Genomic DNA, 72089 nt, shown 5'->3' with positions numbered 1-72089 from the left:
AACTGTCTCTTAATGTGGAAAAATACCAGTTGTGCAGTGGTACGGAGTGCGTCGAAGTGTACCACACCTCGACTCGCTAGGAAGAAAACGGCATCCCACCTCAAACAGGACCGCGTCTAGTAAACCACTACGGTGTTGAAGACAATCTGTAGGATAAGGACAACTATAATTTTTTGTGTTAAAATAATCAGTTGTGTAGCAGTTGTCTTAAAAAGCAGTGCCCCATAATGTTGTTTCCTCCCCATGCATAGACATGACTATTTATGAGTCAATGCCAGATTGTCAGTAAAATAGTTCAGTGTAACTGGACAAAGCTAATGATGTTTTTCTTATTATAACATATCACTTCATAAAAGTGATAACTTACTACCTGTACCAGATGCAGAAGTATGAAACAGGAATTCCCCTATAGATAGTGTTAGTCATCAGTGTAGGGCCTGTGAAACCGCGTCTGCAGCTCCATCTGCTTCCTGAAACGGCTGATGACGAATGTCAGTGCACACGAATCCAAGTTCCGTACATCGGTATCTGTTTCAAACCTGTAAACTTGTCAAGTTTTTTGCTTACAAACTAAGAGTTACGGACAAGATTCATTTTTTTGATGTGAGAAACGAGTGTGGGAAACGACCGAAAAAGTTAGAAGACAACCAATTGCAGGTTTTGAAGATGATGGGGAGTGGGTGAGGATGATGGGCAGTGATACTCAAACTCAACAGGAACCCCCAGAACAATTGAATGGAACTCAAAAAGCCATTTCTTTTTGGTTGAAAGCTATGCAAAAGATGCAGAAAGTGGGAAAATTGGTTCAGCATGAACTGAATAAAATACGGAAAGCAGATCAAAAGACCACTTGGGAAATACTACTCACCAGATAAAAAGAAAGTCGTTTCTCCATCAAATAGCGACAGGTGATGAAAAATGGATAATTTTGAGAATACTAAGTGTTGTAAATCGAATGTGAATCCAGGCAAACCATAGACATCCAGTGTAAGACCAAATTGCTTTGGAAAAAGACGATACTCTGTTTGGTAGGACCAGAAGAATGTCATCTATTATGAGCTGCTAAAATCTGGTGAAGCCAATCACACTGATCACTGCCAACAATAAATGATCTATTTAATTCGAGAATTAAGTAAAAAATGACCAAAATAGGGAAAAAGACAAGTCGTATTGCTCCGTGATAACACCCCATCTCACAGCAAAATGGGTCAGGGAAATGACCCAGGCATTCAGTTGAGAAATACTAGGTCATTCTGCTTAGTTTTCAGACTTGGCTTCGTCCATTATCATCTATTCGCATCACTGGGACACGCTTTTACTGAACAATGCTTAAATTCATACGAAAATGTATGAAAATGTCTCACTGACTCTTTCTTTTCGAAAGAACTACTGTTGTTGTTGTTGTTGTTGTTGTGTTTTTTTTTGCATGGCATTCATAGCCTGCTGGAGAGGTGGGAGAAATGTATAAACAGCAATAGAGATTATTTTGAATGAAATATTGTCAGTCAGTTTCAAACAAATGTGTAATTATTGCAGCCAAATTCCAGTGACATACAGTACTTATACAACTGCTATGTTTCCAGTGAGTGATCGTCATCAGCACATAGGAATTTTGTTAAGTGGGTAGTAAGTGAGAAGTAGAGAATTTGTTTAAATGTGCATGAAATCGGGAGGACGGACATCTTGTTTCCACAAGCAACTGGTTACCACAATACAGCACTCTGTGGAGATTCACCACTTCTCAGAGACAGCACTGCCCCAGAGAACCCTGAAGCTCGTAACAAAAAAGGAAAGCAGAAGATACATTGTGTCTAGCCCATAAATTGGAAAGACTGGTCATTTAATGTGAACAATGTTAATGTTTATGGACTTAAATGTAGTAAAAGAAGTGTTTCCTGCTGCAATATTCAATCAATATTACAATGTTTTGTGAACAAGGTAAGCTAACCTTAGCAAAGCAAAAGGGGATCTCAGGTAATTGTATTATGGTTCTTATACCCTTTCAACTCATTCCTAATTTAACTACAAATTAACTGAGGCAGAACACAGGTAACATTTCATTTATGGCATTCACATCAGAACTATCAATATTACTGAAATTTCAACTGCTATAGCAGTAATGTGTGACAAGCTGGGAGTTTTGGTCGGACAGGAAGTGTGTTAAGATAGCCGAAGTTATGGCGACCGCTCGTGTAAAAGGGCCCTCGTAGTTCTGTTGGTACATTGTTATATATAAGTGAAACGTGCAACTGGTAACATAAGAAGAAAATTCTCTCTTGTCGTACTAATAATCCTGTGACATTACCGTATTTACTCGAATCTAAGCCGCACTTTTTTTCCGGTTTTCGTAATCCGAAAAACCGCCTGCGGCTTAGAATCGAGTGCAAAGCAAGCGGAAGTTATGAAAAATGTTGGTACGTGCCGCCACAACTAACTTCTGCCGTCGAGTATATGTAGCGCTATGCAGGCATGCTTTGTAGGCACAAAGATAAATACTGGCGCCAAAACCTCTGCGTCAGTAAATAAATAAACAAAAATAGTGGAAGACGAGCTTTTTTCTCCGCCGCGAGTTTCGACCACTGCATTTTCATACATTATCCAACGAAGTAAATACAAATTCCGTATTGTTCATCTTCGAATGTAGCACAATTTCAGTATACTACGAAAATCTGACTGGCAAGACTGTTTGGGATGTTTGTCAATATGGCCTACTCTACGTTCTGAATTTTTTCCTACCTGTGAGAAGAGATGGTTGCCAATAGGAACCTGATGAAATTTGAATCACATACAGTATTCTCTTCACCATAAGAATAGTATGAATATAAACATTTTGCCATGTATTCTTTTGTGTTTGCTGCTATCTCATTTAAGTCCTGTCTGCCTAAAACTACGAAACTAGAGTGAGACAACAGCAAACGTGGAAGAATATACGTATCGTGTCATGTTTATATTCGTATTATTCTAATGTCTAATAGTGATAGTCAGAAATGAAGCACGGCAAGTGACTAGATTTTTAAATCTAAGATGACTCTAATTTGTGTGCAGAATTTGATGTAATAAAGAAGTGGCCGCAACGATTTTCAAACAGAGAAAAATTTTCGCCTAACTCTCGTTCAGAACATGTTCTATCATACGGAGTCTATTATTTGATTCTTGTTGAACATTATCAAAGAAAGCAGCTGTGTAAGTAACAACAAATAGCAGTCTCTTGCCATTGTTTCGCTAATGAGATGATTCCTCTCTCTCTCTCTCTCTCTCTCTCTCTCTCTCTCTCTCTCTCTCTCTCTCTCTTTTTTTAAAATAATGCGACAAACAATGCATGACACGGTGCAGTAATGCATTTTCATCTTAAGAGTGACGCAAACACCTATAACAAAGAAAACGGCACTTACCAGATCAAAGCAAAATAAGCAATCGATTCAAACCAGACGAAGCACGTGAAAAAGGAAGGGTACCCGTGTAAATACGGACGGAGTGCCTGACGCATAGCAATGGCTAAGTGGTAAAGCTTAACTGCTAAGCTTAAGACTCGAACCAAACTACTGTAGCTGTATCATCATTCGTTTGACCTAAATTGTGTCTCATATTACAATGGACCAACTTTGTTTCGATTTGGAGGTGCGGCCTAAAACTTTTCTCTCCCCTTGAATTTCGAGTCTCAAATTTCATGTGCAGCTTAGATTTGGGAAATTTTTTTTTCCTTTATTTCGAGTCTCATTTTTCAGGTGCGGCTTAGATTCGAGTGCGGCTTAGATTCGAGTAAATACGGTACAATAATACTACACTCTCTGTTACTAGGAGCAGCAGTCTTCACCATCAGAAACTCCTTCCGTGGTCGAAAAATTTATAGCAGAACAGGAGGTGGTGATTGCAAAACTCGCGGAGTCTCGCATCTCGGCACCACCTGAACCGACGCCAGATGTAGGATTGTATGCTGAACTGATTGAGGCAGAAGTTCACAACGTAGCCCTGGAAAAGCAGTTGAAAGAGAATGAATCTAATATTGAACTGGCCACTGATAGTCTGGTGCAGAATACTATGGTAAGTACTAAGAGACTTCCCAGATTCATTACTTTTTGTGAATAGTTCCCAAAGAAATGTGGACAGTTGTCTTATTAACAGAGCATGTTATCACCCTGTCACTGAAAATCTGAAAAAATTACTTAAATGTTTGTGCTGTTATGGTTGTGGTCTCTAATCAAAAGATACGTTTGATGCAGCTCTCCACAGCTGCCTATCACATGAAAGCATCTTCATTTCTAAATAACTGATGCGGCCTCCATCCGTTTGAACCTGCTTATTGTAGTCATCCCTTGTTCTCTCCTACAGTTTTTACCCCTGGCACTTCCCTCCGTTAGAAAATTGACAATCCCTTCGTGCCTCAGGATGTGTTCTACCAACTGATCTGATATTTTAGCCAAGTTGTGCCATAAATTTCTTGTTTCTCCAATTTAGTTCATTAGTTATTTGATCTGCCCATATAATCTTCCTTCTTGTCCAAACCATATTACATGTCTGCACAATGCTACACACCATATGATTATCTGCAGGAAAGAAGGAAAGACTTCCCAACCCTTAAATTTATCTTAAATCTTAGGAAACTGCTTTTTTTCCCCAAAATTTAATACTTTCTCCCAGACAAGAAACAAATTGTTTATAAACAGAAGAAATGTGTCAAGAGTCTTGAAATGAATACTTCAGTATATACAACACATTATTCCATTCATCCCACTACAGATGCAGTTCTTTGAAATAGGAAATGTATTGTCAATCTCATAGGAAAAGAGCATACTTCAACAACATGTTCTATCAGTACGAATGTGATACTCCTGCATCTGTTTTATGACTTGACTTCATAGCATGTAAGTGAATTAGATCGTCGCAATTTTTTGTGGAGATCATAATACCAGACCTGATCGTATCCCCAGCAAATAAAACAAATTGCATTTATACACCAAGGCAATTACTGATCGCAAACTTTCACTTGGCTGCCGGTTGTAGAATGCTGGGAGTAGAGGCTCGCATTTGGCTCGTAGCACATTGGCTGTTGCGACAAGCCCCACCTCCTTCTCATAGGACAGCCAGCTTACAGCTGCAGCTTATAAAAGAAATGGAATAAGCATCACCTTAATGTTTGAGTAATTGAAAACAGTTATTACTACAATATAAGTATTACTTCCAAAAACAATGAGGAATGTGTAGGTAGAACTAAAATCTTACAAAACTAGTTGCTTCCACTGCAGTTGTCCATGGTTGTGTCCATGCTAGTGGACAGATTTGGTGGTGCTGGATGGACACGTGTTAATGACAGTGTTGTCAACGGCAATTTTCATCACACTGATGCGCCTCCAGTAATCTTCCTCCAGCTCTCACATTTTCAACAGTAAAGTTCCCACCCTCACTGGTGATATACTGATAGGCAGCATTGGCGAGATTTGACATGTTTCCGGCAGAGATATCCGAGGTAGCATAGTGGTTTGCAATGTGGACTCGCATTTGGGAGGATGATGGTTCTATCCTGTGTCCAGCCATCCTGATTTAGGTTTTCCAAGATTTCCCTAAATCGCTTCAGGCAAATGCCGAGGTGGTTTCTTTGAAAGGGCATGGCCGACTTCATTCCCCATCCTTTCCTAATCCGATGACTGATGACCTCACTATTTGGTGCCTTCCCCCAAATCAACCCCCCCCCCTCCCCTCCCCCTTCTCAGCAGAGATATCCCTCATAACATTTTGTTCTCTGAATTGTCGTTTCAGTTTGGCCTGTGCAAACTCGGTTGCATTCAGATTGCAGTTGTATGGTGGCAACTAAATAAAATTTAATGAAAACAAAATATGATCCCTTTCCACAAAACAAATAATTAACAAACTTTATACTCAACACCCCTTCTGGCTGCGTTTCTGCCATTCACAAAATCAAGCTGACTCGGACATAAGTTGCAAATTCCCGTATTGCACAAACTTTCTCGTGTATACATTTGCATAGTTCTAATGAAATATCACATTCTCAGCTTATGTATGCCATTCTCGCTCCATCCCTCGATCCCTCCATCCCTCGATCCCTCCATCCCTCGATCCCTCCATCCCTCGATCCCTCCATCCCTCGATCCCTCCATCCCTCGATCCCTCCATCCCTCGATCCCTCCATCCCTCGATCCCTCCATCCCTCGATCCCTCCATCCCTCGATCCCTCCATCCCTCGATCCCTCCATCCCTCGATCCCTCCATCCCTCGATCCCTCCATCCCTCGATCCCTCGATCCCCCCTCGGCTGTAGTTTCAGTTCATACAAAAGATGAATACTTTACGGTCCGTAATTCAGTTTCACAATGCCAGCGCCGTTACTGTTTGTTTTAAATAAAAGTTTGTATCTCCAGAAGTATGGAGGTTATTGATTTGAAAATTTAACACTATGGTTGTGTTATCAATAGAATTTGGTATACAAAGTATGAAATAGATTAATATTTAATAGTACTACTTAGATTCGTAGAGGGTATGAGGAATGTATTGCATGCAGCTTTAGTCAAGGACATGGCTCGCACGGCCCAGTAGCCAGAGTGTGTGAGAAACAAAATCTGCTCTCCTCATGGCTCCATGCCAAGCTACGCTTTCAATGCAAGATGACAACTCATAATACAAGGGAGGATTGAAAAGTTTCGGAATCACCACAAGAGTTCAGCACTATTACAACACATATCACATATATTCATTGGACTGTTGCCTGTAAACACGTGCCACATCAGTACTCTTGGGGAAAAAACTGTTGTGGTAATGTGGCTCTGTTGTTGTTCCTGCAAAGTAATTTGCGAAGAGTAAAAAATTGAGATTCGAGCAGTTATTAAGTACTTTGTACAGAAAGGTATGAAAGCAAAGGCATTGATGCCGATTTCCAGAATACACTGGAGGACTCTGCTTCTTCATATACAACAGTTGCCAAGTGGACAAATGAATTTACATTCGGTCAGGAGTGCTTAGATGATCCGCGCAATGGTCAGCCGAGACGTCATTACTCCAGAAATAATTGCAAAAGCACACAAATTGGTCACAGAGGATTCAAAGCGTGTGAAATTGCTCACGCTTGCCAGATGTCATCTGAAAGGGCATATCGTATTTTAACTGAAGAATTAGAAATGAAAGAATTATCTGCAAGATGGGTGCCGTGACTCTTGACGCTGGATCAAAAACGCACGAGAATGGACATATCAGAACAATGTTTGGCCTGTTTTAAGAGAAACGAACAGGATGTTTTCACCGGTTTGTGACCACAGATGAAACTTGGGTGCACTACTATACCCCAGAGACAAAAACAGCAGTCAAAGCAGTGGAAACGTGCCGATTCTCCGCCACCGAAGAAAGCAAAGACAACTCCTTCAGGTCATGGCATCAGTGTTCTGGGAAGCAAAATGGATCCTGTTTGTACATGTAGATTATCTCCCCACTGGGCAAAAAGTTACTGAAGAATACTATGCTAACATCCTGGACAAATTGCAACAAAAAGACCAAGGAGGAAAGTTAGCAAGGAAGAAAGTGATCTTCCCTCAAGACAATGTGCATCCGCACACATGTACCATCACCATGGCAAAATTACACAAACTAAGGCATTAATTGTTGCCACACCTGCCTTATTCACCTGATGTAGCTCCACTGGACTTCCATATCTTACAAAAACAAACTTTTTCTTGGTGGATGAAGCTTCACTTTAAATGAAGAATTGATGGCCAGAATTGGCAACTGTTTTGCAGGCCTGTAGGAAACTCAATTTTGAGATGGGATCAAGGCAATGGAACATCGTTGGACCCAGTGCATTAACCTACAAGGAGACTACACTGAAAAATAACAAACATTTCAGTGATGTAAGTACTTTTTTTTTTATATTTCGTTCTGAGAACTTCTCAAACTGCCCTCGTAACTTGCTGTGGTACAATCAGATGGCAATTTCTCGTCGTGCCTACTGATATGCTGTACAGTGCTGTTCACGACACAGTCCATCAACCACAGGTGTTGTTGATGAGCAGCGGACATGTTGAGCATTTACAGTAATGCTGCAGGCTAAAGCAATGAACTAAAATTTGTACTGTACTGAAATTGGAATCCTGGGTTTCCTGCTCACTACACAGACATGCTGATGTTACGCCAAAGTTGCTGCTGCTACCAGAGCTGCAGTGAATACTCTCGTAATCTCCCTCCCATATACAAATTCCAGTTCACACCTCAGCCCATTGCTATTCCACTTCTAAACTCGCATCAGTATTGCAGAGGCTCTCCAATATTGGAATAGTGCCTTGGCAGTGAGTGAAATGGGATTAATCCTGCCTGTACATCGTGTAAGTTGATGTTTCTGCCTCAGCCTATATCATTACTGTAGATATAGGTGAGGAACATAAACTGTATGTGATTAATCTTGAGTGCTTGTTATAAAGATAATCTTTACTGAAAATTGATTGTTATGCTAATTATTGCTTTTATAACAATGGAAACAATTAATTTTTGATAATGTAATGTAATTGAATAGATAAGATTTACTCGTCAACCGGTGGCAGAACACAGATGGAACACAGCATCTTTCCTTTCCATCCCGTCCGTCAAGTCTTCCCTGACACGCAGTTCTGGGTGATTTTCCCCAAATCTGTGCCTTTTCCTGGACCTCTCCAGTCCTTTTCCTTCGCCTCTCTTCCTTCCCCTTCAGCTCTTCTGCCTATAGGAGCAGCCTCTGCCTCTGAAAGCTTGCCTAGCAACCTAATTATTGCTTTTGTATCGTACAAAGTGCTATCTGTTGGTTATTTTGCACACTTTTTGGTTTCAATAAAACCCTATGTCATTTCAAGCATGTGTAAATTTTTACATCACTACCTATGTTATTTTGCGAAGTATTGAATTTTCAAGTGTTAAGACTTTTGGCTCACCCTGTATTATTAATAATTAATGTGTACTGCTCTTCTGAGTCGGCACCAATTCACGGGAGAAATCGTATACAAAATAATAAAAACGTGTCACTGAACAATTATTACTGTCAGTCGTGACTAATGCGTGTGGCCAGTGGTTGAAAATACTGCTACAGTTGTAAGAGTCTTTTATTTAACACACGAACAGTTTTGAGCTATTAATATGCCCATCTTCAGTTGTCGTACTGGAAACAGTAAGAGACCGGAAATAATTTTTACACTCGGAAAATGCACAAAGAAAACAAAAAATCCATAAATTTAAAAACTGGCAGTCGGGCTAGGTGCTGCGAAACGTAAATCGGTGCCAAAGTGACGTCGGGCAGCACTACGGAAGACTGCCCGGATAAAGAAATGTGTAAATAATACCGGAACACTTACGCTCGGTACTGTGGCCCCGAGGGCCGTGTCGGACGAGTAGAAGACGTGGTGTGCTACCGATGGGCGCAGGTAATACATTACATAAATTTTATGTCACAGCTTCCACTCGGTTTTACTACAGTTCTGTGCTGCCTCGGTCGACATCTTTCTTTACCGTGCGTAATGCACTGTTAACATTTTTTGTGTAATGTTTTTTAATGTAAATCACCAATTCAGATTGGGAATGGCCGGGCTAGTGGTCTCGCGTTCTTCTTCCCGTCAATAGATGGCAGTACCTCTGCCACTCTGGTTTACCAGTTTGCTTCCTCCTTCGTGCCTGCTCTACTCCGAGCTGTGCACTCGTTGGTAGCACACCGCACCTTGTACTTGCCACTGTGGCTCTCGGAGTCACTGCACCGAGTGTAAGTGTTCTGGTATTCTGTGCATATTTCTTTACCCGGGCAGTCTTCCGTAGTACTGTCTTGTGTTACTTTGGCATTGACTTAGGTTTCACAGCACCTGGCCCAACCAACAATTTATAAATGTTTTCAAATTTATGGATTTTTATGTTTATTGCTTGTAAAAATTATCTCCTATAACTTCCTATTTTCAGTAAGACACCTGAAGACGGGCGTATAAGAGCCCGAAAGTGGTCGTGTGTTAAATAAAACGACCTTGCAACTGTGGCAGTATTTTCAGCCTCTGGTATCAGTTGTGGATGTTCCTCCGACAGGATTAATTGTAGTGCGTGTGGATTAAGTTTTGAGAACAAGAGTCGGTAATATTTAGTATCGATATATTTTAGGTCGGCACCGTAACTGGCGAGCTTTTAAAATTACCGTAGTTTTACAGGATTGTGCTACCTGACCACGAAATTGTTCCACTTGACCTCCTGTAGGCATTACCGAAAACGTGCAGTGGTGTTACAGTAAACAACTAGAGTTGTGATTAAGAAAAGTGCATCACACTGTGAATTGCTTTAAGACAGTTGTGCATATACTGTCAAGTGGTTCAGCATGTCCTCACGAAATATCACGGTGAGATCTCGTGATAAGCTGACTACAGTGCCGCCACCCTAAGGTGCAATAATATTGTTTGACTAATACTACTGATAAGGTTGTCGATTGACTGTTTTGTGGGCAGTGACAGCTGTCCTTATACCAGGGATGTTGCAGCTGTGTCAGATATTTAGCACGGTAGCTGGAAAGAAAGCAAATCAATTTGTAATTATATACTTGAATTTTTTGCAATGTAAATGTTCTGTCCATTTTCAGCACGCATTATCAGATTCAGCAGACATAGAAGTTGTAAGAGAATGGGCAAAGCTTCAAGTTACGAGACAGACTAGTGATATAGTCTGCCGTTCACTGAAGGAAATCATTTCGGCTGGTAGCTCACTTCGTTGCGACAGAGACTTCCTCCGTGTTGTTCTACTTGATGCTGAAAAGAAACTTAATGCACTTGATGAAAGATATGTAAGTATTAGCTTTTGTCCTACATACACATTACATATGTAAGCTGAAATAATATACCATTGGACATATGCAGTGCATAGTTCTAGTAACTAACTACTAAAGCACTGAGTGGTCTGTATTTCCAAATACTTACTTCTATTCTTTCAAAGTGTTGTTGTTGTTGTTGCCGCAGTCTTCAGTCCAGAGACTGGTTTGATGCAGCTCTCCATGCTGCTCTATCCTACGCAACCGTCGTCATCTCCGACTAACTACTGCAACCTACATCCTTCTGTGATTTTTACCCTCCATGCTTCCCTCCAATACTAAATTAGTGATCCTGTGATGCCTCAGCAGGTGTCCTACCAACCGATCCCTTCTTCTAGTCAGGTTGTGCCACAAATTTCTCTTCTCCCCAATTCTATTCAGTACCTCCTCATTAGTTACGTGATATACCCACCTAATCTTGAGCATTCTTCTGTAGCACCACATTTCGTAGGCTTCTATTCTCTTTTTGTCTAAACTATTTATTGTCCATGTTTCACCTCCGTACATGGCTACACTCCATACGAATATTTTCAGGAAAAAAGCCTTCCTGACACTTAAATCTGTACCGATGTTAACAAATTTCTCTTCTTCAGAAACACTTCCCTTGCCATTGCCAGTCTACATTTTATATCCTCTCTATTTTGACCATTGTCAGTTATTTTGCTCCGCAAATAGCAAAACTCATCTACCACTTAGTGTCAAGTTTCCTAGTCTAATTCCCTCAGCATCACCTGATTTTATTCGACTAAACTCCATTATCCTTGTTTCGCTTTTGTTGACGTTAATCTTAAATCATACTTTCAAGACACTGTCCATTCCGTTCAGCTGCTCTTCCAGGTCCTTTGCTGTCTCTGACAGAATTACAATGTCATCTGTGAACCTTAAAGTTTTTATATCTTCTCCATGGATTTTAATACCTACTCTGAATTTTTGTTTCCTTTACTGCTTGCTCAATATACAGATTGAATAACATTGGGGATAGGTTACAACCCTGTCTCACTCCCTTCCCAACCACTACTCCCCTTTCATGCCCTTAGACTCTTATAACTGCCATCTGGTTTCTGCACAAATTGTAAAAGCCTTTTGCTCCCTGTATTTTACCACGGCCACCTTCAGGATTTGAATGAGTATTCCAGTCAACATTGTCAAAAGCTTTCTCTAAGTGTAAAAATGCTAGAAATGTAGGTTTGCCTTTCCTTAACTTATCTTCAGAGATAAGTCGTAGGGTCAGTATTGCCCCCCCCCCCTCTCTCTCTCTCTCCCCCCCTCCCTCTCTCTTCATCCACTGTGCTGCTACCTCTGGTTGTTACGGGAGGTGGAGGGTAAAGTGTTGTCGCTCCGTCAACAGTGTTGCCATTCTTATTACTCCAGTTACACTGCTTATGTAATCTAAAAGAAATCAAAGGTGAGTCTATTTGCACCAGTGCCGATACTTTTGAATTTATTCACCATTCCTGCTGAATAGACGGCAGATGTTAGATTTGGGATGATGTCGTGCGCTTGAGTAATCCAGTGCCTGTAAATATTGAAATATTCAACTTTTTAGCTTCTTGTGATTCCTTGTAAGGTCTACTGTATCATTACTCCTTTCAATACTTATTCCCATGTTAGCCATAATGGGGGGAATTGAGTATGGTTTGTAATAGACAGCATTTAACTAACTCACAAACACCTGTATATTTTATACTGTGTATTTTTCATGTAGATTTTACAAAATACTGCTCCATTTTCTCAAACAAACAGAGATTTGTACCTCTCACAACTGTTTGTCCCAACCAGAGAAGGGACTGTCTAAAAAAGTAACAGAAAAATCATGGAAATTTGCTTTTTATTTTGCAGTACTGATTCTGACATATCAATGATTATACTGGTTGTTACATAAAACTGCAGTTGTTCTGTAATAAGTACATGCTGATTCTTAGTCTTTGGAATGACCTTTTTCACAAAATTCCTATCATGTACTAAGCAACATCACATGTTTAAATAGTGATCAGATATTAAAATACATTTACAGCAGTCTTCAAAAGTTACAGAAATCAGATAAGCTACACACAGTCCCCACAGTCTCAATGTGATCAGAGAATGGAAACGTGGTCCAAGTAGTCTGTGTTCTTATCATCTGTGAAACTAAGTTCAACCGTGGGTGATTTTAAAGCACCTGTAATACATTCAAAAATGGTGACGTTGGTTTATCTGTCAATTCTCTACAAGCTCTTGCAAATACATATACTTCCTAATCCAAGATACTTACCTGCTATAAACTTCCAGCTTCATTTCACATTCTGATATATCACTGGTACATGTGGACAGGTAGGCATCATATTTCTGTGTGTTTGTGGCACAGACAATACAATAGTGTACGTGATTAGGTCCCTTAGCTGACAAAACTGGGAAGCTGCCACATCATAGTATAGGCACAACTGTTGTGGCATGACCAAAGATGTTGAGTCTGATCTGTGGGTGACCAATGATATCAGGTAAGCTATTGGTGCAATATTCACTGACATATATTTGTTATTCTCACTTGTGCTATCTTATTAAAAGTAGAGGATCGAAACTCTTAAATCATAAGACATGCTGCATGTAATATTAGAAACTACAGTACAAAGTCCATCTACAGAAAATTATGTTGGGCTTCTTAATGAGGTGTGCCAGTCAGTGTAGAAAATGAAATAATACTGATGTAGTAACAAATGGTATGACCCGCCAGGTTAGCAGAGAGTGCTAATGCGCTGCTTCCTGGGCTCAGGTAGACGCACCAGCCCCAGATCGAATCTGCCCAACGGATTAACGATGAGGGCTGGTGTGCCAGCGAGCCTGGATGTGGTTTTTAGGAGGTTTTCCACATCCCTCTAGGTGTAAACCAGACTGGTCCCCACGACCCACCTCAGTTAAGACACGCAGACATTTGAAACGTGTTTGCACTCATTCATGATTTACACTAGATGCAGACAGCTGGGGTACACTGATTGTGTCCTGGGAGGGGGGGGGGGGGGGGGGGGGGGTTACGTGGTGGCGGCAGGAAGAGCCTCCGGCCAAATCAGATAGTCAGCACTCCAACTCTGTGAAAGGTGCGGGACAAGGTGCAAGCAATACTAAGTAACAAATGGTACATTAGAACCAGTTACAAATTTTATATACCATAGCCAGTACAGTTATTTCAACAATATATGACAGTACCGATGTTGGATTCTACAGGTGTTGTCTGAGGGAGGGGGACCTACTTTAGATTGCCTGTATGAGGAATCTAAATTACTGTAAAAGTCAATGCAGAAAGAAAGTATTAGCTACTGTTTTGTGGAAGATAGCCTCATTTACAGCTTATATTTGAAAGTCTTGTAGTACCAGCTGATTCATAGCTCTTACATGTCATGTTACATGTACAAATGTAACATTCATTGTCTAAAAATATGCCGGGCATAGACGTGGGGCATATTAGTCACACTAAAAGCTAAAATCTCCATTGGTAAATTATTAACAGGAGGATCATATTTTCCTCAAAACTGTAGCTACTACTTCCATTTCGCATAAAGTTGTTGTTATAAGCTTTAATCGCCAATAATTGCGTGGATATTCAAACACACTCACTTGGAAACAATAGCTGGTTACATGACAACAACTCAGTATCTCTCATTCGACTGCCGTGCCGTGCCGTGACACGCGGCCAGCGCCGTTCGTAGCTAGGTGGCGCTCCCACGCTCAGCCGAGTTGCGGAGCGCCTCTATCACCATTTGCGCGTGCTGTCATGGCGGCACTGTTAAATGTCGTGGCACTGTCACAACACTTTTCTCCCCTTGAAAAAAAAAAACACTCACTTCCTTGGAGACATGGACAGTGAGGAGACATCCGTGGCCTCTTGTGAGGCCCCGAGAACATCCCACGGAGAGACACGAGAGTATGGTCGAAAATGTCCAGGACGGAAGCTCGTCTGTGGAACGTGCCTCCTGGACGAGATGATGGGTGAAAACTCCGGAGCAGCATCCGTAGGTGTCGTGGACCTGGGGGTGTGCTCCAGCGAGATGGGTCCCGGAGAAGGCGGCGTATTCGGAAGCGGTAGAGACGTCGGCTGCATAAACACGTACGGTAGATCGGCAGCAGCTACAGGACTGGCTTCTCGGGCTGGTGGAGGCGAAGGAAGGGGCGGTGGCACCGGCGTGGCCACCACTCGTGGGCGCATCTGGTCGTAATGGCGAACAACCGTGCCGTCGTCCGTACATATTTCACAAAGCCGGTGGCCGCGAAGAGCCTTGACCACCCCTGGAATCCATTTAGGGCGAGATCCGTACCCTCGTGCCCACACGTCGGCACCCACCGAGTATTTTCCCGCACTAGGGGACACAGCACAAGGCCTGACAGGGTGAAGCAGGTGCAGTAGAGTGCGCGGTTGGCGGCCGTGCAAGAGTTCAGCAGAGGCGTGAAGCGATAAGAACTCAGAAATTGCAGCAGAGCGTCATCTGTGGAAAAATCACTAAGGAATTTTTTCATCTGGCTTTTGAAAGTGCGGACAAGGCGCTCGACCTCCTCATTCGATTGCGGATGGAAGGGCGGTGCTGTAACATGACGAATCCCTTGTCCAGTACAAAAATCACGGAAGGTCTGCGAAGAGAACTGAGGGCCATTGTCCGTGACGATCGTGGATGGAAGACCTTCTAGCGCAAAGATTTTGGTCAAAGCCAGCGTCGTCGCCGCAGTGGTGGGTGACGGATACCGAACAACAAATGGAAACTTCGAGACGGCGTCGATCAACAGTAGCCAATAAGTACCGAGGAAGGGGCTGGCAAAGCCAGCGTGCACCCGTTCCCATGGCTGCGCCGGATCAGGCCACGGAGAGGGCATTGTACGAGGTGCAGCCAGTCGTTGAGCACACTGACCACACGCAGCAATCGTGTGGGCGATGTCCAAATCAATACCGGGCCAATAAACGTGCCTGCGGGCCAGGGACTTAGTCCGAGAAATCCCCCAATGGCCTTCATGCAATAGTTTGAGAACATCTTTGGGAAGAGAGGCTAGCACCACGACCCGTGGAGATGCGCCATCTGTGGCCAGAACAACACCACCATCACGAACAGACACGAAGGTGCAAGGCATGGTAGTTGCGAAGGGGATCCGATGCCCGGCCTTTGGTCCTGTCCGGCCAACCCCGTTGAACAAAACCGATCACCTGACGCAGGACCGGGTCCTGCGCAGTACCTGACGTGACCTGCGAACCTGTAAGTGGAAAACCCTCGACCGCACGACGTTCTTCCTCATCAATGTGGAAACAGAGTAGTTCATCACGATCGAAAACCGGGTCGGGGGCCCATCGGCAATCACGACAATGCATCAGCGTTGGTGTGCTGGGCCGTGGGGCGATAGTGAATCTCATAGTGAAAACGAGAAAAGTATAAGGCCCAACGTTGCAGGCGGTGAGCTGCCTTATCCGGAAGCGTTGCCGATGGGCTGAACAGAGAGAGACTAGCGGCTTGTGGTCGGTGATGAGGTGAATCTTAGAACCATAAAAAAAAAAAAGCGCTGAACTTTTATAGAGCATAATGATAGCGAGCGCCTCCTTTTCGATTTGAGAGTAACGCCGTTGTGCATCGTTGAGGGTCTTGGAAGCATAGGTGATGGGTCGTTCCGACCCATCCTCATACCGATGGGCGAGAACAGCCCGTAGGCCATACTGTGATGCGTCAGTCGCCAGAACCAAGTGCTGACACGGACAGAATGTGGCAAGACAAGGCGCCGACTGCAAATGAGCCTTCAGGCGGACAAAAGCCTGCTCACACTCGTTGGACCAACAGAAAGGGACGTTTTTGCGTAACAGCTGATCAGAGGATGAGCTACCGCCGCTGCGGATGGATTGAATTTGTGATAATAAGCAATCTTGCCTAGAAACGCCTGAAGTTCTTTGACCGTAGACGGCCGGAGTAGAGGGTTAATGGCCGCAACGTGCTGACGTAGAAGACGTATACCCTCACGGGACAAGTGGAAACCAAGATATACAATGGAGGGTTGGACGAACTGTGACTTGTCCAGATTGCACTTCAACCCAGCCGAATGCAAAACCCGAAACAGTGAACGCAAATTGCGAAGGTTCTCCTCAGTGGAGGCCCCCGTAACAACAATGTCATCCAGATAGTTGATGCAGCCGGGAACGGAAGCCGTGAGCTGTTCCAAAAACCGCTGAAAAATGGCCGGCACGCTAACGACGCCAAATGGTAATCGCTGGTACTGATACAACCCACAAGGAGTGTTGATGACGAGAAATTCCTTGGAAGAAGCATCCAACGGCAACTGGTGGTACGCCTCCGATAAGTCAAGTTTGGAAAAGAGCTGGCCCCCAGTGAGCTCGGTAAATAACTCCTCAGGATGGGGAAGAGGATAAGTGTCAGTGAGGCTCTGAGCGTTGACAGTGGCTTTAAAATCGTCACACAATCGCAGACTCCCGTTGGGTTTAGAAACCACCACGATTGGCGATGCCCATTCGCTGGAGGTAACAGGAAGGAGAATCCCTGAAGCTGTTAACCTGTCTATCCCAACCTCAACAGGTGCACGCAACGCCACCGGAATAGGGTGTGCCCGGAAAAAATTAGGGCGAGCTGTAGGTTTAAGAGTAATGTGGGCTTTAAAATCCTTGGCACGACCCAGACCAGCAGAGAACACGGACGGAAATTCAGAACACAATCCATCCAGCTGTTGATACGGAATATCCTCAGAGATGAGGTGCTCATCATCATCAACGGAGAACCCGAACAACTGGAAAGAATCATAACCGAACAGGTTTTCAGTGCCCGCATGATCCACCACATAAAACGTGAGGGGCCTAACAACAGACTTGTAGGCAGTGGAAGCATCGAACTGGCCAACGATAGGAATTTTCTGTTTATTATAAGTTCTCAGATTTCACGTAACTGGAGACAAGGGAGGGGAGCCCAACTCCAAATACGTGCGAGAATTAATGAGAGTTACTGCAGAGCCAGTGTCCACTTGCATGCGAATGTCTTTATCCAGAACACGAACAGTAACAAACAACTTATTTGTTTGAGAAAGCACACAGTTAACATCCGTGTCCGATGCCTCGTCCTCGTCGACAGGAACTTTAGGGGACCGACATACAGAAGCAATGTGGCCTTTTTTCCTACACGAAGTACATGTGGCCCAACGTTTCGGGCACGTGGCCCCGTCATGCTGTGCGAAACAACGTGGACGAGAAGGAAGTGCGGAACGAACCTGTTTCTGCGGTTGCTGTTTTCGCTGCGAGCGTCGCGGCCCAACGCGACGTTGTTTACGTGAGTGAACCGCCGCCACATCTTCGTTCCCCTGTGAAACAGGCAAATTGTCCGTGTCGAAAGTTGACTGTACAGACGTTCAATCCCGTCTCCAGCCATCCTGATTTAGGTTTTCCGTGATTTCCCTAAATCGTTTCAGGCAAATGCCGGGATGGTTCCTTTGAAAGGGCACGGCCGATTTCCTTCCCAATCCTTCCCTAACCCGAGCTTGCGCTCCGTCTCTAATGACCCCGTTGTCGACGGGACGTTAAACACTACCCACCACCACCTTTACTGTACAGCGCCTCCGTCACACCACACGTCTATTTGCGCGCCAGCAGTGTGAGACACTTCAAAGGATTGAGCCATGCTTAGAACTTCAGACAATGACGGGTTTGGCAGTTGTAGGGCACGTTGTCTAACTTCTTTATCAGGAGCAAGCCCTAGAATAACATCCCTAACCATTGAATCAGCATAAGACTCGTGTTGAGTGTCCGTGACAAACTGACTCAGACCGTGTAGTTCCGCCACCCGAGCCCGGTAAGATTGATTGGGCTGTTTACGACACCGGTAGAACGCCACGCGGGCGGCAACGATGAGGGTGTTTCTGCGGTAATAGTTAGACAATAAGTCACACATTTCTTGGAGGGACAGAGAGGCAGGTTCCCGCAGAGGGGCTAACTGAGATAGCAGCTGATAGATCCGTGGGGAAATCCAAGATAGAAATAACGAATTAAACATAGGAGTGTCGACAACACCGAAAGCCGAGAAGTGTTGCCGCAAATGCTTCTCATAATCCTCCCAGTCTTCAGCGACCTCGTCGTAAGGAGGGAACGGAGGCGGAGAAGAGGAAGACAGACGATGAGTAAGCGACGTCGACAACACCTGAACAGCAGCAGTCAACTGTGTTTGCTGTTCAATGAGTGCTTGCATAAGCTGTTCCGTGTCTGCCCCGTCACGAACACACAAATCCACAACGCAGTGAAAATATCCGACCTCGTCGCCAAAAAGTGTTATAACCTCTAATCACCAATAATTGTGTAGATATTCAAACACACTCACTTAGAAACAATAGCTAGTTACACGATAACAACTCAGTATCTCTCATTCGACTGCCGTGCTGTGACATGCGGCCGGCGCCGTTCGTAGCTAGGTGGCGCTCCCGCGTTCAGCCGAGTTGCGGAGCGCCTCTATCGCCGTTTGCGCGTGCTGTCGTGGTGGCACTGTTAAATGTCGTGGCACTGTCACAACAGTTGTAGTGTGGTTTAGGTGGTCCGTACAGGCAATCCAAAGTAGGTCCCTTCTTCACATAACACTTGCAGGTTCCAATATCTGTACTGTAATATATTGTTGAAATGACTAATGACATGGTGCAACCAACTATGGTTTTCCTGTTTCATTATAACACTGCATGGTGAAAAAAGATTCACCTTCTGTGTGTGTGTGTGTGTGTGTGTGTGTGTGTGTGTGTGTGTGTGTGTTTGAGGGAGCGAGAGATATTTATTTTAATACATCAGTATTATTTTATTTCCTAAACTTACTGGCACACCTCATTAAAAGGCTTCTGTGGTTGCACTGTACCACAATTTCTAATATTACACGTGACATAATATCTGATGTAAGAGTTTCAATCCTTTACTTCCAACAAGATAGCATGTGAGAAAATAAGAAGCTTATGCCAGTGAATATTCCACCAGTACCTTACTTAATGTTATTGACCATCCACAGGTAAGATTGTAAACATCTTCAGTCATAACATAACAGTTGTGCCTATACTATGACATAGGAAGTTTGTTTTTGTCAGCTAAAGGACGTTATCACATACATTGTTGTATTGCATTTGTGCCACATACGCACCAAAATAAGAAGCATACCTGTTCACATGTATCAACAATGTATTGGAGTGTGAAAAGAAGCTGGAAGCATAAGATATGTAAATAACTTGGGTTATAAAGTGTATGTATGTGCAAGATCTTGTCAACAATTGACGTATAAACCAATGTCACCCTTTCTGAACGTGTTATGGGTGCTTGAACATGACCCAAGGATAATAAAAAGAATACAGTCTACTTGGACCATGTTTTCATGCTCAAAACACTGGACTGAGTTTACCCTCTTCAAAACAACAAACTGTGGAGCTCTGATTGTGTGCCTCTTCCTGTTGGCGTGGCCAGCAATGCAACATAACCAAAAAAAGGTTCATGCAGACATAAGATCAGCTGTGCAAGATGTCTTTAGTGCTTTTGAAAGTGAAACCTGCATTGCCAGTTTGTCAATGGATAAGTTTTGGTCCTGTGTGAAATCCACCAATGGATCAAATTTATCATTTGTAGATAGCAACTGCACAAAAATGGAAGATGGAAAAATTCTAGAGTTAGAAACAGTTACTCAGATCACATGTTCTCCACATTCACTTCCGTGCACACATTGACATATATGCATGTGACATGTGTAAGCAGGAGCGTTTGTGGAATGGAAAACTAAGAGTCAGGAGGAGGGGGCGAGGGTCCAGTGGACATTATGAAACAACTATTAGATAATACCTGTAGCCTCTCTTAAAGTAGTTAATGACAGACCTGTGGAACAATGAAAAACCTGTGATTACACACACACACACACACACACACACACACACACACACACACACACACAATAAATATACATAATCTCCTGAATATTTATATCACTAACCTCAGTTTGTTGATTAATTATGGATCATGTTTCCCACGTATGACTTTCTGGAAATGAATATGTTGTCAGTGACTGTACATCCTCTAACACACAGTAAACAACTGTTTTTCGATATCTGAAGGAGCATGAGAAAATTATCATTTCCATAATTTTAGGGGGCTCCGGACAGGTTGATATCTTAATTTCCATCCCCCCCCCCCCCCCTCTAGTCATGGTCTACAGAATTTACCATTCCCAATAATAAATAAAACACGTATTATCTCCTTAGTTCTGGTTTATTCATTTGTTTCAACAAAACATTGTGCGAGTAACCATGTATACGAGGGGCATTTGAAAAGTCTGTGCATAAATAAAAGCTACTTATGTGTTTGGCGTAAACCTTTGTTTTTCGAAATAGTCTCCTTTTAGACTTATGCACTTCATCCAATGTGATTATAATTTGTTGATCCCTTCCGAATAATAGGAATTATCCGTATGCAAAACAGCTATTAGTTCCTGCAATCACCTCCTCGTTTCAATAAAATCATTGTCCTGCCAGCTATTTCTTCAAATTGGGGAACAAATAGTAGTCTGGAGAATAGGGGGGATGTGAAATGAGTTGGAATCCTATTTCCATTAATTTTGTGACCACTACTGCTGAGGTGTGTGAAGGTGTATTGTCGTGATAAAAAAGGACTTTTTTGTGGTCCAATTGCCAGCGTTTTTCTTGCAGCTCGGTTTTCAAACAGTCCAATAATGATGAATAATATGCACCTGTAATAGTTTTACCTTTTCCAGATAGTCGAATCCCAAAAGACAGTCGCCATAACCTTTCCGGCCGAAGGAATGGTCTTTGCCTTTTTTGGTGCAGATTCTCCCTTGGTAACCCATTGTTTAGATTGTTGTTTGAGCTCAGGAGTATAGTAATGTATCCATGTTTCATCCACAGTGATGAAACGACAGTTAGTCCTGTGGATTCTTCCTGAACGGCTGCAAATCATCCTTGCAATGCTTCGCACAATTCAGTTTTTGGTCAAGCGCGAGCAATCGCTGAACCCATCTTGTGGATAGCTTTCTCATGTCCAAATATTTATGCAAAATAATATGTACCCATTCATTTGAGATGCCCACAGCACTAGCAATCTCACGCACCTTATCTCTTCTGTCATCCATCACCATATCATGGATTTTATCAATGATTTCTGGAATTGTAACCTCCACAGGGCATCCAGAATGTTCAGCATCACTTGTGGCCATATGGCCACTCTGAAAATTTTGGAACCCCTTATAAACTGTTCTAATCAAAGGTGCAGGGTCACAGCAGTGTTTATCAAGCTTCTCTTCAGTCTCCTGAGGTGTTTTGCCTTTCATAAAGTAATGTTTAATCACCACAAGAAATTTTTTTGTCCATTTGTTTGACAATGACTCCACTTCCTTGATTCACGCGAATGTCAAACACAAAGAAATAGACCAATATGGCTGAAAAGATACTACTAACTGAACATGACCTCGATACGGGCCAGTGGTGCCATCTCTTGGACTTTGCACGGACTTTTCAGATGCCCCTCGTATGTAATAGTTCTCAGATTGAAATTTGATTTTTGAATCCCCCACCTCTGAGAGCAATTATTTAGGAGGTAGTGATTCAGTAGCTTTCAAAACACTTGAGGAAGAGAAGCTACGTGGAGAAAACGTAACGATCACCAAGCAGGAGTGCAAAAAAGCAAATGGGTATGAGGCTATGAGGACTGAAAACTGCATATAAGGGAAAGAAATTGGAAGATGGCTGACGATTAGATGGTAAGAATAGACATGAAAAAATCTGTCAAGGAAAGAATTCAAAACTATTATGGCATAGCAGTAGCATAGAAGATATTAGAAAAGCTGTGTGGGCAGTTTTGTTTCACCTCTTCAAGAGACAATAAACCCAGTCATAGGCCTTCCAGAAAGTGATTCTATTTACAAACCAGCTATTTCTTTTGCAAGTAGAAATCTTGAAAGAAACTTCCAAGGATTTGTCAGATGTAAGTCCACTGACGAAAATCACTCCCAAAATCCTAACGAGTCCACGAACAGTGTAATCTGGGAGAGAATTCCCGAGAGTTTTGGTGGCAATCGGTATACTGCATTTTGGTGTCTTGGATGCAGTGACAACATTCAGTGAAGGAAATGTTGCAAGATATGAAGTACTGAAAAGGCTGCTTGAAACCTTTGGTCATTTTGCAGTAAAACAAATGTTAAATTTAGATAAAGAAAGGCTTTTTGTGTCTGAGAACTGTTTGAGACTTTGAAACAATGGAAAGACAGGGAGGAAAAAGGATATTGCAAGATGAAATGGAAGAGGATGCAGACAACCCAATGTATGGAGCTGGGAGGCATTGACAACTTTAATGGCTGTTTTCTGTAAGTAGTATTTTTCAAGAAAAAGTGTACTTTCTTGGTTTCTATTAACCAGAATTTGTTCAAAATTATGGGGTATACTCATTGGAGTATTGTGCATATTTTAACACGGGGACTTTCGTATTTTGTAAATCTCAAAGAAGTTAGCCTTATGTACATCGAACGGTGTAGAAAGTTTGTCTACTTTTCACAAATATAATTATCTTAAAAATAATAAATACTTTCAGAAATACCTTTGTTAGTGGCTAGAAATGTGCAACCCAAGGCATATTTTCTTCAAATTTTTATTCCCAATAATTGCTGAAAAAAGGTACCTTTTATATGAATAAATATTACATTGTTTAAGATAGGGATTTTTCCAGTCTGCCCAAAACTCTTTAAATGAAGTAAAATCATATCAGCCATATTATGTCTTATGTAACTGTGTAAAGTTTGTGATTGCTATTTGTCCTGTGGTTAATGCTTTCTCACAAAGGTGACACTGTGTGCAGTAGAATCAACATTCATTGGTGCTGAAGAAATGTAATACTTGCCAAGAAATAACTCCTGTTCCTCTATACCTGCAACAGCTGAAATGAATATTGTTTTAATGTACGGCCTTTTTTTTTCCAGAAAGGTGCTCAGAAGGAATTAATGAATTTAGCTAGCGATTTGTCTCATAGCTGGCACAATATTGAGAAAGCAGCGGAAAAAGCTAGAAGGAAACGTTCACAGGTAGACATAGAATGCAAGGAAGCACCAAATCATCTCACAGAACTAATGAACCAATTGAGAAGAGCTTCAGCAGAGGAACTTAAAGCTGTAAGTTACTCCTTCTCTTCCATGCAGATAAGCGGGTCTTGTATAGCTTTCATGTTGCATGATGCATATGTAGTTACACCATCATTTCTGTATATTTGATGTGGGAGAAAAGTAATGAGACTGATTTTTTTATGTACCGTAGTTTTTATTTTTTCAGTCAATAATATTGCCCAAGGGAACTCCCTTGGGCAACTATACACTGGCAGTCATTGTTCCCACTCTGGGTTGCAGTGCTCTCGGTCACATTCTTATGAATGTTCCTGAATCCCAAAATGTCATTTTAAGACATTTTTCAATTTTGGGGAAAAAATCAAAAGGACTCAGTTCAGGTGAATAGCGGGCCACAGAACAATATGAAAGCCTTTTGAAGTAAAAAATTCCACGATGGAAGTGGCCGCATGGCATGGGGTGATCTCACGAAGCAGCATCCGCTTGTGTGCAATGTCCAGTCTCAGTTAATAATTCTCTCTTTTCCTGAGCCTTTCAACTTTAGCTTTGTAAAACATTTGGTTGAAAGTTTGTCCTGGAGGAACAAATTCTTTATGCACGATAGCCCTACTGTCAAAAAAGCAAATTTGCTTTGTTTTGATCTTTGATTTGCTTATTTGAGCTTTTTTTGGTCAAGTAGATGTGTGTGTGCCACTCCTTACTTTTCCACTTTTTCTCAGGATCCTACTCATAAATCCACGTGATGACTCGACTAAACCATTAGTGTGCCAAAGTTTGATGTACAGTGAAAGTGTTTAACAGGTCACCCATCATCCTTATTGTTAAACTTCAGTCTGATCTCACAAGAGCACGCACACTGAAGTGTTTTTCTTGGTGTTTTAGGGTTTCGTGTAGCTGCTGGCTCGCACCTTGTACTTGAAACTGAGTCAGAACACTTCACAAGATCTGTTACCCGACGTAACATCTGAAGTATTTACCTTTTCCTTTTAATCGAGTGCTACAGTTGATTCTCTTGAAGTCGGGGTCCTGCTAATCAGTGCCTCAGAAATCCTGTGTGTTGCTGAGGAAAGGCTCGACTTCTTAACATTCTGAAGTTACTGGAGCAAAAGAAGAAAACTTAGACTCATATCATAAAAAGCACGTCCTCTAGTTTCAGACATATATTTCCTTGAGTAGTTGTACGGCTCATTAGTGTGATTCACGAATTAGAGAAGAACACAACTTTCATAAGACATATGCCTTGAAGGCTCAATATGACAGTCCAGATTGCAGTATATTTCAACTGTCGCAAAACCATCCTGTCTCTCATGTTAATTTTTGGAGAGTGTGGTTGCTCTTTGACAGTCAAGCCACTGCCAAGCCACCACCACAAAACGTAAAATGTGCCACCCACAGCGGGTGAAGCAATTTGTCACCACTTCTTGCTGTTTCCTTGTAATCCACACTGCCCGCTTAATGTCTGCAAACACGAAAACAGCCATGCACAGTATATGTTCTGCAACTTACTTGCTACTACTTAATATTATTCTGTCATGTTCATCTTTCCTTGCACCACATGACGAGTGTTATACAGGCGCCCACTAGAACTGATAGACTCAATTCAGTGCGTACACATACAGGGGCGCACACGCGTGCAGACGCACACAGTTTGTTGCCTGGGTTACTTCCCATCAAGTGGACACTCCCAACATTCAAAAAGTCTCTCTGCAGTGCCGTATAATTGTTAACCAGTTATTTTCAACAAGATGGTGTAACTTCACATACAGCTCGCGTTTCAATGTCACTGCTTGCTGATGTTTTTTGGTGATCGCATTATTTAACAGTGACTTTGGCCTCCACGATTGCCTGACCTAACACCACCTGACCATTTTTTTTTTTTTTTCCCCGGGGTTTAGCAAAAGCAACTGTCCAAAATCCATCAATGAATGGAAAACTGCAATATCTACTTTCACTGCTTCTGTTACAGAAGAAATGTTACAGCTTGTGTTTGGAAACATAAGACGAAACTATCTTTGGCTGTAGTTTAAACTATTGTTTCTTCAATAAACTGGTTCTGAGTATAGTGGCTTCAACATAACATGGTTTTACACCCAGAACTGTTTTATTGAAGATGACAAAGGCTGTAAAAGCCTATGCTCTCGTAGGCAGTTGTACTGTTATATGTATTGTAGTATTGGAATAAATCCCCCCATGAACCATGGACCGTGCCGTTAGTGGGGAGGCTGGTGTGCCTCAACGATACAGATAGCCATACCGTAGGTCCAACCACAACAGAGGGGTATCTGTTGAGAGGCCAGACAAAGGTGTGGTTCCTGAAGAGGGGCAGTAGCCTTTTCAGTAGTTGCAGGGGCAACAGTCTGGATGATTGACTGATCTGGCCCTGTAACACTAACCAAAACGGCCTTGCTGTTTTGGTACTGCGAACGGTTGAAAGCAATGGGAAACTACAGCCGTAATTTTTCCCGAGGGCATGCAGCTTTACTGTATGATTAAATGATGATGGCGTCCTCTTGGGTAAAATATTCCGGAGGTAAAATAGTCCCCCATTCGGATCTCCGGGTGGGGACTACTCGAGAGGACTCGGGAGAAAGAAAACTGGCGTTCTACGGATCAGAGTGTGGAATGTCAGATCCCTTAATCGGGCATGTAGGTGAGAAAATTTAAAAAGGGAAATGGATTGGCTAAAGTTAGATATAGTGGGAATTAGTGAAGTTCGATAGCAGAAGGAACAAGACTTTAGGTCAGGTGGATACAGAGTTATAAATACAAAATCAAATAGGGGTAATGCAGGAATAGGTTTAATAATGGATAAAAAAATAAGAGTGCGAGTAAGCTACTACCAACAGCATAGTGAACGCATTATTGTGGCCAAGATAGACATGAAGCCCGCGCCTACTACAGTAGTAAAAGTTTATATGCCTACAACCTCTGCAGATGATGAAGAAATTGATGAAATGTATGATGAGATAAAAGAAATTATTCAGGTAGTGAAGGGAGACGAAAATTTAATAGTCATGGGTGACTGGAATTCGACAGTAGGAAAACGAAGATCAGTTTGGATTCCGTAGAAGTAATGGAACACGTGAGGCAATACTGACCCCTATGACTTATCTTAGAAGCTAGATTAAGAAAAGGCAAACCTATGTTCCTAGCATTTGTAGACTTAGAGAAAGCTTTTACAATGTTGACTGGAATACTCTTTCAAATTCTGAAGGTTGCAGGGGTAAAATACAGGGAGTGAAAGGCTATTTACAATTTGTACAGAAACCAGATGGCAGTTATAAGTGTCGAGGGGCAAGCAGTGGTTGGGAAGAGAGTGAGACAGGGTTGTAGCCTATCCCCAATGTTATTCAATCTGTATATTGAGCAAGCAGTAAAGGAAACAAAAGGAAAGTTCGGAGTAGGTATTAAAATCCATGGAGAAGAAATAAAAACTTTGAGGTTTGCCGATGACATTGTAATTCTGTCAGACATAGCAAAGGACTTGGAAGAGCAGTTGAACAGAATTGACAGTGTCTTGAAAGGAGGATATAAGATGAACACCAATAAAAGCAAAACGAGGATAATGGAATGTAGTCGAATTAAATTGGGTGATGCTGAGGGAATTAGATTAGGAAATGAGACACTTAAAGTAGTAAACGAGTTTTGCTATTTGGGGAGCAAAATAACTGATGATGGTCGAAGTAGAGAGGATATAAAATGTAGACTGGCAATGGCAAGGAACGCGTTTCTGAACAAGAGAAATTTGTTAACATAGAGTATAGATTTAAGTGTCAGGAAGTTGTTTCTGAAAGTATTTGTGAGGAGTGTAGCCATGTATGGAAGTGAAACATGGATGATAAATAGTTCGGATAAGAATAGAATAGCAGCTTTCGAAATGTGGTGCTACAGAAGAATACTGAAGATTAGATGGGTTGATCACATAACTAATGAGGAGGTATTGAATAGGATTGGGGAGAAGAGGAGTTTGTGGCACAACTTGACTAGAAGAAGGGATCGGTTGGTAGGACATGTTCTTAGGCATCAAGGGAGGACCAATTTAGCATTGAAGGGCAGCGTGGATGGTAAAAATAGTAGAGGGAGACCAAGAGATGACTACACTAAGCAGATTCAGAAGGATGTAAGTTGCAGTAGGTACTGGGAGATGAAGCAGCTTGCACAGGATAGAGTAGCATGGAGAGCTGCATCAAACCAGTCTCAGGACTGAAGACAACAAGAAGATATTTGCATGCAGTGGGGAAGGGTAAAAAAAAATTAGATATTTGGGTAGCACATGGCCCAAGCCAAAATCACAAAATTGAGTGGGTGGCCATATATGCATCTCCGCTTGTGTCATCAATTAGCTCATGAACAACACCGACCATTTGTATGTTGTTGTTGTTGAGAAATGATGTCTTTATGCTAACTTAAGGAAAACGCAGCAGCTACTCACTGTACAAGATGTGCATGCATCCACAAAAGATAATGTTATGCATCTGGTAGAACAATGACGGTATGGTGTACTACAAATTGCTTCACTAAGGCGTAACCATTACTGCTGACATTTACTGACAACAACTGAAATGTCTGGCAAATGCAATCCAAGAACAATGACCGGGAAGATAGCGTGATGTGATGCTACTCCACAGTAATGTCCTCCTGCATTCTGCAGGACTGAAAAGTAATACTGGAGCTGGGTTGGAAAGTCACTCCGCACCCACCTTATTCACCTGATTTTGCGACCTCAGATTTCCACGTTCTCTGCTCTCTATCAAACAGCTTTCAAGGTACTCCCTTTCCAGATGGAAACACCCTCTGAGCATGGCTCGACTAGTTCTTCACCTGATAGCCACATGATTCCTACAGTTTAATTGGAAAGTTACCCTGGCATTGGCAGACTGTTGTAAACATTGAAGAAGAATATGTCAGTGATGACTAAATCCTTGTTACGTGTATCTGTTGTGTTTAATAAGCTTAGGTACAAATGCTATGAACTTACGCAGCAACCTAATAGTATGGAGGTTAGTGCTTAATGAAGAAGAGATTGTAGAAAGTCAAACAATTGAAAATTCAGGTTGGAATGCAACAGTATTATGAAAAGGATAGTTGCTTCTCACCATATACCGGAGATGCTGAGTTGCAGATAGGCACAAACGTAGGTTGTATTTGTGTGTGAAGAAGAGGGAGGGGGAGCATATTTTTGATAAATATCTTGTTGGCTGAAAGCTGATTTTCTGACAGTTTTTTTCTTGTGCCATTCTGCAACTCGGCACCTGTGCTATATGATGAGTAGCAGCTGTCCTTTCCATAATATTGTTAGATTTTAGAAAGTGTTGCAGGTGTCACTAAGTGGAAGGAACACCTTGGCATTTTACAAGAAGCTGGAAATTTAATTAAGATATGAGGATGGTTTGAAAAGTTCTCAGAATGGAATAGAAAAAAAAGTACTTACATCACTGAAACATTTTTTTCATTTTTCAATGTAGTCTCCTTGTAGACTAATGCACTTGGTCCAATAATGTTCCAGTGCCTTGATCCCATCTCGAAAATGAGTTTCCTCCAGACTTGCAAAAGAATTGTTAATTCCAGCTATCAATTCTTCATTTGAAGTGAATCTGCGTCCACCAAGAAAAATTTTTAGTTTTGGGAAGAGATGGAAGTCTGTCAGAGCCATATCAGGTGAATAAAGTAGGTGTGACAAGAATTTATACCTTAGTTCGCGTAATTTTGCCATGCCGCTGGCACGTGTGGGGGCACATGTCAAGAGTCGCAGCACCCATCTTGCAGATAATATTTTCATTTCTAATTCTTCAGTTTAAATGCGATATACCTTTTCAGATGATATCTGGCAAATGTGAGCAATTTCACGCACTTTCAATGGGCGATCCTCCACACCTATTTTGTGCACTTATGCAATGATTTCTGGAGTAGTGACACGTCTTGGCCGGCCACTGTGCGAATCATCTAAGATCTCTCGACCAAATGTAAATTCGTTCACCCACTTGGCAACAGTTGTATATGAAGATGCATTGTCCCCTAGTGTATTCTGGAAATCGGCATGAATGTCCTTTGCTTTCATACATTTCTTTACAAAGTTCTTAATCTCTGCTCGAATCTTGAATTTTCATTTTTTTTTCTTCCTTTTTCCCCCCATCTTTGCAAATCACTACGTGGGAGCAACAGAGCCAAGTCGCAGCCACAGCTCTCTTCCGAGAGCATGACACCTGTTTACAGACAACAGTCCAATGAATATCACGTGAAACACTCGTTGTGCTGGTGCTGACCTCTTGTGGTGATTCCGAGAACTTTTCAAACCACCCTCGTACACCAAAGAAAGGAAGGAGTGCCTTACTTGTTGTTGGTAGACTAAGCTACATGAAGACATGTGAAAATTTGTTCAATAAAAATATTAGAATGGAGGAGGGATCATGCGCTTCCGTTATGATACAATGGTTAAATTGTGTTGAAATTATTTCAGTAATGTATGAGATCATGGAAGTAAGTGCAGTCAGCTGGTTATCACCATTCCCTACATCTACATCTATACTCCACAAAGCAAAGTCAGGTGTGGGTGGATGGTACGTTATGTATCAATGTCGCACCCCCACACTCTTCCCCATTCCATTCACAAATGACTCGTGGGAAGAAAGATTGCTGATAAGCTTTCATGTGAGGTCTGGGGTATCTCTAATTTTCCCTCCATGGTCTTTTCGCGAAATAGTGTGTACATAAAGTTCAAGAATACTTTAAATTATCGTCGACTGCGGCAGTCGCTTCCCGTATTCTCTCCCAGATCTCTGCTACATCACATGCTAGGGCGGTACATACACCAGATCTATAATGTGTCCCCACAGTAAAAAGTCACATGGAGTGAGATCTGGTGATCGGGAAGGCCCTTTCATGAAACAGCTGTCCCCTTTTGTAGCAAGGACGATCTATCGATGCAGCAGCTCCGTGTTCAGGTACCGATGAATTTCGCGATGAAAACGGGGTGGAGCCCCATCCTGCTGAAAGATGAACGGAGAGTCCGATTGCATTTGAGGCATCAGCCATTGCCCCAACATGTCCAAGTAGGAATATCCGGTGACAGTACTCTCGGCAAAGAACAATGTGGCCTGTACAGTTTTTGACGCGACACAGCACAAAGAACATTTACCTTTGGGGAATCGTGCTCAAATTCAGTGCATTCATGTGGATGCTTTGAACCCCATATTCAACAATTATGCCTGTTCACTTTCCCATTAGTGTGAAAAGTGGCTTCATCGCTAAAAATTAAGCGATCAACAATGCCATCCCCATCCTCATTCAATTGTTGCAACTGCAAACAAAACTCAAAACACTTGTCTTTGTCGTCATTGAGCTTCTGCACTAGCTCCAATTTGAATGGTTTCATGGACAGCTTCTGTCACAGGACTTTCCACACTGTCATTGGAGCAGATTCCTTTGGAGTCTTTACAAATGTCTCTCGTACGTGCTCCACATTCACTTCACTCGCACTGCGACATCTGCCTCTCTCTGTCGGGCACAAGAAACCCGTCATAACAAATTTGTTGTGCCAGTGGTAAATGGCCTTCCATGTTGGTGGCTTCTTGCCATACTTGGTTCTAAACAATCATTGAACAGCTGTAGCACATTTTTTTCTCGAATTCCAACACACAGAAAGCTTGCTCTGCACCTGAACGCGCTACATTTGCAACTAGCACTGATTATCAGCAACTTACCAAACTACGCTGTGGTGGTATACATAAAAAAAAAACTTTCAGGGTTTCTCTTCAAAATGACATGTATAATATCTGTCCAATGTTTGGTTCTTGTGCAATAAATAGTGTGTTCCCGGACTATATGTACACCCTGTACATGTTGTAGGAAGCAATATACTAGTAACTCTTCTAGGAATGATAATTAATTGAAACCCTCAGCTCCCGACAAGTGTTGTTGATATACGTCGATGGGGACAGCTGAAAATGTGTTCCCTGACCGGGACTTGAACCCAGGATCTCCTGCTTACATGGCAGACGCTCTATCCGTCTGAGCCACCGAGGGTACAGACGAATAGTGCGACTGCAGGGACTTATCCCTTGCACGCTTCCCGTGAGACCCACATTCCCAACTGTCCACCGTCTATATACGTAATGTACCTAATAGATATTTGCCCTTCCACTCATTACTCGCGCACACCAAGTTGTCTATTCCCATAAGAGTTCAGGCAACCTGTGCGCATTTGCACAGACGAACGTCAATGGCTGGATAGCCTTTAACTATATATATGAAGATAGTAATTGTTCTCGAAAGAACAGATACCATTGATCACCGTGCAGCTTCTCTAGAATAAATGATAATTAATTAAAACCCTTATCTGCTGACAGGTGTTGTTGATATACCTTGGTGGGGATAGCTGAAAATGTGTGTCTGCCATGTAAGCAGGAGATCCCGGGTTCGAGTCCCGGTCGGGGCACACATTTTCAGCTGTCCCCATCGAGGTATATCATCACCTGTAGGCAGCTGAAGGTTTCAATTATCATTCATTCTAGAGAAGCTGCACAGTCATCAATGGTATCTGTTCTCTCAAGTACAATTACTATCTCCATATATATATTCTAGGAATGTACGTTCTTGGAAGTTTTGACAGTAAAGAGCACAGTGGTGCAGAATGCTTCTCTTGCAGCGTCGCTCTGGGATTAGCTGAGCATCATCTTCACTCTCTTACTAAATGAACCTTTAACGAAATGTGCTGCTCTTCTTTGAATGCCCTTGTTCTTGTGTCTTTCCTGTCTGATACAGAAACCAGCCTGATGAGGTTCATAAAGTATTGGTTGAACAAGGGTTTTGTAAGCTGCCTGCGTTGTGGGTTGCCTCCATCTCCACAGGATCTTCCAATGAGTCTGTTTGGTGTCAGCCTCAGCAATAAGTTTCATGTGTTCATTCCACTTTAAACTGCTCCATACGTACATTACTAGATGTTTTATGGGAGTGATTGCATCCAGTGAGTGTTCTGCAGTTGTTCAGCCATATAGCAGTGGGTCTTCCTGCCTATTTATTTGCAATTCATTAAATTTGTTTTACGTTGAGGGTCACCTGCCAATCCCTGCACCAAGCATTGATCATTTGCAGATTGTGTTGGATTTCGATTCAATTTCCTAGTGTTGCAACATCTCTGTACACAACAGTATTTTCCATGAAAATCTTCATGCTACTTTCAACATTAGGACATTTATGTATTATACATCTGAAGGTTTCTCTCTATTGAAAATGACATGTTGTTTTCTGTTACCTAGAAAATCTTCAGTCCAATCACTCAGCTTGTCCAATATTCCATATGCTCCTGTTTTGTTGTCGAACACATTCCGGAAGCTGAGAAAATGTTTTTTTCCCTTTAAAATTCATTTTTGTAAGTTAGTTTCTGTAGTTGTAAATTATTTTTATTGAGGTTGGATTCCTCTGGAAACCATGTTCTCAACTACCACAGTATTAGTGCTGTAAACAAGAAAAATGGCAGCCTCAGTTGTAAGAGATTTGAAATAATTTATTACAGCAAATTGATTTGTCACCGCATGGCCATTTTCAGTACAAAAATAAGTATTGAAGACTCGTGTAATAAAAGCACATACTAACAACTTCAACATGGCCGTCCGCAGCTTGTGGTCTAATGGCTAGCGTTGCTGCCTCTGGATCACAGAGTCCCGGGTTCGATTCCCGGCTGGTTCGGGCATTTTATCTGCCCAGGCACTGGGTGTTTGTGTTGCGTCATCATTTCAACATCATCATTATTTGTGAACATGGCTAAAATTTGACTGTGTAAAGATTGGGACACTGTACAGGCACTGATAACCGTGCGGTTAATCAGCCCACAAACCAATCATCAACATCCTCCTCATCCAACGTTTGTGTGTTGAGGTCATGTTGAAGTTATAATATGTGCTTTTATTGCACAAATTTTAAAACTAATATTTGCACTGAAGAGGGTCCTGTAGTGAATGAAATAGATTTTCTGTAATAAATGATTTCATCTCTCTTAGAATCGAGGCTGCATTTTTTTAATTTTTTTAATACAGGAGCTATTATTATTATTAATTATTATTATTATTTATTATTATTTATTATTATTATTTATTATTATTATTTCTTTACTTTCTCAGACGTTAAGTCTGGTTAAAAATGGAAAGTGACGCGGACCTTGATCAAGCGTCACTTCCTTTTAACTGTACGATATATTGCATTTAGGAACTTTCGGGTAATTGAACATGTATCAATAATTACCGATTTCTGTAATTGTATATATAAGTTTGGATGTAGCTGTATTGCATTGATGTACTGGTGGATATTGTGTGGTATGACTCCTGTAGTTGATAGTATAATTGGTATAATGTCAACTTTATCCTGATGCCACATGCCCTTGACTTCCTCAGCCAGTTGGATGTATTTTTCAATTTTTTCTCCTGTTTTCTTCTGTATATTTGTTGTGTTGGGTATGGATATTTCAATTAGTTGTGTTAATTTCTTCTTTTTATTGGTGAGTATGATGTCAGGTTTGTTATGTGGTGTTGTTTTATCTGTTATAATGGTTCTGTTCCAGTATAATTTGTATTCATCATTCTCCAGTACATTTTGTGGTGTGTACTTGTATGTGGGAACGTGTTGTTTTATTAGTTTATGTTTTATGGCAAGTTGTTGATGTATTATTTTTGCTACATTGTCATGTCTTCTGGGGTATTCTGTATTTGCTAGTATTGTACATCCGCTTGTGATGTGATCTACTGTTTCTATTTGTTGTTTGCAAAGTCTGCATTTATCTGTTGTGGTATTGGGATCTTTAATAATATGCTTGCTGTAATATCTGGTGATTATTATTTGATCCTGTATTGCAGTCATGAATCCTTCCATCTCACTGTATATATTGCCTTTTCTTAGCCATGTGTTGGATGCGTCTTGATCGATGTATGGCTGTGCCATGTAGTGTTTTCTTTCTCCAATTTACTTTTTTTGTATCTGTTGATGTTATGTGATCTAAAGGATTGTAGAAGTGGTTATGAAATTGCAGTGGTGTAGCCAATGTATTTATATGAGTGATTGCTTTGTGTATTTTGCTAGTTTCTGCTCGTTCTAGAAAGAATTTTCTTAAATTGTCTACATGTCCATAATGTAGGTTTTTTTATGTCGATAAATCCCCTTCCTCCTTCCTTTCTGCTTAATGTGAATCTTTCAGTTGCTGAATGTATGTGATGTATTCTATATTTGTGGCATTGTGATCGTGTAAGTGTATTGAGTGCTCCTAGGTCTGTGTTACTCCATTTCACTACTCCAAATGAGTAAGTCAATATTCATATAGCATAAGTATTTATAGCTTTTGTCTTGTTTCTTGCTGTCAATTCTGTTTTCAGTATTTTTGTTAGTCTCTGTCTATATTTTTCTTTTAGTTCTTCTTTAATATTTGTATTATCTATTCCTATTTTTTGTGTGTATCCTAGATATTTATAGGCATCTGTTTTTTCCATTGCTTCTATGCAGTCGCTGTGGTTCTCCAATATGTAATCTTCTTGTTTAGTGTGTTTTCCCTTGACAATGCTATTTTTCTTACATTTGTCTGTTCCAAAAGCCATATTTATATATCATTGCTGAATACTTCTGTTACCTTTAGTAATTGGTTGAGTTGTTGATTGGTTGCTGCCAGTAGTTTTAGATCATCCATGTATAGGAAATGTGTGATTTTGTGCGGGTATGTTCCAGTAACATTGTATCCATAATATGTATTATTTAGCATGTTGGATAGTGGGTTCAGAGCAAGGCAGAACCAGAAAGGACTTAATGAGTCTCCTTGGTATATTCCACACTTAATCTGTATTGGCTGTGATGTGTGATTATTTGAATTTGTTTGGATATTAAGTATAGTTTTCCAATTTTTCATTTCTATGTTTAGGAACTGTATCAATTTAGGATCTACTTTGTATATTTCCAATATTTGTAGTAACCATGAATGGGGTACACTATCAAAAGCTTTTTGGTAATCAATGTATGCGTAGTGTAGTGACCTTTGTTTAGTTTTAGCTTGATATGTCACCTCTGCATCTGTTATCAGTTGCTCTTTACATCCTCGAGCTCCTTTGCAACAGCCTTTTTGTTCTTCATTTATAATTTTGTTCTGTGTTGTATGTGTCATTAATTTCTGTGTAATGACTGAAGTTAATATTTTGTATATTGTTGGTAGGCATGTTATGGGGCGATATTTAGCTGGGTTTGCTGTGTCTGCTTGATCTTTAGGTTTCAGATAGGTTATTCCATGTGCAAGTGTATCAGGGAATGTGTATGGGTCTGCAATGTAACTGTTAAATAATTTAGTTAGATGTGAATGTGTTGAGGTGAACTTCTTTAGCCAGTAATTTGCTATTTTATCATTTCCAGGGGCTTTCCAATTGTGTGTAGAATTAATTGCTTGGGTGACTTCATGTTGCAAAATTATCACTTCAGGCATTTGTGGTATCATCTTGTATGTGTCTGATTCTGCTTGTATCCACTGTGCATGCCTGTTATGTTGTACCGGGTTTGACCATATGTTGCTCCAGAAGTGTTCCATGTCTGTTATGTTTGGTGGATTGTCTATTTTAATGTGTGTGTTATCTATTGTCTGGTAAAATTTCTTTTGGTTTGTGTTGAATGTTTGGTTTTGTTTCCTTCTATTTTCACATTTTTTGTATCTTCTAAGTCGTTTGGCCAATGCTTGTAATTTCTGCTTCTTTTCATCTAATTGCTCTATCGCTTCTTGTTGTGAGATTTTACCTAACCTTTTTCGTTTTTTTTTTTTTTTTTTCTGACATTTCATTTTTTATAAATTGTTAGCTGTCCGATGTCTTTTCTCAGTTTTTCTATTCTGATCTGTAACCTGTGTTGCCATGCTGGTTTTGTGGGTTTCTTCTGTGTGTTGGTTGGTTCTGATCTCTGCCTAGTGTGTATATTTAGTGTCGTGAGTGCTCCTATATAAACCAGTAGTTGTAACTCTTCCATAGTTGTGTTTTCATTTATTTTGTTGTGTATGATTGCGTTGGTAGTTTTTATTGTTGTTTCGACTTGTGGGTTATTTGGCGGTCTATGCAAGAATGGTCTAATGTCTGTATTTGTGTCTTTGTGTTCTATATATGTCAGCTGAAATTTATCTTCTATATCTAACATGTGTGTCACTTCGTGTTCTATTTGTGCTTGTTCTGGTGGCTGTCTGAAGATTTTGTTTTCCTCTGATTGTTTAAAATTGATGCGTGTTGTCCTTTGTTTGCTCTGGGATGTTTGAGTCCATTACTGTATTTTCTTCTTCTTCTGATTGCACATTATTTTGTTCCAGTATTTGTTGTACTTGTTGTTTGATGTTTTCTAATTCTGACTGGGGTGTCCTTTTATTTTTTATTATTACACGGATCTGATCAGCTAGTCGTTGTTCTGTTAAAAATTTTAATTCTGGGTATCTGGTAATAAATGTTGTGTATACTTGTGATCTGTATCCAGTTGTGTTGGTTCCTAGGTTTGTTGCTTCGTAATAACAGAACATGAGGTGTTGGTTAACTTCATCTGACCATCTCATCCTCTGTCTTTGATTTCCTTCTAGGGTGGTTGCAGGAAGCATATCCTGCAAAACACCTCTATTTGGATTTAAATAATTTTCCAGTTGGCTAGCAGTGTCGTTACCATTGTGGGCGGGCATAGGGTTCAAGCGTCGTCCCCGACCATGACGGCGCTTGTCCGAGGCTTCTTTAGTTCTGTCCTGAACCAACTAATCACACTAGCCCTATTAGTGGTTTGTTCTTTTCGTCGCCTTTTACAACTGGCAGAACATACCGGAGGCCTATTCTTTTCCCGGGCCTCCACGGGATATTATTATTATTATTATTATTATTATTATTATTATTATTATTATTATTATTATTATTATTTGAGGTGTTAATGACAGAACTGCAATATCCAAATTGTGTCCCCAATCTTTCTTTGATTGCAGTTGCATGAAACCATGGTATCACTGATGAACAGAGATTCTACTTTACAAGAGACATTGGACTTTGGTACAGCATATAATGACTTGTTCTATATACTGGATCTTGTGGCGCAAAAGAGGATGGCAAGACATGTGACACTAAGTTTACCTGAAATGTCTATCCTCGCAGGTAAGAAATGGTAACTTGGAAAAACATTGCAAATAATGATTGGTCTTTAGATTTATGTGCCAGAACTTTGTAAGAACTGTGTTCACGATGGTCTGGCTGAATTAATTTCTGCAAAATGCTGCATTTTTAATAAAATAGAACAAAGTGACACCTGTAAAATCATTAGGATGATGAAACTTTGATATGGCTTATGAAACAAAAATAATTTTCAGACGATCCTCGTTTAGAGCATCTCATTGGCATGCACTCAGATGAAACACGTGAATCTGAAAGTTCCAACAAATTCTCAAATACCTGTGAGTGGAATCAACATATGGATGCTTTACTGTCTAATAATGATCAACTGGTTCAATCATTAAGAGACCTCATTGCTGTATGGTGAGTTCCAGCAAATGTATGTTTCTATATTTCAATTGATGTCCAGTGTATAATCTTGATTTAAATAATTGAAAGAACAAAATTCATATCTTCGTGGACTGACTGACTACTATGTTACAGAATATAAAAACTGTAACATACATATATAGAAGTATTTATTGCAGTGTCATGGTGTAATGTCAGTTTGAAACAGCAAGGTGTGAGGAAGGGACCTCCAGGAGTACGTACATCCTATTTGTTCTACACAACTATCACACGTTATTACTCTTGCGTTTTGTTTTGGAAGTTTCGATTCGAATTCCTTTGTTCACCAGTTCGTTGTTTTCATTTCTATGAGAGGTATATGTGGCATCTTGAGTACTCTCACTGTTCATCTCATTTACTTGTGATTGGAGTATATTCTTACAACATGACTCGTATTCTATAACCAATGTATAGTATGACAGTTTCCAAGACTACAGGAAGAGAACACACACATAATCATTAAACCGTCCAGTAGAGCTCAGATGCTACTTACGGTTGCCACACCAGGGAAGCCCCCCTGCGGGTCCGGGGATTAGAATAGGCCCGAGGTATTCCTGCCTGTCGTAAGAGACGACTAAAAGGAATCCATCCCCCTTACGGGGGTAGTTAGCGCTTGCGTCCGGAGACGGACGGTTCCACGACCTATAATCGTGGTCTTTCTGGTTTTTCACTTCTCGTTTCTTCCTTCCTTTTGTTGGTTCCTTTCTTTGCTCTTCTCCACCTCACTGTCTTCCTTACTTTCCCTTGACTTCTCCTTGCCTTCTCATTGCCTTTTTTCTCCTTGCCTTCTCATTGCCTTTTTTCTCATTGCCTTCTTCTCCTTGCCTTCTCCTTGCCTTCTCTGGTCTCCGCCTCGGCGTTTGAGACAGTCTGTCCTCTTTCTCCCTCTCTCTCTTCTTTTTCCTCTTCTTTTTCCTCTTCTTTCTTCCTTCCTCCCTGTGCGTGCCTGAAGGCCGACCCACACATTCGCACGCGTAGCCGGTGACGGGGTAACGCGTAAGTCCCCGCCCTGGGTAGACATGTAAGGCACGCGCGTACCCCCTGGTAAAGGCCAGGCCCGGGAAGGGGTGATTGCCTGAGCTGATACCTTCTGACCATGCCAATTGGTCCCTCCGTCTGTTTCTCGGGGGGTGTGACCTGAGGTGTAAACATTCACCTAAGGCGGGAGTGCCCTCTGAGAGGGTCCCCACAAGGAAGGAGCGCGCCATCGGAGACGCTGGCACTCATGGGGGATTCCTCCGCAATGGATTCTACTCCATCTCTCTCGATTTCGACCCAAAAATGGAAACGTGACCAGCCAACAGTGACAAAAGTACTACCGCCTGCCCCACAGTTCCTCGTAGTTTCTCGATCTGAGGACGGAAAGGATTTTTCCTCTGTCAACCCTTTCATTATTCAGAAGGGCGTAGATGCCATAGCCGGATCTGTCAAATCTTGTACCAAGTTGCGTAACGGCACCTTATTACTAGAAACTGAGAGTGCCTTTCAGGCACAAAAACTGCTTCGGGCCACCCTCCTGTAAACGTTCCCTGTCAGGGTGGAGGCCCACCGAACTTTGAATTCGTCTCGTGGTGTAGTCTATACTAGCTCCCTCGACGGATTGACTGATGAGGAGCTTCAATCTTTCCTCGCTGAGCAGGGCGTGACGGCTGTCCATCGGGTCATGAAAAAGGTCAACAATGACCTTGTACCAACCCGGACACTTTTCTTGACCTTCGATAGTGTTAAGCTGCCATCGCGCATCAAGGCGGGCTACGAGGTTATTTCTGTTCGCCCCTATGTCCAGACACCTACGCGCTGCTACCAGTGTCAGCGTTTCAATCACACTCGACAGTCTTGTTCCAATGCGGCTAAATGTGTCACTTGTGGCAGGGATGCCCATGAGGGTGACTGTCCACCTCAGTCTCCTCGTTGTGTGAACTGTCAGGGTGACCATGCCGCATCCTCCCACGACTGTCCTGTCTATAAGGAAGAACGCTGTATCCAAGAAATTCGGGTCAAAGAGAAAGTGTCCACCTCAGCTGCTCGCAAGCTATTGGCTAGTAGGAAGCCCGCGCTGCTCCCAGCGGGGAAATACAGTACTGTCCTCGCCTCTCCTCGGACTACCAGGGAGGTAGCAACTCAGACATGCGATCTGACCTTCAGCACCACGGTCGTCCGTTCGGCCAGTGATAAGATCGCGATAAGATCCTCTTCCTCCCATCACCCCACAGACACCAGCCCCTTCATCAGCTTCTGCTAAGACGAAGACCCCGAAGTCAGATGCACGGGCCTTCAAGAAGGAACCGTCCCGTGCAGACTTCCTCCGTCCCTCGACCTCCCAGCCTTCGACCGGTACTTCCACCAAACGTCCTTCCAAAAAGGCTCATAGGAAGCACAGTTCTTCTTCTCCGCCTCGGCGCATTTCTTCTCCTGCGCCACCCAGCGGTTGCCGCCCCAGGCCGTCATCCGTTTCGCCTGGCTGCACCGCTGGTAGCCGTACATCTGGCCGTTCACCAGCGGAGGAAGCTCCCCCTCCCGGCCATCCTCCCGAGGTGGCCGATGAACCTATGGACCCAATGGACGATGAATGTCCGCCTACTGATAGCAGCGGCAGAACTCGCTCGAAGCCAGGCCCTCAGCGGCCTTCGAGGTGACCCCTTCTTTCATCTTCCTTTTATTACGATGGCACTTATTCACTGGAATACTCGCAGCATTCGCTCCCACTGAGAGGACTTGAAGTTGCTGCTCCGCTTGCGTCGTCCGCTCGTCGTAGCCCTCCAGGAAACGAAGCTACGCCCATGCGATCAAATTGCCTTGGCACACTACACCTCTGTGCGTTTTGACCTACCCCCTGTGGTAGGTATCCCAGCTCATGGAGGGGTTATGTTGCTGGTCCGGGATGATATTTACTACGATCCCATCACGTTGCACACCGGCCTGCAGGCAGTTGCCATCCGCATTACTCTCCCCACTTTTACGTTTTCCTTTTGTACCGTTTACACTCCATCGTCATCTGCCGTTACCAGGGCAGACATGATGCAACTTATTGCTCAGCTACCTGCACCATTTTTCTTAACTGGAGACTTCAATGCCCACCATCCCCTTTGGGGCTCTCCAGCATCCTGCCCAAGGGGCTCCTTGTTAGCAGACCTTTTCAACCAGCTCAATCTTGTCTGCCTCAATACTGGCGCCCCTACTTTTCTTTCGGACACATCTCATACCTATTCCCATTTAGACCTCTCTATCTGTACTCCCCAACTTGCATGCCGGTTTGAGTGGTATGCACTTGCTGATACATATTCGAGCGACCACTTCCCGTGTGTTATCCATCTCCTGCAGCATACTCCCTCTCCGTGCTCCTCTAGTTGGACCATCTCCAAGGGAGACTGGGGGCTCTTCTCTTCCAGGGCAACCTTTCAGGATCAAACCTTCACAAGCTGTGATCGTCAGGTCACACACCTCACAGAAGTCATTCTCGCTGCTGCTGAATATTCCATCCCTCACCCTACTTCTTCTCCACGTCGCGTACCGGTCCCCTGGTGGACCGCAGCATGTAGAGACGCTTTACGTGCTCGTCGACGTGCTTTACGCACCTTTAAACGCCACCCTACAGTGGCGAATTGTATTAATTATAAACGATTACGTGCTCAGTGTCGTCGTATTATTAAAGAAAGCAAGAAAGCCAGCTGGGCTGCTTTCACAAGCACCTTCAACAGTTTTACTCCTTCTTCTGTTGTCTGGGGTAGCCTGCACCGGCTATCTGGCACTAAGGTCCACTCCCCAGTTTCTGGCTTGAAGGTCGCGAATGACGTCCTTGTGGCCCCTGAGGCTGTCTCCAATGCCTTCGGCCGCTTTTCCGCAGAGGTTTTGAGCTCCGCTCATTACCACCCTGCCTTCCTCCCCCGCAAACAGGCAGAGGAGGCTCGGCCACCTAACTTCCGCTCCTCGAATTGTGAAAGTTATAATGCCCCATTCACCATGCGGGAACTCGAAAACGCACTTGGCCGATCACGGTCCTCTGCTCCAGGGCCTGATTCTATTCATATTCAGATGCTGAAGAACCTTTCTCCTGCGGGTAAAGGTTTTCTTCTCCGTACATACAATCGCATCTGGATTGAGGGCCATGTTCCCGCATGCTGGCGCGAGTCTATTGTTGTCCAGATTCCTAAGCCGGGGAAGGACAAGCATTTGCCTTCCAATTATCGACCTATCTCGCTTACCAGTTGTGTCTGTAAAGTGATGGAGCGAATGGTTAACTCTCGATTGGTTTGGCTGCTCGAGTCTCGACGCCTACTTACCAATGTACAATGTGGATTTCGTAGGTGCCGCTCTGCTGTTGACCATCTGGTTATGTTGTCGACCTTCATTATGAAGAACTTCTTGCGGAATCACCCGACTGCGGCTGTGTTCTTTGATTTGGAGAAGGCTTACGACACCTGTTGGAGGGCGGGCATTCTCCGCACCATGCATACATGGGGCCTTCGCGGTCGCCTCCCTCTTTTTATTGGTTCCTTTTTAATGGATCGACAGTTCAGGGTACGTGTGGGTTCTGTCCTGTCCCACACCTTTCGCCAGGAGAATGGGGTGCCACAGGGCTCAGTTTTGAGCGTCGCTCTCTTCACCATCGCGATCAATCCAATAATGGATTCCCTCCCAGCTGATGTATCAGGCTCCCTTTTCATGGACGATTTTACCATCTATTGCAGTGCGCAGTGTACACGTGTCCTGGAGCGCTGTCTTCAGCGTTCTCTTGACAGTCTTTACTTCTGGAGTGTCACCAATGGCTTCCGTTTTTCTGCCGAGAAGACGGTCTGTATTAACTTCTGGCGCTACAAAGAGTTTCTCCCACTGTCCTTACAACTCGGTCCTGTTGCTCTCCCAATCGTGGAGACAACAAAATTTTTAGGCCTTACATTTGACAGGAAACTTAGCTGGTCTCCACATGTCATATTTGGCCGCCCGTTGTACCCTTTCTTTAAATGTCCTCCGTGTTCTCAGTGGTCTGTCGTGGGGAGCGGATAGAACCGTCCTACTTCGTCTCTATCGGTCAATCGTCCGCTCCAAGCTGGATTATGGGAGCTTCGTATACTCCTCTGCACGGCCATCCATCTTACGCCACCTCAACTCCATACAACATCGGGGTTTACGACTTGCGATCGGAGCATTTTATACTAGTCCCATAGAGAGTCTTCATGCTGACGCTGGCGAATTGCCACTCACCTACCGGCGCGATATACTGCTTTGTCGGTATGCCTGTCGGCTACTGTCAATGCCCGACCATGCGTCTTATCGTTCCTTCTTTGACGACTCTCTTGACCGTCAATACGGGTTGTATGTCTCTGCCCTGCTACCCCCCTGGAGTTCGCTTTAGTCGCCTCCTTCAACACCTTAATTTTTCACTCCCTGCAACCTTTCGATTGGGAGAGAGCCACACGCCACCTTGGCTCCAGGCTCAGGTCCGCGTTCACCTTGACCTCAGCTCGCTCCCAAAAGAGGTCACCCCCGGTTCGGTCTACCACTCCCATTTTTTGGAACTTCGTTCGAAGTTCAACAACATGACTTTCATTTATACAGATGGCTCTAAGACCAATGACGGGGTCGGGTGTTCCTTTATTGTCGGGGCACAAAGTTTCAAATACCGGCTCCATGGCCATTGTTCGGTCTTCACAGCTGAGCTCTTTGCCCTCTACCAGGCTGTTCTTTACATCTGCCGCCACCGACATTCTGCTTATGTCATCTGCTCAGATTCCCTGAGCGCCATCCAGAGCCTCAGTGATCCGTACCCGGTTCACCCTTTCGTACACCGGATCCAACGCTCTCTTCAGCAGCTGGTGGACGTCGGTTCTCCGGTTAGCTTTATGTGGGTTCCTGGCCATGTCGGTATCCCTGGGAACGAAGCTGCAGATGCCGCGGCCAAGGCTGCGGTCCTCCAGCCTCGGACAGCTTCTTGTTGTGTCCCTTCGTCCGATTTTAGCAGGGTCATTTGTCAGCGCATTGTGTCGCTGTGGCATGCCGATTGGGCTGCACTTACCGACAACAAGCTTCGGGCCATAAAACCTCTTCCCGTGGCTTGGACGTACTCCTCCCGCCCTTCTCGGCGGGAGGAGGTCGTTTTAGCCCGGTTAAGAATTGGACACTGCCGGTTCAGCCATCGCCATCTGCTGACGGCTGCGCCAGCGCCGTTCTGCCCATGTGGGCACTTGCTGACGGTTAGACACATTTTAATGTCCTGTCCAGATCTTAACACACAGCGCCTAGATCTTAACCTGCCAAATACTTTCGATGCCATTTTAGCGGATGACCCACGAGCCGCTGCTCGTGTTCTTCGTTTTATCAATTTGACGAACCTCGCTAAGGACATTTGATGATGCTGTTTTTTAATCCTATACCTGTTAGTCTGTCTTTTATCGTGTTTTCCCTTTTAGTTGTTGTTGTCAACTTGTGCCTCGCGGTGCATTCTTAGAGTAGTCAGGGCGCTAATGACCATTGAAGTTGTGCGCCCTAAAACCACAAAAAAAAACCACCAGGGAAGGTTTGGGACGTTTACCATTTGTAATTTTGGTTCCAGGGTTCCCTAAATGAGTTAGACTGTGTCTGCTTTCCTAACTACTGATACAAAGACCTAACTGCAAGATGAGATCTATAGGTAGCACATTTCTCAACACTTTATTGCAGTAGACTGTGCGGAAAATGTTTCAAAGAGATCTTTTGCAGTGTATGTTAACTCTGCTGCAATCTTAAAGGTTTTGCAGTTTTTGATCCTGAATTACACATTTAATGCTCATTGCATGTATTCAATCTATATGTGTGATAAAATAGTGGTGTTACTTTTAATCACATGTCGTGTGCTGTGTTCGACTGACAGAAGCAAACTAAGTGCCGAATTTGAATTGAAATGTATGCGAAGATAATGCGCCTTTTTTTTTTTTTTTTTTACTCGTGCTTTTGTATAATGAAATGTGCAGATTGGTATTCCACATTAAAGATCTGTCCTAAACACATTATTTCCAGTATCGTTTGTTAAAATAGTCTCAGGAAAAGTGGCATAGGTAGCAAGCTATTACCATTACAGGTATTGTTCTGTTGGAATTACTTGTACCCTTACCTGGATCTGCACTGTTTATAGTTCTCAGTTGTTATTCAGGTATGGTCTGGATGCACAACTTACCTCACTTTCACCCTGAACCCATATTCCAAATATTTGTCTGATACACAGCACATTCTATTCATATTTTGCTATTCTGACTCAAAATATGTACACTTATTTGTAAGAAAATAAAATTCTCAAGAACTCTGGTACAATACACTCAGAAGAAGAAACTTGCTAATAATGCATTTGAATCTCCCAAATTCTGTCAATGAGTGAGGAAATTCTCAGCAAGTAGCAACTGAAGGTAACAGGACATGTTTCGCATGCATCTTTTATGAAGCTCTGGTTAGATGGTCCTACTAGTGTGAACATGTGCTAGTGCTTTCCGAGACATTTACAAACTTTGCATTCCTTCTCTACAGCGGATACAATTCCCAATTGATATTGTCATTCTACTAAATTTATTCCAAACCATTGTGGCATGGTTGTGCAGCAGCCTTATAATGTGATTAATATTAAACAGTCCCGGCCCACATGTTTGTTCTCAGTGGTTTTTAAACCATCTTCTATGGTTTGCTTCCTGTTAGGTTACCATTTAACCTAATAATTCCATAACTCTCTCTCTCTCTCTCTCTCTCTCTCTCTCTCTCTCTCTCTCTCTCTCTCTCTCTCTCTCTCTCTCTCTCTCTCTCTTTTTCTTCCTTTCCAGCTCCACACTGGTGGCATCTTCTACATGGTTGAGAAAAACCTGGGTATTTAGGAAAAACTCAGTGGATAAAATTTTTTGCCATTTTTTCATATTGGTAATAAAGCATCTAAATTTAAAGTCCCATGATTAAGTTATTCACAAGTCTAACCCATTCTAACTTCTGCAGAAAAGATAATTTACATGTAAAAGTTAGTTTTATTGATTACCAGCTTAGCATCTGCTGCTTCACTCACTCAGACTGTGTGCTCTGCACAGATTTTTTAAAACTGAATTTTTATGTTGTTCACAAATTGCACTAACTTCTAAACTTTTCATGCAAATTAAGGCCATAGAAGCATGGTCTTTCCCAAATGTACTTCTTACCAAAAAGTGATTCTTTTAGCTGGAGTCAAAGATGGGCATTAATCATGCCTTTTGCATTCTTGTGGAGACATTTCCATAGAAATGTTCATCCCTAAAACACATTTTTTATATGTAACTGATAAGTGAAATACCAATTTTCAGATTTTTAACGTTAAAATGTTTTTTAATACAAGAAAATATTTTCTTACACACTTTTATCTCTCGTTTCATCCCCTAAGGAGTTGAATTTCCAGCAACAGTGTAACAGCTATTTTTTTTATTTCTAACTGAGAAGCCAAATTGCAGTTTTGAGATTTAGCTTTAAAATATCTTCATAATGAAATATTTGCATAAACAATCTCATTCTCTGTTTCACCACATTAGCATTGTAATTTCCAAAAACACTAACAAGACTTTTTTAAAAATGTCTATAACCAAGAAGACAAATACCAATTTTCATAGCTGTAGCTTCAAAGAAACTTCAGTTCTTTAGAGCTATCTTCGAAATCGACTTGATAGCTAATATTTTCAAAAAGCTTTCCTTCTATTATGCGTGGGATTTCAAAAATCCCTTCCTAAACAATGGCTTCAGTATAAGATCGACAGTCTCTCCAGATTTAAAGATCCTGTCTTTGGCAGTTTGGTTTGGGTGTGATGAGTCATTCACGACATTGCGTTTTATATGTATGATAGATAGATTGTAATTTAGAGAGAAACCTTCAAATCATTTGGATAAAGATGTATAAGTAATAGCTAGATTCCTTACAGTTTGATGCAGGATACAAATTCATCTGTGCAAAATAGCTCAGTCAGAGCAAATTTTCAAAGGATAGAAAACCCAGGATGGAACATGGACAATATGAAAGGAGATAGTGCTGCTCACCACACACAGCAGGCATTGAGTGGCTGGCAACAGATGATTGCTGGGAGGACTGTTGCCAGCTTTCCATGGGAACTACTGGTGGAAACTACAGTATGATTAAAATTATGTGTTAGTTGACACTTCTGGCTTAGTATCTGCTTTCCTGAAATCGGAGTGCTCAATGTCACACACATTCACTGTTGCCAAACTGCCACAGCAATTGGTTCATTTCCAAGTGCTTGTCTGGCTTTCTTTCTTGACGATGTTTTCAGATCCCGAATCCTGAGTCTGGCCCTCTTGTTTTGTATTTCAGTATACCTGATACACAAGGCGCAATTCAGCGTTACATATACAGTTTTTATAATCCTAGAGACGAGCTTATGTTAGACGAGCTTCGCATGACATTGCATGAAGCAGAATTTTCATCTATTTGCACTTGTTTTTCTTCCTATCATTCCCTTTTCATTGAAATCTGCTTGTGCTGTCTGTAACCTGCAACTGAGTGCCAAACAGGACTGCTCAATGGTTGGTAATATGGCAGCTGGTGTAGGCAGTGAGAGGATGGTTTCAGATAATCAGTCAGAGAGAGAACTTACAATTTGCTTTTAGCACTGCAACTGAAGTTTTTCGGTCTCAGAGTTTGCTTGTAGAGGTTAACTCTAATAGCCGTGAAAAAAGTGATTGTGATTTTTTACTTCTGCTGTAGATTGTTGACTGCCACTTTGTTGGCTACATTGCAAATCATTAGGTTTTGTTTAGTTTAGGACACAAGTTTAAATTCAGGGCTGTACAATGATCCTTCTGGCGCAATTAAGTCGTGTGTCACTTAAAATCTGCTGTGGACAGATCATCTCCTATTGCTGTCTTATCTCGTGCCAACCGCTTCAGACATTGCTCTACATTACACAATAACAGCATTCGAGAAACGAGCCTGCCGTGTTTCTGTGCCGCCTGTAACAGAGCGGTAGCTGGCAACAGATGTGGCAAAACTGTAGCAGCAAGTGACTGACGTCAACTATTGAGTAATTGTGATCGGAGCATAGTCGTCTGTAGAGCACTGACAACATGGAGGTACTGTGTACGTGCGGAAAGCAGGTGCACCAAGTCAGTTGCAACTGTCAGTGATCTCCTCTCGCGACTCCACTGTAGTTGATTACTGTGAAATTTGGTCGATTTTCCTCACCGAACATGAATAGGTATCCATCTTAAGTGCTCATGTATTTGTACTTGTTATTCGTTATAGGAATTAGATAGTGTTTAGACTTAATGGACATGTTAATCTACTGACAGTCTGTTTGAAACAGTAGATGAATGTTATCAGTTTATTAAATATGTGATTCCCTTTCTAGTGAACGGACTATCCAATAAAAAATTCATGTACATGTGAGTTAATGCCTGATCTTATTTGTCCTTATTGTTACATGTGTAGCTGGATATCAGTGTCATAAGTCTCTTTCTGCCAGTGATGTCCTGTGAATCTGTGCTTGTAGTTCTTTGCTGATTGTATCACTTACATCCACTGTTTGTTGCTGTGGGTAATCAACACAAAAAGCACTTTATTTCTATATTTTAGGTGGCAACAACCATTTGAGACAGGTGTTCCAGAAGATATGGTTGTGAATGGAAAGAACATATTGCAGCATACAGCACACTGGGATCGTGTAACAGCTTTCGTGGAAAGAAAGCAAATGAAGGAATAAGTTGTGGGGAAATCATATTTGAAAATTAGGATTTACAAATTTTTATAGATAACATCATATTGTTTTAATACTTAACAAAAGCTATGTTGCTCTGTTAACTTGCAAGAACCTGGTTGAGTTATAGCTTTTTATACGTTTATCTGTGCAATATGTAAATTAAAATAAACTTTCTTCATTATACTACTACATAGTAATGGTCTTTGCAATGCACCGATGCACAACTATGATTTCATATATGTAATTATCTGAGTATGTGGCAGTGCCTGTGTATGCACCCCCCCCCCTCCCCGACCCATTATGCTCCCACCCCTCTCTGTCCATCTGTCGCCTCCACCTCGTCCATGTCTGCCCCCCTCCCTTCCCTCTATGGTACATTCAGCAGCAAATGTGAATACTGTCTGCTAAATGTGTTGGTAATAGAGTTAGCAGCAAAGTAGTAATCAATTTAAACATCATCCCTGATGTGACATTTTAACTGCATGAACTGCAAAATGTACTATGTGATAACTTTTTTCGTCTCGTAATTTTGTGAGGGCTGCAAGTCAGAAAAAAATTGAGTAACGGTTTGAAATTAAGGATAAAGTTGGTTGCAAGTCACTAAGTACTCCCGTTGGCAAATACTTGATAGCAATCATAGTAGCTACATGCTATGTAACAAATAGTTTGGAAGTATGGATTAAACACATCGAAGATTGTATAAGCACTGTATTCGTTTCTTTCAATTTTATCAAGTAGCACAAATTGATTAACACAAGCATTTTCTCAAAAATGATAAAGTTCTAATGTGAAAGAGTAAATACTTCCCCTAATTCACGTAAGATTCTTAACGTCGGTAAGTATCTTGTACTGTAAACTTTGTAAATAAGGCTTGTCCTTCCTCAGGATTTGAGCTATCTTGTTATCAAGTTTTATGAAATCTGTTCAGCTATTTAGTTATAATAAATTTAAACGTCATGCATGATGTGACCATTTTTCCATCTCAATGTGTATGGCATTTTACTCCTGAACTGTAATAGGTAGGTGGTTCTTACCCACACAGCAATTGTTGCCTGACAGTAAGGGACGTGTGTACCAAATTTGGTTGAAACTGATCCAGTGGTTTAGGAGACGTGGAATATACATATGTGTATACATAAGTTTTTGTAATATGGATGGATTATCTAAAGTTTAAAACTTTAGAGGTTGTAACTTTTCCCCGTCAAATAAATTGATAGGCTCAGCAGAACAAAACTTTGAAACTCTCTGTAACTGTTTCACTAAAATTTTGGATGGTGTAAGAGCTGAAGTGCTAAACCACTTGATTTCCCCAACTGTATTAAAGAGAATTTCAAATGACCATTGTTGTTTTTCTGACTACTGTCTAATATGAAAAAAATAAGTATCCTGATAAATTTTTAATTGTAATGTGAAGATAATTGGTTCAAAATTGTTCAAATGGCTCTGAGCACTATGGGACTTAACAAAATAATTGAGAGACTTTCTAATGTAATGAAACAACTGTTTATCCTAAACATGAATACAACAGTAGCGCTGGTCGATTTTGCCAATGTGGCCTCTCCGTCTGTAACAAGTAAGTATACTCACCATTTTTCAGAATTTGTAATATTAATATGGAAGTTACAAAATTCCTCAGTTTGAAAATAACAGTTAAAATAAAATTTTTTGTGTCGTCTCATTCTCACGGTAGGCACATACCGTGGGAAGCAAGGAGGGGATATTGTTTGGTGGCCGGTATCCTCTTCTATAATACAAACTGTGTGCAAGTATTAGTTGGGTTCTTTACTCAAAAGAATAGAAAATTACTCAACTCAAGATAGTCCAGGTGTTGTGGTACAAGCTCTCCATAGTAGTCCACATTAGCCTCGCTGCTGGTGACGTGAAAGTCCGCTATATACACTGCTCTGGTCACTAGGTAGAGGCTGAGCTAAGTAAGTTTCTTTTCCAGAAAGGCATTTTCAGTGGAAAACACTATATATACTTTCACTAACGAAATATTAAATGCTCTGAGTAACTGGAAGTCACCCGTTGGGATTTTTTGTGATCTCTCAAAGGCTTTTGATTGTGTAAATCATGGAATACTTCCAGATAAGCTCAAGTACTGTGGTATGAATGGGACAGCGCTCAAATAGTTTAAATCATACCTAACTGGAAGAGTGCAGAAAGTTGAAATAAGCAGTTCACATAATATGCAGAAAAACTGGTGGTTCCTCAAACTGGGGAACAATCAAGAATGGGGTGCCGCAAGGTTCGGTCTTGGGTCCTCTGCTGTTCTTAATATATATTAATGACTTTCCATTCTATTTTCATGAAGATGCGGAGCTGATACTTTTTGCCGATGATACAAGTATAGCTATCGCAGGCAACAGACAAGAATTAAGTGGTGAAATTGTAAGTGATGTTTTTCAGAAAATCATGGTTCTCTGCAAATGGGCTCTCATTAAACTTTGGCAAAACATAGTACATACAGTTCCACACAGTAAATGGAATGACACCATTAATAAATATAGACTTTGATCGGAAATCTGTAGCTAAGGTAGAATATTCAAAATTTCTAGGTGTATTCATTGATGAGGGGTTGAACTAGAAAACACACGCACTGAAGATCTGCTGAAACGTTGGAGTTCAGCTACTTATGCTATTAGGGTCATTGCAAATTTTGGGGATATACATCTTACCACGCCTATTTTCATTCTTTGCTTTTGTATGGCATCATATTCTGGGGTAACTCATAATTGAGTAAAAGAGTGTTCATTGCACAAAAGCGTGTAATCAGAATAATTGTTGGAGCTCATCCAAGATCATCTTGCAGACACTTACTTAAAGAACTAGAGATCTTCACTGTAGGCTCACAATATATAATGTGTGTGTGTGTGTGTGTGTGTGTGTGTGTGTGTGTGTGTGTGTGTGTGTGTGTGTGTGTGTGTGTGTGCGCGCGCCAGAGAGAGTGTATACCTGTCCTTTCTTCCCTCTAAGGTAAGTCTTTCCGCTCCCGGGATTGGAATGACTCCTTACCCTCTCCCTTAAAACCCACATCCTTTCGTCTTTCCCTCTCCTTCCCTCTTTCCAGATGAAGCAACCGTTTGTTGTGAAAGCTTGAATTTTGTGCGTATGTTTGTGTTTGTTTGTATGTCTATCGACGTTGGGGACCTTGCTTGTACAATTAATAAGAAAAATTAGTTTTTGTTGACACTGAGAGGACCAGAAAACTTAAAATGAAGAGTTGGAACATATTTTCCATTGACTAGAGAAATTAAGTCATTATTTTTGTTAGATATTTCTGTTGATATTTTGGAGGCTTGCACAGCTTTCCAGTAACAAATGATTTTCTATTTTCTAGCAGATTATATTTTTGTATTTCATGAATATCTCCTCAGTTTACTCTGCCTTTCATGGTTTGACTCAATTTTCTTTCTGTCGACTTCTCTTTGGAATGTTTTTGCGGCTTGATAATCTTCACTAAAAAAATTTTACAATAACTTGAAGTGGTCTTCATGGATCATGAACTGTTTTAAATTTTCAACAGGATTTTTTTTAAGATCTCTGTTCATCATTAAATGCTTCTCTAGTTTACTCAAAAGGTTTTTAAAATCAGTGAAATCGTATGATGATGCAAAGACATCATGAAATTGTGGATTTTTCTTCATGCTTGTAATCTACTGAACAGTGATGTGAAACAGACATTGCTTCCTCACTTCGTGTCCATTTCATTTGGCAAATATACTCATCTCCATTTCTTGTATGCTCTTTCATGAAGTATTTAGTTTTTTAAAGGATGAGAATTGTGAGTAAAATATAAAGTCTGCAGAATCTCCTACATGTGAATTGACCATCTTTACAATAAATTTGTACATGGGTGTTGAAATTTCCCTTCACTTCCATCTTCCACGTGCCACATACAGCAAGTTCCTTGTTTCACTTTATAGTCAAATATTGTGATATTGTAAGTTCTGCAAACTCACTTGAATCTGTGTTGGCCACAAAGATTTATTGAATTTAATTTTGAATACTTTTTTAAATGTAGAGAGATTAGCATTGTCTCCATAGATAACTGCTATAGTTCTTCCTCCTATAAACTTGTGGGACTTCTGTGTTGGTAGATAACGATTCTCAATGCATGGGACTGATTTAATAGGTGTGTGCATGTAATTTTTAGCATTGCCGCCAACTGAGAAAGGATTATCTTGTTTGTCCTGAAGATCTACTGCAGATTCACCTTTAATTTTTTCAAAGTTGAATTGTCAGTTAATATCACAGCATGCATGTAATACAAACTTTCAGATACTCAGTTGTTGTCCGTTATTTCAAAAATATAAACAAGGGTTATCCTTTGTCTTTCTTAGGATACTTCTACTGATGTTTTATTTCAACAGTAGGGCCTACGATATATTCATGTTTGCTTGGACAAATCCTCGGTCTTCCAGTAATTAGAAACCATCAATATTCTGCCCTCTTCTGTAAACAATTTTGAATACAGTTTTACGTGGTTGGCTTAATACTTTTTATATACAAGAACTCTTGGTCTGAAATATTTAATGAACTTTATATATGCTTATGTTCGGAAGGATGGTTTTCTTCTTTCCCTTAGTGTTTACATAATATTTGGCGGCCCAGTTTTTGTCATCATTGATACTAGTTGGAACGAAAAGTTGATCACAATCCATGTGACAGTTCTCTTTCAATAGTTGATGCTCAGAAGTAAAAAAAAACTTCATGCATTCTGTACTTTTCAGTGGAATCTTGATAGGAGCTCAGTGATTTGTCTGCTGTGCATCCTTTTATTGTCACTGTGGTCTCCAAATGAATTGTATTCTTCTTCTGCTGTTGATATATTGGTACACTGAAAGTCGAAATCAGGATCTCCTATTTTGTAATCAGTATTAAAGACTTCTTGGATACTGTTTGGTTGGAAGTGTGTTACTTCATTTCAGTATTTGTCAGTGATATGGCAGAAATTGTTTTCTCAAAAGAATAGAGTTCTGCTCAGTTACGAATTGCAAGTACTGAGCATATTCATAATTGAATAGAAGACAAAATTCCACCCTATCAACCTGCTTAATAAAATTAAAGCAAGCATGCTTAACAAAACTTTCAATGTTTTCATCTTTTTCTTTCATCTTAAGCAGTCAATCTGGTTCTTGATGGTCCTCAGTGTTTTGTCCTTGGAAATTAAAACCATTTTTTCAGCCTCTTTTGTAAGGCATGGGATTGTTGATATGCGTTACGTCTAAAAATGTGAAGAAAGAAAAATAAAAGGAACGTTTCTGTGCGGCAAGTAACATACTTTTGCCTTCCGATTGTAGACACAAAGTTCAAATGGTGTCTCAGCAAGATTATTTGTAGTATCTAACAGTTCTGGGAACATAGTAGTTCACCGTGATGACAAAGGAGGTTGAAACATAATATGTATGAGTGTAGTTTGGTGCAAATTGCATTATTATCTGAGCTTTGGATCACGAAATTTAAATTTCTGTTAAGCACAGGAATCAAAATTTCCTGTAGCACGCAATGTCTAAAGGCATCCAGTAGAGTCGAACAAATGGGTCCAAAGAAACAACTAAGGAGATGGTCTTTCGTGGTTCACTTCTGTCACGTCTGGTCTCATTCCGTGGAACATTGTTCACAGTTCACTTCAGCTAGTCTCGTTCTCTTGCCTCGATCTCACTTGACTGGTTTTGCTCTTTTTTTGTATAGTCACTCATTCGATTACAATTTTTTTAAATTATGTACTTTATACAAAAATTAACTTGTATGTAATACATATATATTTTTCTGGTAACATGAAGAGAATTCTACATATCTCCCATTTTGATGGACTGCAGAACAACAATTATCAGAGGAAAGTTGTTTTATGTTGACCAATTAAGCGAGCAGCCATTGCTTTTTATTTCATATGTTCTTTCATGTGTTCGATTTGGCAACTAGTTTTTAAAATAACTTTGATAATTTTTTTAACTGTAGTGTAAAAATGTTTACATTAAACTTCCAATTTTCACATTATTTCTAAAAATGAAACATGACACTTAATGAGGCTCTTATTTTTCAAGCTGAGCCAGGTAATTTACTACTTTTAATTCAGTAACTAGGTGTAGAATGTTAGCAATTTGACACTCTGAAGAATCTGCCTGAAGCAAGATCAACACATTTCCTCTATCAACCTAGATTGGCAGCCAGGGTATTACACATCAAGGATGATGCTGTAGAAAGTATGTATTGGTCTGCCAAAGTAATTGTACCTGAGGTGGCCTTTGAAGCGCTGGTAAAGGGGGGGGGGGGATGGGAAAGGAAGAATCAATGGTGGAATATAGGAGAGAAATTGGTGAAAATGAAAAAGGAGGCTTATAATAAATAGCTCAGCACTTGGCTTGATGAAGTCCATAAAACATACGAAGCTAAATAGAAAGAAGCACAAAGGGCCATTACTAAAGCATAAAATGAGCTGTGCTGAAAGTCAGAGAGGATATAAACAAAAACTTAGATGGTAGTAGGGCAAGCAGAGTGTGAAAGGTGGTGGTGGTTCGAAAAGTGCTGAGATTCCTCCGATAAGCTTAGGAGTGGGTTAAGTATTACCAAGCGCTGCTCACAGAGAAAAGAAACCAATTTATACAAGACATGTTAAACTTGATGGAAGAAGATAAATATCCGTGTCCACGACAGATAACCTCACAAGAAATTTGTAAAGCTGTGAAGCCTGTGAAAAATGGGAAAGCACTGGGGCCAATTGGAATAAAGTTATAAATAATAAAGGCAGCTCCTATGGTTGTGTGTGATATCTTTGCAGAGTTGAATTATTGGCATGATAAATGGACCTGACACTTGATAGCCAAAGTTCCAGGCCTTCCTCCACAAATCCTCTTACAGATGTTTTAAAACTTAGAAAAAAATACTTAAGTCTGACATTCTGCCAGGAAGTACAAATTTTCGATGCACAATTTCATGTACATAAAAAGTACTACGACCATCGTCTGCACATTCGACCGCAACCGTCGCTTGCTGGGTTTTCGTGTCATATCCGTAACACCAACTCTCATCACCTGTAATGTCGTTGTTCAAAAAGTTTTAATTACTTTCTCTGTTTACAAGTCCTGACACACATTCATGCGCTTTTTTATTTATTTATTTTTTTTTCGTGTGGGAATGCGCGACAAATTTAGTGGCAACATGTCGCGTGTGCAAATCCTCACTCAAAATACGCTGGTTACCCTAGGTAAGTGATGGAGTGGGAACTTTTCAAAATATGGTATCTCGTAAATGACTCGCACTAGAATCCTTCAACAAACACAACTGAAACTCCAATTTACTCTACTTTTAGTTTGTTGGTGTCAATGTTCGTTGTTCCATTCAAAAAAAGTGTGTGTTTGTACGAAAAATACACTACCAAGAATTATTACAGACACTCTACGAGCTAACAATACAAGCCTCTGACTAGCAATCCGTTCTGTGGATATCGCACATCAATAGCACTTTCCATTTCTGCAATGTTTGCGGTCCAAGTTTCATATAATTCACTCTGTGTAAATTAAATTTTCTGTGTGCTTCGTATGTTATAACGGTTGAAAAATATCTTGTAAGGGGGCCGGTTGTACAATGCCCGGTTAAGGTTAGCTAACCACGGTATAACTTTGACAGCGCGTTGTACGCATGGAGGTGGAATAAGGGGAGATGCCGCTACAGACTTCCGCTGTACGTTGTTTTGAAGCCAGTGGGTGGGGCCTGCCGCCATCTTGGATCCCCCAAAACATTAGCAGACGAGTGTTTACAATTGCTTCTTGTTCGCTATTTCTGTTATGTGCACGCGATATTTATTTTATATAGTAAATGTTACACCTGTTTTAGTGAACAACACAGCATAAGGAACGCAACTTTAAACGTTTTTCTGGTCTTAAATGCGTATTCGATACAGTAATACGACGCTTCTGTCCTCAGTACTGTAATTCCTTTTTGTTTATACACTTAGAATAACCGAGAAGAGAAATATGAGCTATGGAAAGCGTGCTTTCGTAATCCATTTGAATTCACTTTCATTGTGTTTGTGTCGATGATTGATAAAGCCAGAACTCCAAAAGCAATGATTGGTAGTTTAGAGGCACCGATTTGTAATCGTTGCATTTTCAAGTCAAATACAAATTTTAAATGTCCAAATTTGCAAGAAACTTATCTTATTTCCTTTGAAGTCCCATAGATGTATGCAGGGAAGATATAAACAAGCCAGCTGTCACGTCAACAAAGTGAAAGATTCGTTAAATTACGATGGAAAAGAACGGAATTTAAGATTGTCAGGCCCATTGTAGTTTACACATCTGCATGGTTTTTAAATTGTACCTACCAAGTGACATTCGGTGTGGCAAATAACAGCAATTTACAGGATAACACGACAACACTGTGATTAATGTCATTATCTAAATTGCCTGGACTTAGATAGGGAGCTTTGCTTTAACAAGTATGTAACCCTTTAAGTACTTATAATTTAACCACTGTAACAGGTGTTCCACACATTTTACTGAAGATTTAATTAACTACATGTAGTTACATTACATTTATATTAAATTATCGCATTTTAAAACATTAGTCCCCATTTCCAGGATATTTCTTGCCAGGACTTTTCAGTTACTTGGGAATAACCAAATAATGAAAACCAAGCTCACCTCCAGAGAGCTCTTTGCGTAGGATTGATACGAAATCTAAAGTCAAATCATAGAAATAAAACCATACTGTACAAATTTACAGTGCATCAGAATTTCAAGTACTACATATAAGAAAATAACGCTTAAATATGTCCACTTACGAATGAAATGTGATTTGTTTAAACTTTAGATTGCAATTAGAACGATTAGTACACCCGTAAGCGATGTAGCAGTCATTTTTTTTTTATCAAAACACTTCACGGCTACACGGAATCAAACCACCAGAAGCGAATGCTTTGGGGTAGCTAACATGGCGGATCTTCACTTGGGTTGGCTTCAAGTTTGCGACGTCATGACAACTCCTCTTGCCGGCCGTGTGGTTCTAGGCGCTCCAGTCCGGAGCTGCTCTTCTGCTACGGTCGCAGGTTCAAATCTTGCCTCGGGCATGGATGTGTGTGATGTCCTTAGGTTAGTTAGGTTTAAGTAGTTCTAAGTTCTAGGGGACTGATGATGACCACAGCAGTTGAGTCCCGTAGTGCTCAGAGCCATTTGAACAACTCCTCTTATTTTTTACCTCCATGGTTGTACGATGCCTTTTTATTCTCTGGTTAGTTAACCCTGGAATAGCGATCTCGTTCAGTTAAGTTGGTAACAGTGGGAGAACACTCTGGGTATTTTCACGCGTTTTTGAAGTTTATTTACGTCTAGTCATCTGCAAAAAGAGCTCAATTAAAATGATCGAGAGCCCAAAACTATTCCCTGGAAGATATATTAAAGCTTGTCGATATCGTTCACGATTTCAGAAGCATAATAGAGAACAAGAAAACGCATGCAGTATCATGTAGTGAAAAGGTCAGTCAAAACATTTAACTAAGCTTGTGATGTGTGTATAATGAAATATCTCTTGAAACTGGTTAAATGATTGAGTATTCGTTGTTTGACTAATAAGATATCTTTCCAAATTTCAGAACAAAGCATGGGAGAAAGTATGCGATCTCTATAATTAACGATCATCATCATGCAGAACCAGTGATCAGCTGCGACAGAAATATGACACGCTAAAGAAAGAGACCAGAAAATATTGTGCTGCATTAAGGCAGCATAGGCTCCAGATTGGCGGTGGACCTTTTGTCGAACATAAATTTGTAATTGTGTATACAAAAAAACACAATTTAATTAAACTTTCTTCAGATGGCCGCACTAGTCATTTTGATTCTGACGCAACGTTTCTATGTAAGAATATTCCGTCCAATATGGTAGATGATGAATTTTTCGTAGGCAGATAATGTAGTAACTATTTTGAAAGGCAAGCAGCTTTTTGAAATAATGAACGTCATGTCATCTTTTCAGAGACTGCAATAACCACCAACAACACAGGCGTCACGGAGTTTAATTTAGAAATTAACATCTGGAATGGAATTTTTTAAATACATTGTGTAATTACTGTGTTATAAAATCTGCAGTATTTGTTAATCTTGATGATCAGCTGTTTGACCACTGCAGATTTTATAATGATAACACAGTAATTACACAACGTATTTTTCAACCATCCGTGTGTATTACTTTTCTTCCTTCATGATGGTTGAAAAAACCGAATGTACTAGAGAAAAAAGTTACAATGTACAGCTGATGGCAAGAAAATGCATTGTTTCAAATACATAACAGCTGTTGACAGCTACCTTATCTCCATCCATCTGGAAGTCATATAAAGTATATACAGATAAACTGAAGGAGAGGTCGAGATGTTTTCAGATGGGCTGGTCCCCCCTGCGGGTCCGGGGATTAGAATAGGCCCGAGGTATTCCTGCCTGTTGTAAGAGGCGACTACAAGGAGTCCATCCCCCTCACGGGGGTAGTTAGCGCCTGCGTCCGGAGACGGACGGTTCCACGACCTATAATCGTGGTCTTTTTGGTTTTTCACTTCTCGTTTCTCCCTTCCTTTTGTTGGTTCCTTTCTTTGCTCTTCTCCACCTCACTGTCTTCCTTACTCTTTCCCTTGACTTCTCCTTGCCTTCTCATTGCCTTCTTCTCCTTGCCTTCTCTGGTCTCCGCCTCGGCGTTTGAGACGGTCTGTCCTCTTTCTCCCTCTCTCTTCTTTTTCCTCTTGTTCCTTCCTCCCTGTGCGTGTCTGAAGGCCGACCCACGCGTTCGCACGCGTAGCCGGTGACGGGGTAACGCGTAAGTCCCCGCCCTGGGTAGACATGTAAGGCACGCGCGTACCCCCTGGTAAAGGCCAGGCCCGGGGAGGGGTGATTGCCTGAGCTGATACCTTCTGACCATGCCGATTGGTCCCTCCGTCTGTTTCTCGGGAGGTGTGACCTGAGGTGTAAACATTCACCTAAGGCGGGAGTGCCCTCTGAGAGGGTCCCCACAAGGAAGGAGCGCGCCATCGGAGACGCTGGCAATCATGGGGGATTCCTCCGCAATGGATTCTACTCCATCGCTTTCGACTTCGACCCAAAAACGGAAACGTGACCAGCCAACAGTGACAAAAGTACTACCGCCTGCCCCACAGTTCCTCGTAGTTTCTCGATCTGAGGACGGAAAGGATTTTTCCTCTGTCAACCCTTTCGTTATTCAGAAGGGCGTAGATGCCATAGCCGGATCTGTCAAATCTTGTACCAGGTTGCGTAACGGTACCTTATTACTCGAAACTGAGAGTGCCTTTCAGGCACAAAAACTGCTTCGGGCCACACTCTTGTACACGTTCCCTGTCCGGGTGGAGGCCCACCGAACTTTGAATTCGTCTCATGGTGTAGTCTATAGTAGCTCCCTCGACGGATTGACTGACGAGGAGCTTCAATCTTTCCTCGCTGAGCAGGGCGTGACGGCTGTCCATAGGGTCATGAAAAAGGTCAACAATGACCTTGTACCGACCCGGACACTTTTCTTGACCTTCGATAGTGTTAAGCTGCCATCGCGCATCAAGGCGGGCTACAAGGCTATTTCTGTTCGCCCCTATGTCCCGACACCTATGCGCTGCTACCAGTGTCAGCGTTTCAATCACACTCGACAGTCTTGCTCCAATGCGGCTAAATGTGTCACTTGTGGCAGGGATGCCCATGAGGGTGACTGTCCACCTCCGTCTCCTCGTTGTGTGAACTGTCAGGGTGACCATGCCGCCTCCTCCCGCGACTGTCCTGTCTATAAGGAAGAACGCTGTATCCAGGAAATACGGGTCAAAGAGAAAGTGTCCACCTCGGCTGCTCGCAAGCTATTGGCTAGTAGGAAGCCCACGCTGCTCCCAGCGGGGAAATACAGCACTGTCCTCGCCTCTCCTCGGACTACCAGGGAGGTAGCAACCCAGACATGCGATCTGACCTTCAGCACCACGGTCGTCCGTTCGGCCAGTGATAAGATCGCGATAAGATCCTCTTCCTCCCATCACCCCACAGACACCAGCCCCTTCATCAGCTTCTGCTAAGACGAAGACCCCGAAGTCAGATGCACGGGCCTTCAAGAAGGAACCGTCCCGTGCAGACTTCCTCCGTCCCTCGACCTCCCAGCCTTCGACCGGTACTTCCACCAAACGTCCTTCCAAAAAGGCTCATAGGAAGCACAGTTCTTCTTCTCCGCCTCGGCGCATTTCTTCTCCTGCGCCACCCAGCGGTTGCCGCCCCAGGCCGTCATCCGTTTCGCCTGGCTGCACCGCTGGTAGCCGTACATCTGGCCGTTCACCAGCGGAGGAAGCTCCCCCTCCCGGCCATCCTCCCGAGGTGGCCGATGAACCTATGGACCCAATGGACGATGAATGTCCGCCTACTGATAGCAGCGGCAGAACTCGCTCGAAGCCAGGCCCTCAGCGGCCTTCGAGGTGACCCCTTCTTTCATCTTCCTTTTATTACGATGGCACTTATTCACTGGAATACTCGCAGCATTCGCTCCCACTGAGAGGACTTGAAGTTGCTGCTCCGCTTGCGTCGTCCGCTCGTCGTAGCCCTCCAGGAAACGAAGCTACGCCCATGCGATCAAATTGCCTTGGCACACTACACCTCTGTGCGTTTTGACCTACCCCCTGTGGTAGGTATCCCAGCTCATGGAGGGGTTATGTTGCTGGTCCGGGATGATATTTACTACGATCCCATCACGTTGCACACCGGCCTGCAGGCAGTTGCCATCCGCATTACTCTCCCCACTTTTACGTTTTCCTTTTGTACCGTTTACACTCCATCGTCATCTGCCGTTACCAGGGCAGACATGATGCAACTTATTGCTCAGCTACCTGCACCATTTTTCTTAACTGGAGACTTCAATGCCCACCATCCCCTTTGGGGCTCTCCAGCATCCTGCCCAAGGGGCTCCTTGTTAGCAGACCTTTTCAACCAGCTCAATCTTGTCTGCCTCAATACTGGCGCCCCTACTTTTCTTTCGGACACATCTCATACCTATTCCCATTTAGACCTCTCTATCTGTACTCCCCAACTTGCATGCCGGTTTGAGTGGTATGCACTTGCTGATACATATTCGAGCGACCACTTCCCGTGTGTTATCCATCTCCTGCAGCATACTCCCTCTCCGTGCTCCTCTAGTTGGACCATCTCCAAGGGAGACTGGGGGCTCTTCTCTTCCAGGGCAACCTTTCAGGATCAAACCTTCACAAGCTGTGATCGTCAGGTCACACACCTCACAGAAGTCATTCTCGCTGCTGCTGAATATTCCATCCCTCACCCTACTTCTTCTCCACGTCGCGTACCGGTCCCCTGGTGGACCGCAGCATGTAGAGACGCTTTACGTGCTCGTCGACGTGCTTTACGCACCTTTAAACGCCACCCTACAGTGGCGAATTGTATTAATTATAAACGATTACGTGCTCAGTGTCGTCGTATTATTAAAGAAAGCAAGAAAGCCAGCTGGGCTGCTTTCACAAGCACCTTCAACAGTTTTACTCCTTCTTCTGTTGTCTGGGGTAGCCTGCGCCGGCTGTCTGGCACTAAGGTCCACTCCCCAGTTTCTGGCTTGAAGGTCGCGAATGAAGTCCTTGTGGCCCCTGAGGCTGTCTCCAATGCCTTCGGCCGCTTTTTCGCCGAGGTTTCGAGCTCCGCTCATTACCACCCTGCCTTCCTCCCCCGCAAACAGGCAGAGGAGGCTAGGCCACCTAACTTTTGCTCCTCGAATTGTGAAAGTTATAATGCCCCATTCACCATGCGGGAACTCGAAACCGCACTTGGCCGATCACGGTCCTCCGCTCCAGGGCCTGATTCTATTAATATTCAGATGCTGAAGAACCTTTCTCCTGCGAGTAAAGGTTTTCTTCTTCGTACATACAATCGCATCTGGATTGAGGGACATGTTCCCGCATGCTGGCGCGAGTCTATTGTTGTCCCGATTCCTAAGCCGGGGAAGGACAAGCACTTGCCTTCCAGTTATCGACCTATCTCGCTTACCAGCTGTGTCTGTAAAGTGATGGAGCGAATGGTTAACTCTCGATTGGTTTGGCTGCTTGAGTCTCGACGCCTACTTACCAATGTCCAATGTGGATTTCGTAGGCGCCGCTCTGCTGTTGACCATCTGGTTACCTTGTCGACCTTCATTATGAATAACTTCTTGCGGAAGCGCCCGACCGCGGCTGTGTTCTTTGATTTGGAGAAGGCTTACGACACCTGTTGGAGGGCGGGCATTCTCCGCACCTTGCATACATGGGGCCTTCGCGGTCGCCTCCCTCTTTTTATTCGTTCCTTTTTAATGGATCGACAGTTCAGGGTACGTGTGGGTTCTGTCCTGTCCGACACCTTTCGCCAGGAGAATGGGGTGCCACAGGGCTCAGTTTTGAGCGTTGCTCTGTTCGCCATCGTGATCAATCCAATAATGGATTGCCTCTCAGCTGATGTATCAGGCTCCCTTTTTGTGGACGATTTTACCATCTATTGCAGCGCGCAGCGTACACGAGTCCCGGAGTGCTGTCTTCAGCGTTCTCTTGACCGTCTTTACTCCTGGAGTGTCGCCAATGGCTTCCGTTTTTCTGCCGAGAAGACGGTCTGTATTAACTTCTGGCGCTACAAAGAGTTTCTCCCACCGTCCTTACGACTTGGTCCCGTTGCTCTCCCAATCGTGGAGACAACCAAATTTTTAGGCCTCACCTTTGACAGGAAACTTAGCTGGTCTCCACATGTGTCATATTTGGCCGCCCGTTGTACCCGTTCTTTAAATGTCCTCCGTGTTCTCAGTGGTATGTCGTGGGGAGCGGATCGAACCGTCCTACTTCGTCTATATCGGTCGATCGTCCGCTCCAAGCTGGATTATGGGAGCTTCGTATACTCCTCTGCACGGCCATCCATCTTACGCCGCCTCAACTCCATACAACATCGGGGTTTACGACTTGCGATCGGAGCATTTTATACCAGTCCCGTAGAGAGTCTTCATGCTGACGCTGGCGAATTGCCACTCACTTACCGGCGCGATATACTGCTTTGTCGGTATGCCTGTCGGCTACTGTCAATGCCCGACCATCCGTCTTATCGTTCCTTTTTTGATGACTCTCTTGACCTTCAATACGGGTTGTATGTCTCTGCCCTGCTACCCCCTGGAGTTCGCTTTCGTCGCCTCCTTCAACACCTTCATTTTTCACTCCCTGCAACCTTTCGAGTGGGCGAGAGCCGCACGCCACCTTGGCTCCAGGCTCAGGTCCGCGTTCACCTTGACCTCAGCTCGCTCCCAAAAGAGGTCACCCCCGGTTCGGTCTACCACTCCCGTTTTTTTGGAACTTCGTTCGAAGTTCATCAACATGACTTTCATTTATACAGATGGCTCTAAGACCAATGACTGGGTCGGGTGTTCCTTTATTGTCGGGGCACAAAGTTTCAAATACCGGCTCCATGACAATTGTTCGGTCTTCACAGCTGAGCTCTTTGCCCTCTACCAGGCTGTTCTTTACATCTGCCGCCACCGACATTCTGCTTATGTCATCTGCTCAGATTCCCTGAGCGCCATCCAGAGCCTCAGTGATCCGTACCCGGTTCACCCTTTCCTACACCGGATCCAACGCTCTCTTCAGTGGCTGGTGGACGTCGGTCCGCCGGTTAGCTTTATGTGGGTTCCTGGCCATGTCGGTATCCCTGGGAACGAAGCTACAGATGCCGCGGCCAAGGCTGCGGTCCTCCAGCCTCGGACAGCTTCTTGTTGTGTCCCTTCGTCCGATTTTAGCAGGGTCATTTGTCGGCGCGTTGTGTCGCTGTGGCATGCCGATTGGGCTGCACTTACCGACAACAAGCTTCGGGCCTTAAAACCTCTTCCCGTGGCTTGGACGTCCTCCTCACGCCCTTCTCGGCGGGAGGAGGTCGTTTTAGCCCGGTTAAGAATTGGACACTGCCGGTTCAGCCATCGCCATCTGCTGACGGCTGCGCTGGCGCCGTTCTGCCCATGTGGGCACTTGCTGACGGTTAGACACATTTTACTGTCCTGTCCAGATCTTAACCAACTGCGCCTCGATCTTAACCTGCCAAATACTTTCGATGCCATTTTAGCGGATGACCCACGAGCAGCTGCTCGTGTTCTTTGTTTTATCAATTTGACGAACCTCGCTAAGGACATTTGATGTTGTTTTTTAATCCTATGCCTGTCAGTCTCTTTTATCGTGTTTTCCCTTTTAGTTGTTGTTGTCAACTTGTGCCTCGCGGTGCATTCTTAGAGTAGTCAGGGCGCTAATGACCATTGAAGTTGTGCGCCCTAAAACCACAAAAAAAAAAAAAAAGAAAAAAGATGGGCTGGTGTGGATAATACTAATGTTGAGGAACACAACAGCTATGTTCCATAGTTTCCTGATAATATTACTGTGTTCAACGTGGCTTGAGTAAGCGCAAATACACTCCTGGAAATGGAAAAAAGAACACATTGACACCGGTGTGTCAGACCCACCATACTTGGTCCAGACACTGCGAGAGGGCTGTACAAGCAATGATCACATGCACGGCACAGCGGACACACCAGGAACCGCGGTGTTGGCCGTCGAATAGCGCTAGCTGCGCAGCATTTGTGCACCGCCGCCGTCAGTGTCAGCCAGTTTGCCGTGGCATACGTAGCTCCATCGCAGTCTTTAACACTGGTAGCATGCCGCGACAGTGTGGACGTGAACCGTATGTGCAGTTGACGGACTTTGAGCGAGGGCATATAGTGGGCATGCGGGAGGCCGGGTGGACGTACCGCCGAATTGCTCAACACGTGGGGCGTGAGGTCTCCACAGTACATCGATGTTGTCGCCAGTGGTCGGCGGAAGATGCACGTGCCCGTCGACCTGGGACCAGACCGCAGCGATGCACGGATGCACGCCAAGACCGTAGGATCCTACGCAGTGCCGTAGGGGACTGCACCGCCACTTCCCAGAAAATTAGGGACACTGTTGCTCCTGGGGTATCGGCGAGGACCATTCGCAACCGTCTCCATGAAGCTGGGCTACGGTCCCGCACACCGTTAGGCCGTCTTCCGCTCATGCCCCAACATCGTGCAGCCCGCCTCCAGTGGTGTCGCGACAGGCGTGAATGGAGGGACGAATGGAGACGTGTCGTCTTCAGCGATGAGTCGCTTCTGCCTTGGTGCCAATGATGGTCGTATGCGTGTTTGGCGCCGTGCAGGTGAGCACCACAATCAGGACTGCATACGACCGAGGCACACAGGGCCAACACCCGGCATCATGGTGTGGGGAGCGATCTCCTACACTGGCCGTACACCACTGGTGATCGTCGAGGGGACACTGAATAGTGCACGGTACATCCAAACCGTCATCGAACCCATCGTTCTACCATTCCTAGACCGGCAAGGGAACTTGCTGTTCCAACAGGACAACGCACGTCCGCATGTATCCCGTGCCACCCAACGTGCTCTAGAAGGTGTAAGTCAACTACCCTGGCCAGCAAGATCTCTGGATCTGTCCCCCATTGAGCATGTTTGGGACTGGATGAAGCGTCGTCTCACGCGGTCTGCACGTCCAGCACGAACGCTGGTCCAACTGAGGCGCCAGGTGGAAATGGCATGGCAAGCCGTTCCACAGGACTACATCCAGCATCTCTACGATCGTCTCCATGGGAGAATAGCAGCCTGCATTGCTGCGAAAGGTGGATATACACTGTACTAGTGCCGACATTGTGCATGCTCTGTTGCCTGTGTCTATGTGCCTGTGGTTCTGTCAGTGTGATCATGTGATGTATCTGACCCCAGGAATGTGTCAATAAAGTTTCCCCTTCCTGGGACAATGAATTCACGGTGTTCTTACTTCAATTTCCAGGAGTGTAGTTCAGACATCAGTGAAGAATGGTGGGATTCAATGTTTTTGCTCTGAAGCAAAAATGGGCCTCTCATCCAAATATATTCACTAAAGGCTGAATTTTTTCTTATTAACTTATAAATAAATAAATAAATAAAAAGTTCTGCGACTGCTGTGGTGTTTACAAAAAGGATCATTTCCAATAGAAAACAGTGTATCAATATTGACGTCATGTCTGAAATTGGGACACTAGCGTTTTATCAAAGCGTTTTGCAACATGAGAATTTACGTTTTTGTTAAAACTGCCATACAAATAGTACCCATAAGTGGTGTGGATTTTCGATTTCGTTAAGTCTATTATGGGACTGTCTTCTAAATAAAACGAGTCAATCCTTTCTACTACTGCAACAACTGTAACACACGCCAGATATGCAAGACTATTTTGGCACGAATAGTCGTTTTAATGTGCCTAATTTAGAGAAATAGCACAATGGAATTCATGAAGTACGGAAAGGAAATACATTTTACACAATTTAACAATATTATCTTAGAAAACAGAGAAATAGTTTCACCTGTCCACCCTATGTTTCCAGTTTCTGATGTACAAGATTGAAAAGACGAAGCACAGCTTCCTTTGACAAGCGAAATCTGCATATAAATTCTGAGTCGTCGAATTCATCAAAATAATTCGGGCGGTGTCTCACTTTCTTCACCTTCCTAATTGTTATGAACACTTCAGCCAAAAAATCGTCACCGCTGTCTGAATCTATGGGTGTTCCTGCACTCTTTAAAACTTATTCCGTGGTTAAGCTCGCTAACCGGCCAGAAATCACCGCCTAAGCCATCCCCGAGTTTATTCTCAGGTTAGGCGTTAGCCCGGGTTCGTACAAGGCGTTTCTCGCCCTATTCCGGGGTTAGAGCTTAACCGGCTGCTAACTGGGTGTTGTACAACCGCCCCAAGGTGCGCAGTTACTGCGAAAAACAGTTTAGGAAAGCGAAAACTGGGTAATATCATGTGATCATATTCTGTCATCAATGAGTGATGCTGTACTGCAACTTAGCGGGACCACGAAATGTGATGAAGCGATACTAGTTTCATGTATTTTGCTGTTTTCGTATTATAATGCCATTTTAAGGCAACTCTTAGTACGATTTGTTTTACTCACATGTCAGTTAATAACATAGCGATAGTAAAAACCTCCAGGACAACGTAAGGTGAAAGAAAATATCGTGTGTTCATCACAAAGCAATGAATAGGCTAAGAGCTGTGGGCCGATGGTAGTTTCACGTCCTGCTAATACCTGTTTTCCGTCTTCACATTTGTAATAGATTCTGGGACTTTGTTGATATTGTAGTATGAATATGTTCTGAAATATTAGATTTGTGCTCTCTTAGGAATGAACTAATAAACGTGAAACTGCAAAGGCTTTTAAGAATATTTGGTTGTTGCGAGTTATGAAGGTGCAGTTAAGCCAGAAGCTAAGAGGACAGTTAACAGTTTACATGCCAGTGGACCTCTTTTCACCTAACTCAACAGGTGGCACAGAGCACACCTAACTGCCTTTCTTTCTTACTTTCCTTTCTTTCTTACTTTCCTTTCTTTCTTACTTTCCTTTCTTTCTTACTTTCCTTTCTTTCTTACTTTCCTTTCTTTCTTACTTTCCTTTCTTTCTTACTTTCCTATCTTTCTTACTTTCCTTTCTTTCTTACTTTCCTTTCCCTTCCTTCCTTCCTTCCTTCCTTCCTTCCTTCCTTCCTTCCTTCCTTCCTTCCTTCCTTCCTTCCTTCGCTTTCCTTCCCTTTCTTCTGATTTCAAAAATGTTAGCCAATGAGCAACGAATTATGACATCTGCGAGATGCAGATGTGATGTTTAATGGAGATATAATAATGGTGCACAGTGCTACAGACATAAGCCAGATTCACGCACGAATCTAATGTGGCGCCACAGCTTGTAGCTTGGTGTAGTGGCATCGTGAGCTACCGTTCACACAGGACGCCACAAATTCTACGTGGTTGCACAGCTTGCAATGCGACATCAACTGAAATGATACGTGCGGGTATGAACGTTATATTGCCTTAGCGCTGCGACGAGTTAAATAAAAGGACGACGAAATCCGAATGCCGGATCTGAAAATAGATTCCGCACGGGAATAAATCGGGGGGGGGGGGGGGGGGGGGAACAAAAAGGCATTTATAAAAGAAATAATTCTCATAGATTTAAATGCTGTCTGCAGTGACAACATAACAGCTGACATGTAAATATAATTTGCAGACACGCAAATTTTCCAGGATTTTACACTCTATTTATTCGTTGATATAGGTATTTTGAGTAACTAAATTTTGGTTTAACAGCTGCGACATGACACACTACAGCTTTTTCCTCCATATAATTCACAATTTACCCAATGTCTGGCTTTACAAATTACGAAGTTTTTGTGACTCGCTTTTCTGGCTACATGTTCTCTCTCTCTCTCTCTCTCTCTCTCTCTCTCTCTCTCTCTCTCTCTCTCTCTCAAATGTATCACTCAAATATTGGTTTATACTTTCCATTTTTTACAGAAACAAAATAAAACACGCGAAAATCGAATGGAGTAAAATAGCAATTACTACACGATAACTGCGACAGAATGCTCGTGTTTCGAAACACTGCCACCAGGGCGCAGTGGTAGTAGGAAAGTGGCGCAACAAAGTATATCCAAGCTGAACTTCTTGTGGCGTGACAAAAGTTGTGTGGCTGAAGTTGCGCCACTAAAAACTGGGAGCTCCAACTGGCAACTGCAATGGTTTTCTTGGGCGTATAAATGCGGCTACATGCTGTACATTACTTTAATGGGGGAAACCACATCAGGAGGCAGTTGGACACTGATTTTTTGGGTGGGAAGAATTAATTAGAATTTAATCAAATTTTGACATTTAATTTATACAGTATTTCGAACAGTTTTTGTGATTTTTTTAAAATAATTTCAGCTAAAAATAAGTTATGCTGTGCTGTCTACTGAAGGTTGTGAGTGTAGTTCTCCAATTGTGTGCAGTGTACCCATTCCAATTTTCATCTGAAATCGAAAAGGTTTTGATTTTACATTAATAACTTATTTTCTATGAATACGAACCCCCACACAGGTGAACATAATGAAAATTAAAAATTTTGCTGTAGTTGGAACAATTTACTTCGATTTTCACCTCTAATTATGCAAAGAAAAGTACCCTTAAATCATATCATCTGACAAGTTGATTTATATAATACGTAATTTTATAAAGAATCATACTATAAATTTTCATAATGATCGCTTCTATACTTTGAGTTAGACTGCACGCAAATGTGATGTCATTTCGAGAAAAACGCATTTGAAAAATACATTCTAGCAAACTGGAAATTCAAGGAAATTAACAATAACATAAAATTCTTACCGATTAATCTGAGATTCCAGCTCCATATAGTAATCCTTCTTCTTCATAGCCGGCCGAAGTAGCCGAGCAGTTCTAGGTACTGCAGTCTGGAACCGCAAGACCGCTATGGTCGCAGGTTCGAATCCTGCCTCGGGCATGGATATGTGTGATGTCCTTAGGTTAGTTAGGTTTAACTAGTTCTAAGTTCTAGGGGACTAATGACCTCAGAAGTTGAGTCCCATAGTGCTCAGAGCCATGAGGCTGGTGCTATGGGGAGGTGCGATGGGGAGGTTCCCTTGTAAGTACTGTTGTGTACGTGCTAAATGTTTTGACTAGAAAATTTAATAGTGCTATTGTGAATAATAAAAATCCAGAAAGAAATTTTAAGACCTTTTCTAGTCTTAAATCCATATTTGATCCTGCACTAAGACACATTTCGCTTTGTTAATGTAACTTTCTTTTCATTATAAGTGTCGAATAACAAGGAAAAGAAGTATGTGATACGAGAAGTTTACTTCCACAATCCAGCATTTTCCTTAATATGGTTTACCAAAGCTGATGCTCAGTTTATGTCCTCTTGCCAAAAGTGGTGAGATCTTATTTCGCTTTATTTGGCCAGTTTACAATCTTCCCTTCTCACAGAGTTCATCCAGGGAGCTTTTCGAGATGAACTGATTTTAAGTCTAAAGCCAAGTGACAAAAACAAAACTGCTACATTAAAACGACACAGCGCAGCCAAATTTCATGTATATAAAAGAAAATAACGCTTGGAAAAAGTCCACTCACTATTGAAATGTAATTAATTTGCACTTTAGACTATAACGAGCATTATTAGTACACCAGTAAATGCTGCAAGCAGGCATTTTCAATCAACACATTTCCCCAAAGAGCTAATGTTTGGGTGACTACCATGGTGGATGTCAGCTTAAACTTTTTGACATATCTACAATATTCCTTATTATATCTTCATGGATCTCTAATATCCAGGCCACTGAACAAGACTGTTCCTGCAACAAAACACAGGAAGTGACATAATACACAATCGTTAGCACATCAAGTTGAAGGTATTGTGGGTATTTGGGTATTATCTTCGAAAATGAAATTTTTGGCGGTTATCAAGGTCTGTGTTCGTTACTGTTTTCATCAAGATTCCTACATGTTGCACCAAACTGTTGTACCAACTCAGCAAAAGGCATCAAGCTATACAGAATTTTAAATGAGGAAAACAGGAACGCGAAATGGTTGCAAAATTGTTCTAAAGAGAAATGGAATTGCGCTGTACAAGTAAAGCTATGAGAGATACGTTGTTCAAATAAATGACTGCAACTAGAATATCGTACTTTTCTATAGAATACAAATACATAAGATTTAATTAAGCTACATTCTCAACTCGAAATTAAGAGAGATTATGGGTGTTTCCAGCTTTTTCGCAGCCTTGCTTTCGAACAAATGGTGTTAAATTTGCTGAAAATAAAATTTTAACTTCCATGAAGTTAAATTATATAACTACAGGAACTTAACAGTAAATGTGTTGTCATGTAGAGCATAGTACAAAATTTCACTGCTGTATCTTCAAAAGTGTGAATAAGCTGCACCTTTTAAATAATATGTGTTTTCAATGAGTGTCCTCACTTAAGAGAACTCTTTGAAATGTCACATACTTTTTTCATCATGGTGTTGTGTAATCTGTTCGAAATGCTCACTCCAAAGTCATTTCTACTCTATGGAATCGACCATGGAGGTATAATCTGAGTTGTTGTGTCACAAACCTGAAGGTGACATCTGCCATGCCAGTTGTTTTGAACATTAGATTCTG

The 72089-nt window shown here is 42.3% G+C and overlaps 1 protein-coding gene across 1 annotated transcript; it reads left to right on the top strand.

Annotated features, from left to right (window-relative positions):
• The first annotated feature begins 23736 nt into the window (after nucleotides 1–23736).
• On the top strand, nucleotides 23737–49257 carry LOC126143139 (uncharacterized). The gene is made up of 4 exons (XM_049915349.1): nucleotides 23737–23915; nucleotides 37819–37984; nucleotides 38197–38362; nucleotides 48945–49257. The coding sequence occupies exons 1-4, from the start codon at nucleotides 23748–23750 to the stop codon at nucleotides 49069–49071; spliced, it is 627 nt and encodes a 208-aa protein (XP_049771306.1). The 5' UTR covers nucleotides 23737–23747; the 3' UTR covers nucleotides 49072–49257.
• The last annotated feature ends 22832 nt before the right edge of the window (nucleotides 49258–72089 follow it).

This window comes from Schistocerca cancellata, unplaced genomic scaffold, assembly GCF_023864275.1.
Source record: "Schistocerca cancellata isolate TAMUIC-IGC-003103 unplaced genomic scaffold, iqSchCanc2.1 HiC_scaffold_782, whole genome shotgun sequence".
NCBI lineage: Eukaryota > Metazoa > Arthropoda > Insecta > Orthoptera > Acrididae > Schistocerca > Schistocerca cancellata.
Note: the sequence above shows the minus strand (reverse complement) of the source record. Positions and strands in the feature narration are given on the sequence as shown.

What these genes read in the sequence shown, in the direction of transcription:
- LOC126143139 (XM_049915349.1), top strand. Translation starts at nt 23,748, where the DNA reads ATGAATTTAGCTAGCGATTTGTCTCATAGCTGGCACAATATTGAGAAA. An exon ending in TGAAATGTCTATCCTCGCAG is followed by an intron (nt 37,985 to 38,196) that starts GTAAGAAATGGT and finishes AATAATTTTCAG; the next exon opens with ACGATCCTCGTTTAGAGCAT. An exon ending in AGAGACCTCATTGCTGTATG is followed by an intron (nt 38,363 to 48,944) that starts GTGAGTTCCAGC and finishes TCTATATTTTAG; the next exon opens with GTGGCAACAACCATTTGAGA.